Source organism: Pagrus major, chromosome 4, assembly GCF_040436345.1.
Source record: "Pagrus major chromosome 4, Pma_NU_1.0".
NCBI classification, from domain to species: domain Eukaryota; kingdom Metazoa; phylum Chordata; class Actinopteri; order Spariformes; family Sparidae; genus Pagrus; species Pagrus major.
The window spans coordinates 5,046,290-5,118,378 of NC_133218.1; the positions used below are offsets into that span (position 1 = coordinate 5,046,290).

Genomic DNA, 72,089 nt, shown 5'->3' on the forward strand with positions numbered 1-72,089 from the left:
CACAATAGAGTCTCTTTTCTCCTGAAGTTCATTTTTAACACTCCCCTTATTTATCTGCTGCACCCACCCTCCTCACCCCGCCACCACAGAGTCCTCAGAAGGTGTGTCCCTCCAGCTGGGTAACTCCAAAGACTTCATCCTCAGCTTGGACCTCAAGTTCGTCTCCAACGGCAGCGTGTCTGTTGTCCTTGAAACCACAGAGAAGGGCCCACCCTTCACCATCCACTACGTGACCAGCACGCAGCTCATCGCCTTCAAAGACCGTGACATCACCTACGGTATCGGTTCACGGACCGCCTGGAGCACCCTGACCCGAGATCTGCTCACCGACCTCAGGAAGGGCGTCGGGCTGTCCAACACCAAGGCTGTGAAGGCCACGAAGGTCAGTTTATGTCAGACATCTGGTGCTGAAAGTGGCTTTGATAAAATGTCTGTTTTTTTATAATTATGTTTTAAGTTCACCTTTTAGTATCAGATCAGTGTGATAGGTACAAAAGAAAAACAGGATGGGATGGAGCAGTTCTTTTGTTACCATCCACAACTTATTTTAATGGAAATGCAAAAACAACCGTTCTAATGTGTAACGAACTGAACTGAACCACACTGCTTGGTGGAAACGAGGCTTACTTAACGAGACCAATGCAGAAACAATTAGATGATTAATTGATCATTAGAAAACTAATCTGCAACTTTGATATTGATAGTTAAATAACCATCAATTGTTTCAATAATCTAAATAATTGTTCGTGGCAGCCCTAAACTGGACTGTACATAATTAATCGTAAGTGATTTCTGATCTCAAAGCTGCATTTCAGGTAATGGTATGCACCAAACTAATAACATGATGACTCGTGCAGCATTATTTTCATCAGATTTGTATGAATGTAAATTAAATACAGATGTAGAGTTTTGTTAAATTATGTTGGGATATATTTTATTATGGGAACTTAGACACTCAATACATGCAGAGATGATAATCCTAATTCCATCATTGATTAGTTTGTCTGCCTCTGCATCTGATGTCCTCCTCAGATCATGCCCAGACGGGTGGTGCGACTTGTCCTACATGGGCGTGGCTTTGTTGACAATGTCACCATCTCCACAACTGCCCACATGGCTGCCTTCTTCGCCGCCAGCGACTGGCTGCTCCGCAACCAGGACGAACGAGGCGGCTGGCCCATCATGGTCACCCGTAAACTGGGGGAAGGCTTCCGGCCTCTGGAGCCTGGCTGGTACTCGGCCATGGCTCAAGGCCAGGCCATGTCCACCCTGGTGAGAGCCTACCTCCTCACCAAGGACCAGGCTTACCTCAACGCTGCCCTCAAGGCAGTCGGACCCTACAAGGTGCCTTCAGCGCAGCACGGGGTCAAAGCTGTGTTCATGAACAAATACGACTGGTATGAGGAGTACCCCACCACACCCAGCTCCTTTGTCCTCAACGGCTTCATCTACTCCCTGCTGGGACTCTTTGACTTGACTGAGACAGCCGGAGAGAAGCTTGGCAGGGAGGCCGGGCAGCTGTTCAGCCGCGGCATGGAGTCGCTGAAGGCCATGCTGCCGCTCTTTGACACAGGGTCTGGGAGCATTTATGACCTGCGCCACTTCATGTTGGGCACGGCGCCCAACCTGGCCCGCTGGGACTATCACACCACGCACATTAACCAGTTACAGCTGGTGGCATCCATAGACAACTCTCCCATCTTCAAGGATGTGGTCAAACGCTGGAAAAACTACTTAAAAGGGATTCGTGCCAAGCACAACTAGACCGTAACCCACATATAGATACAGATGAGATGATGACTTAAGGGTTGAATATACTTTATGTGTGATGGATGAGTGAATGTGAGACGGATGCTTCCTCACATTGTGTGTGTGTGTGTTTGTGTGCATCACAGTTTTGGTTGAGGTTCATAATCTAAAGGTGAGTTTATTCAGCTGCAGCTGTCAACACTTAACGTTTCTGTTGCAGGTTTTATATTTTCTGCAACAATGACTGTAGCTCTCCTCCCCTGTTTTTTTCCTTGAGCGAGTGTTTGTAATTATGCACAGACCTAGTTTCACAGTGTGAGTGTGTGTGTTCAGGAGGAGCGTGCGTGCGTGCGTGCGTGCGTGCGTGCGTGTGTGTGTGTGTGTGTGTGTGTGTGTGTGTGTGTGTGTGTGTGTGTGTGTGTGTGTGTGTGTGTGTGTGTGTGTGTGTGTGTGTGTGTGTGTGTGTTGGTTAAAGTAAGAATATATGATGTTAGAGAATTGAATTGTTACGACTGAATCACATTTCCAACTTGCTTTGTTGCATCCACCACAAGTTTTCCTCCAGTTTTTCACCATTTTTTTCAGATTTGCAAAGTTTATTGAGACAAATAAACTAAATAAAAAAAAAAACAGAATATATTATAAATGATTTTAAGGAGAATGTTGCCAAAAATATATCTTATCTTTATAAAACACTTAAACATTCTGGGTTTTATTTCTCCACTGCAAAGTTTTTAATCTGTAACCCTCATAAAGTTTTAAATCAAGAAGTATTTTTGAAGTTTACCATATTTAAGCTGTTAGGTGAGGTAAATTAATTTGGCTGTCATCCTTTTACAAAAAATATTTAATGCTTCCAAACTGTCAGCTTCCAGTTCTCTCTGAAGCTGTTTCCCCTAAAACACAGTTAAATAGTCACAAATTATTTTGGGGGGGATTATGTTGTTATGTCTTTAGTGAGCTTAACTGCTTTAAATATTTATTCTTTAATTTAGGATTAGGTTTCTGGCAAGCTGCTCTGAGGGATAAACACTTCACACCACTATATTTGATTTCAGATGATTAAACCAGAGAGTCTCTTCAAAAGTCCTCTGTGTTTAGCTGAGCTCTTGTTTATGCACACCTGGTCAGAGTTATGTCATGTGACTCACACTGGAGACCGGAGACTGCAGGTAGCATGCTGCCACATTCCCTGAGATAAACCTATCAGGCCTGCAGCCATCTTTAAAAAAAAAACTCCTGATTAATAATTCATCCTAATAAGCTGCCAGTGCTGAAGCTCCTTTATGAGATGTTTAAGGATGACAAACTTTGTGCTACCACTCTTAGCTGTAACCAAAAGCCACTAAAGTCTGCCAGTTGGTCGCAAAGAAACTTAATAATTCATGCGCCATTACAGAACACAGCTACAAACGGTTAGTTCTGCATCACCAGGAGTTCAGCCCAGTTTGTAAAGCAAAAGTTTTCCCGTGTCAGAGATCCTACGGCCGAGAAATGAGCCAATGATTTCACTGATCAAGAGTCACTTTGTTCTTTTAATTTACAACAGTGGGGATGTGGATTACATCAGTCAGCAAGATATGTTAGAATTCTTCATGGCTGTGTGGTCCTGAAGTTAACACGGGCAACTTCAACTGTTCAGACGATACCACAGAGAGGAAGAGTTTTTACAGCCGCTTCTTTGACCACTACTCAACATAAGCGTGTCATTACTTAAAGACCTCCAAGCAGTTAGCCCTGTTGTCATGGAAATTAAAATCCGGCAATCGTCCAAATTGCACCAAATTGGGCACAGCACTTCCCTGGGTCCTCAGCAATAAACCTTCCCTGTTTGAAGTAGATCGGGTGAACGGTTCTCGAGATGTGCGAACCACAGAAAGAAAGACAGACAGAGATTCTTTGCTCTCAAGTAAGATGGGCACTAAACAAGATAAATACAAATGGAAAAGTCCTCTAAAGCTTCAGGTAGAGCAGTCTAAATAATCCCAGCAGTTTCATTCTAAGCTTCCTTGTCCTGCAACAACTAATCTATTAATCAATTCATTGCCAACAATTTTGAAAGTGGTTTGAGTTCTTTTCAAAAGAAAGTCTCAATTTTCTGATTCCAGCTTCTTAAATGTGAATATGTTCTTATAAACCAAATAACATTGATTAGTTGAGAAAATAATCGACATGAAAATAATTTCCATACTGTCATGTCGTAATTAATGTATGCAGGCAACACTGAAAGTGATTTTAAACTGATTCTCGGATTAATCCCTTGACTCGTCCTTTTAAAACATACTTTTTCACAATCTTTCACTTTATGTCCTTTGATTCAAACAGCAGCACCATTAGTTTTAGCTACGTTTTCATTAATTTTCATGCCCCTTTTGACCTTTTTTATATCTTGTTTTACTCAGAAACTCATCTGAAAAGCTCTCCTTCTATAACTCCTCTGCATGATAATTGCAGGATATCAGTGTGGGTGGTGTAGACGTACGTGTGTGTGTTCGCAGCTAGACGTGTGGGCAGCGGAGGCACAGCTGTGTCTCACTAACATGTCAATTTATAACATTCAAATAGACAATGGTAGGAGTGCTGAAGGTCGAGGTAAATTCTTGACAAACATAAAGAGGCTGTCAGTCCCAGCAGGCTCTCATTGCTTCTCTCTGCTGCTGTGGGTGCATGAACTCAGCGTTTTTAATCTCAGTGCTGCCCTGTTGACCGCTGTACGAGGAGAAACCAGCTCGCCAAGGCACTCACAATTCACCCGGCTAATAGGCTGGAGAGCCTGCACACAGTACAGTCGCAAGTCGGGGATGAGTCAGCACACACTGGCATCGCGCTCACAAAGAAAACAAAGTGGAGCCCTTCAGCATTAATGAGGCTTTTATTGATCTACTTTAAAGATTTTTAATGGGACGCAGGAGAATCAGGCGGGTTTGTTCTTCTCAAAGTGTTGATGGTGAATTTTTCCTTTGGTCATTTTCATAAAACTGGTGTCTGCTTTGAGATGAAAACGTTCTCCCAGACGGTCTGCTTTCAAAAGTGTGAGCTTTTAAAGAAACTAGATCAAAGGAGCAGGTGATTCATTTCGATGTAATAGAAAAGAAATAGACCTTAAAGTACAGCTTCATCTGTAACTCAACTTTTTGCATTGAGAACTATGTGAGAAATTAGGGCGACACAGTCAGCTGAGAATTTTGAGAATAAAGTTGAATATTTCAATAATAAAGTCGTGATATGAGGAAAAATAGTAGCTGTACAATACCGTATAAACACCAATATTAAAACACTGACACCATGTTCTTTGACATGCAACAGCCCACACCACAAAAACTGCTCAGGAACGACCCGAGGAAGGTGACGAACAGCTCAAGGCTCATATCTGGCTTCTTCTTCTGGATTCTTCAGATCTCAATCTGATCAAGCTTCCTTGGAAAATGCAGGAACAAGTCTGATCCATGGAGGCTCGATCATGGATCACACTTGGCTCTCACTGATCAAGGCGTGGACACAAGACCTCTAGGGTTTTCCTGTGATGTCTGGTGGTGCATTCTGGGTCCTGTGTGTTACGAGGTGGGTCCTCCATAATCAGAGCTGTTCCAGCAAAGCCTTGGGCTCTTTGTTAGGTTCTTCAGACCATTCCTGAGCAGCTCTTCCAGTGTAGCAGGGCGCATTAAGGCCCTCATAGCGTTATTTTTACCTAGTCTTCATTTCCCGAGTTGGGAAGCCGTTCTTCCGATTTCAGTGTGTTCCAGTTCCAGTCATGTCAGAATGTGGGGGCAACATGGACGCCATAAAGAAGTTTGTTTTGCATTTTACTGCTCAGAGCATTCATGTGAATTTTCCCAGTTGGAAAAACGTTTTTTCCGATAATTTCAACAGCACATAAATGCAAAGTTAATGTTGTGGCCAATCTGGTGTATAGTGCTTATATACGTTACTATACAGTTACAGGAAAAGATAAAACATGCATGTGTCCAGTCTAACCAGTTTAAAGGGACTCTGTTGATTGTCTGTGTTGTGCTGGAAGCCGGTCGTTCATTTATGTCAGCGGACTCAATTTCTAAACCAACATAAGCCACTGTTGCTCTCTGTTAGCAGAGCGGAGACGAGGCACTGGAGAACGTGCATGAAGTCACATTCCTTGAACTGTCTCGGAAAATCCAACCCGAGTCCTTTCGCAAAGAAATCCACAGTCCAGCAGCATTTAACAACTCAACTTAAACAAATCCTCCACAGGCTGTATAGACAACCGAGAGAGACAGGAAGCTCTCATTTTTCACGTCCCATTACAATCTGCTGACATTTGGGCAGTAAAAAGTGATTAATACATACAAATGACTCCATATTGTCACATAGAGCCCCTTTAATCATAACATACAGCATTTGTTCTTAAAGCAACCTTTTTCATGATGTTGTTCTAATAATATTACATTTTTCTCAGAACAGTAAAGGTCCTGTTGGTAAGGAAAGTTGATATTTGAGTCTCTTTCCCATCTCGGCAAATACTGACGCTTTGGGGTGGTAGGTCGAGACAGTCCCCACCCCAAACGTCAGTATTTGCCGAGATGGGAATGAGACTAAAAAAATTGACTTTTCTTACAAATAGGACCTTTAGGACTTTCTAAACAGTGGCCCTTATCCTCCATCTTAGAGGTTTATTCTGATTTTTTTTTTTTTGTTTAAAGATCAACTGTTATCCCAGAGATGAGGTATGAGTGCACTTTTCTTTTTGATAATCCCAGTTTTTTGGATCCTTGCTGATCCTCGCTTTGTTCATTTCCTGGTGGCATTTTCTCCCCATGTACCTTTGCATAATTGACACCGACAGGACACGTGGAAATCCGGTCTGTGGTCTAAAGGGAACATTCAGGAATGGAAGTTTTGTGTGTGACTAACTGTGTCCATTTTGTTTATACCAAAGTCATGAATTTTCGAATTTGTATATTTTTGTGTGCAAACCGATTTTCCATTCAGCATTTAAATGACGTTGAGTCTCCTCGGAGGCGTCACAGAGAGACACTGCCTTTTGAGAAATGCTTGTTTTTCAAATGTAGATTGACTAGATGATAGCAAAAATAAGATAATGTAAAACGTGCTTATCGTGAAGGGGAAGTGTGCAACTAGAGATTAGCATTTAGTCAGCTACTGTTTTAAAGGCAAATAGCTGCAAATTCTCCTCTGAAGTTTTCTTTCTTTTTTACCATTTTTTGTTTTGAGTGTGTGTTTGCATCATTTGTTGGAATAATTTGCGGAGGAGGAAGATGTTTTTGCTAGATAGATAAAAGCACAACTGCCGTGTATTGTCACATGATTTTTGTTGTATTTCTGTTGTGTTTCTGTTCAGGACAATGTGCAACGCCTTCATTCAGGAAGCTGCTATTATTGTTCACTGTGTTACAGGTTTGACAGCTTCTTTTCTCCTCATGTTAGTGGTATTTCTTTTTTCTATTTTTCCACTCTCTATTAAAGACTTCAGCATATGACCGCTGAGGTCAAATGTGATTTATGCAATAAAATGTTTACTGGGGTTGTGACACCACAGGAGACCCAGAGCGGTTGTACAGACTTTGCAATCAAAGCACAATGTGCAAATGCTACCATTTTTTTAGTCAAAGGAAGAAATGTGTTTATATACAGAGTAATGCTTTGTGCTTTAAAAATTTGCTTTTTAAAGGTGTAAAAAAAAATAAAAGCATTTTTCTTAAATGTCTGGTCTGATCTGTGTTTTCTGTTTAATGAAGATCCATGCAGATGTTTTGCTGATCAGTTATTGATTTAAGACATTTTTCAAGAAAATATGGCTTTTCTTTGTCTTCTGTGATCAAAAACTAAATATTTATAAAAAATGAAAATAAATTTCCTTAAAGTCAATATTGATCAATATCATCATCAATTTCCAGCTGTACTAAAATAGATACAGTCACTGGAATGACCAATTTATTGATTTTATCATACATGTAATCATTTAATTACCTCCACCAAGATTATGTTTTCCCCTGTCTGTCTGTCTGTCTGTCTCTCTGTCTGTCTGTCTGTTGGTTTGTCAGCAGGATTACACAAAAACTACTGAACAAATTTCCCCAAAAACTTGGATGGAGGATGGATCTCGGTCCAGAATAGATCCCATTAACTTTTTGTGCGGATCCAGGAATTATTTCTCACTTTCTTTCAATTCAGTCAATTTCTCAGGGAATATTGTCTGGATCTTGATGAAGAACATCAGGAGTATTTAGGAGGCTGGTGTCTATGAGTGAGTACAATTTGATGCAGATCCAAATATAAATCTGGCTGTAGTGGACTTAAATATGTTTTATTTGATATTGGATGAGGCTTGAAAGAATTAAAGGGGACTGTTGGGCCTTAGGGGAGGTATGCGCTCTACTGAGTGCCATTCTGCCTACTATTGTAATTGTGCTATCATCTGTTATTCTCAAGGCTATACCTCTGTTACTGTATGTCGTATCTATCTGCTCAAGTCTAATGACAAACCCATAAAACCATGTATCCATCATCTTTGAAGTTCTCTTTATATCCAGGATTTATTGTGACAATAACTTTACATTTTGAGACATTTGAGTTTAAACAGTTCCCTGCAAATTCTTATGATTCTATCCAGACGTTGGTCCATTTCCAGAGTGAGCTCTGGTGCTTTTAAACCTAAAATAATACATTCAGGTTAAACTGCTCGTGTCCTTTGTTCAGCCGCTCTGATGCTGCAGTGGAGAAACAGTTTGTTCATACTAAACGTCGTCTCTGTGAAACTGCTGAGAAGAAAAACAATCCTGATTAATAATTTATCCTAATTAGGCTATTCTGATCCAGTGAGGAGCACAGACACCTGAGAAGGACTGTATCTCCGGCCGCCCGCCTGCATTTTTCATTACCTTCTGGCATTTATACAATCCAGCCATAATTTCTCCCTTCTCACAGCCACACATCTCATTTCTCCCAGTTAATGATATTACCGTCCCTCCTGACGGTGCGTCTGTCTCCCAGTCCTGTAATTAGCCCGATATAAACCTGATAAGCTCAGTCTCTTCATGGCCTCTGTGCCGGCCTCCTCTGCTGCCATTCAGATGCCTTTGAGATGGCTGTGATAACATTACAGTGGATCCTTGGTACTCGGAGGCCACAGGCTTTATAGTGTCCATAAATTTACCCACTTGATAAAATTAACACCCCGTTGAACCCGCCGTTATTGGATCTGTTTGTGTGTTGTGTGGCGGTCCCAGAGGAGGTGGGAGGAGAGGAACTGGATGTGGAAGCATCCAATGAAATGAGAACAGAAACAATACACCTGCTGCACTTTTTATGAGTCCAATTTTACAGCTTTCATCCCAGAAGGTTTTTGAGGTTCTGAGATCAGATCTTTTCACCTTAAAGAATGACTTTCCTCTAAAGTTTAATCTTAAAGCAACAGCTCAGTATTTGTGGAGATAAACTTTTTTGCTTTCTGACAGTCAGTTAAAGCTCCTACAAGGAACTTCGATTTTGTGTTGAGTTTGGCGCCCCCTGTGGACAGAAGAGGGACGAGCACCGCCTCCGTGTGTAGTAAACTTGATCCGGCTCGAGCATGGATTTGTTTTGAAAGCTCAGAGTTTGAACACACTTAATAATTTATTTATTTTTCTCGCCTATTTTCATGCAAAAATGAGCCTGCAGATGACCTGTAACTGCCCCTATCAGCTGGGAAACACAGTGGGTCCACATCATACAGTCATGGTCCAAGTTCAAATTTTACAACAATATCACTAAAAATGAACACTTAACTCTTGTTTTTCTCATGAAATATCCAGATACCTGGCAAAAAATGTCATTTTGTGACCCACAATTCCCCTGCCTGAGAGTAACAGGGGCAAAAACTTATTATAGTTCTTTATTTCCCTTATTTACACTAAGTTTGTGCATATAGAATAGTCAAAAACTATTCAAAAACAGCCTATTCAAAGAGCAAAACATATAAAACTGCATACATTTGCATAATTTCCAAGTTTAGGGCTTTAAAAACTGATTTAAATTATATGACTGGATTTGAAATCCATGATGTGGGGAATTTGCAGAGCTCAGCTGTTTAATGTAGAGAGGTTGAAGGAAAAGTTAACTCAAAAATGAAAATTCAGTCATTCAAATGATATACTCACCCCCCATGCTGATGGCAAGTTGGGTGAAGTTTTTGTAGTCCACTAAACATTTCTGGAGCTTCACAGGAAAACAGCGTCACAGCATTCTCCAAAAACAACTGACCAAAACTTCACCTGACTTGCCATCAGCATGGGGTTCAGCAGATAATGACTGAAATGTCATTTTTGGGTGAACTTATCCTTTAAACTTAAAGCAACAGTTCATGCTCTTTCTTTGTTTTCTGACAGTAGGTTGAAGATGAGAAAATAAACAGCGACCACCACTCCCGTATCTCTGTGTTAAATATACAGTTAAGGCTACAGCAGCTGCTTCGTTTTGGCACAAACACTGGAAGCAGGAGGAAACAGCTTGTCTGAGCCGGAAAGAAAAGAGTCCTCCCAGCACCTTTGAAGCTGACTAATTAACATGTTATGTCTCACTGGTTTATTTCTTGGCTCCGAGCAGTAACTTACCGGAATCTGTGCTGGTTGCTGGTTGAAACCAGCTGGTTGTACAGCTTCAAAATATAAAATGGGGTGCTGCGAGATGGTCAGTATTTCAATTACATGTATTTAAGATACATATTTAATGATGTATTTTGTGTTTTTGTATTTTGCATTGCAAAAATTACATGTAATTTGTAGCGACATACCTAAAGAGCTTTTATTTGTGTATTTGAAATACTAAAAGTACATTTATTCTCAAATAAAACACATTTTTTTCCCTCAGGTTTAAAGGTGCTGTTTTTTTAAGTTTTAAAGGTGCTGTTTTTTTGAGTCTCACTCCCAACTCTTCAATAACTGATGCTTTAAGATGGCAGCCGGCCATTTTTTGACAAGTTGGGAATGAGAATCAAAAATCAACTTTTCTTACAAATAGCACCTTTAAACAGTCGGAAAACAACTAACAATTAGCCTTTTAATGACCTTTGGCTTTGAATCAGTCTGTCTCTTCTGCTATTTTCTACTTTGTCATACATCTTAGAAATAGACTGACTTCATTGCACTTACATTCATCGCTCTCGAAAGAAGCACCTGCTGCGATGTGACGGACTGGAGCTGAAACAAATCCATTGAAACTTCACACTTCAGATATCTGCAATGAAGGGACTTTTTTGACATGGAGATTAAACACAATGGAGTTCACATTCAAAGAATATAGAAAAACATCGAATACAGTAGCACCGCCTTGTCAGAGAGAGCCGGGTAAGAAAGCAGACTTTAATGTTTCGTCACAAGACAGTTCTATTAAACTATCCTGCTTACCAACAGAGAAATCCTCGAGCATTTCAAAGTTTGTGTCGGCCATATCTGGGAAATAGCCCCATAGCTATTGTTTGTTTGTAGTGTTTGGGACCTTTCTTTTACCTGCCCTTACTATCCTGCCATCACAGTTTGAGGTGAGCTGGTAACTAATCATGGATAACGCATGTGTGAGCCACATGCACCAATATGACTGATTAGCAGGTTGAAAGAGGAATATTAAAGGAAAGGCAACAGTAATTTCAATTATATTTCACTTTAAGTATTTTATTTTGAAATTTTGTAATATACGGAAGCCCTAAAGAGCCATGCATTCATACATTTTATTTCCTCCATTTTTTCTCGAATTATTATCTCGAAATAACAACTGCCGTTTTCCCGAGATAACGGGATAATTTTCTCGAGATCTTGAGAAAACAAAACGATAGTGTAGTTTTTTAAATCATTGCAGGAAACATCATTCGGTGTAGCAATGTCAGAGGAGCAGGAGCATATCGATCACCGCGTCACATATCTTTTCAATCAAGGCCTGACAGGCTAAAATAGCATTATGCCTTGCTATTACAGATAATATACACATTAGTGTGTGTAATCTAAAAAGACGGTTAGCAAGGCTTCAGCTATATCGGCGGCGCAATCTAAGTGAGCCTGATGTTGTCATTAAATGACGAGATCTCGAATTAATTATATCGTTATTCGGTAAAACAAAGTTTCGTTATCTCGAGATCTCGAGAAAATTAGCCCATTATCTCGGGAAAACGACAGTTGTTATTTCGAGATAATAACTCGAGATCTTGAGAAAACAAATGAAATTAACTCGATATCTCGGGAAAACAAAGTTTCGTTATCTCGATATCTCGAGAAAATTATCCCGTTATCTGGGGAAAACGGCAGTTGTTATTTCGAGATAATAACTCAAGATCTCGAGAAAACAAATGAAATTAACTCGTTATCACAGGAAAACGGAGGAAATAAAATGTATGAATGCATGGCCCTTTAGGGCTTCCGTAGTAATATTTTGAAAGTGTTATATGTTTTTAAATTAACATTTCATTTTCACAAAATAGTTTTGGGATTCCTCCACATACCACTAGAGGGAGCCATAGCTTGATGGACAGTATTCGTGCCATTCTCTGTTGGTTGGCAGATGTTTCTTATATTTGCACAGAGCTTGGCTAACTGTTTCCCTCTGTTTCCAATCTTTGTGCTAAGCTAAGCTAACTGGCAGCTTCTCCTTTAACAGAGGGTTTCATATCAGTATCAATCTACTCTTCTAACTCTGTCTTCTTTAAGCAGCAACCTCAGCAGTTTGTTGTAAAGCTTTACTAAACCTACAAGAATCCATTTCTCCACGTTCTCTGCCAAATCATTTCCAAACTTCACTTCTCGTCTTATTTCTTTTGTGCTCCTGAGAAAACAGTGTTGTCAAATTCAGCTCAGTCTCAACCTCTCTTCTAAATGATCACCAGAGATGGGAAAAGGCTGTTGCACTAGAACAAAATAAGCTCCTGTTTCAGTTTCCAAACATGGTAATTGCTGTTTTTTTGCTCATTCATGAGCAGCTGGCACACTTTGGTTTATGTGGTGGAGAGGAAAAAAAAGTCCTCATGGTGCAAACACTAGCCGAGTCAGAGATGATGATGCTGCTGAAGAGAACAATGAGTAGACAGAGCAGCAAAAAGAGAAATGATATAGACAGGAGTGTATGCACAGGAGAGAAAGCAGGACTGTGATGGGGGTCTGAAATCCAACGGAGAAAAAGGGGAGCCAGCGCCTGGAGTCTAACAACTATTAATAATGTATCAGGGGGTGTCTGCCACACACGCTCCTCATTTGGAGACACAAACTACACCTCATCAACCAAAACACCAGGGAGGCAGCAACACTTTGAGCATCTGCAGCACAGCAGCCCGGGTTAGTGAAGTCTACCACCCATCTGTCCCTCTGTGACCTCACACAGCGACGACACATCACAACACAAACTCTGCACATCATTAGCATCATTATTAGCATTTTTATTGTTAAAAATGGATAACATAAAGAAGGAAAATGATTTTTTAATCGACTCATTCAAGAGGGGAAAAAGCAGCAGATAATAGGATGACTGGTTGTTGCATCTGAAATGTTGCTGAGTACGTTTACTTTTGACTCATATTCTTATATATCCTCCTGAGACCCAGAAGAAAAAAGTTTTGATATTTAGATTTTTTTCAGATAATTAAAGTATTGAGGTTGAAAGAAAGATGTTACAGAAAAAAAAATGAAAAAATGTTATTTATTGATCTTTTATCATCTGTCCCTTGTAGTGGACATCGGGTCTTGTTTGATCACAGAATGTAATGATGCAATGTAATGTTATTACATTCATTTTCCTGTGGATTTCTGTTTTAACACAACATTAACATTATTGTTTGAACATTAAAACAGATTTAGGAAACATATCTGATCACAAACATCCTTTTAACAAACAACTCATAGTGGTGCTTTTTGATTAAACTGCATTCTGCACACTTAAATAGATAGTCACTTAAAGCTGGGATGTTAGGTCATGTCACACATAGCACTAACAACTGATCATGCATGGTGTAACAGGAAGCAGTTCTTGGTCTTTGAAACACACAAAAACATGTTACATTTAATACACTTGACAAATGTTTTCCCTTTGCGTCCTTCTCTCCTGCACCGTGCTGCATGAACTGCCTCCACCATCTTTGGCAAATGGAGCGCCCTGTATTTTTTGACATTGCCATTGGGCTGTGGTTCAACAGGCCTCCTCTTCTTTGTCTGAATGTACTCTTCGTCTTCAGTGCTCATCTCATCATCATTGGCGACCCTGTCAACCTGTTGACCTCGATGACCACCCTGTGCCTGAGCAATCATTTCTTCATCCAGCAGCAGCTTGAAGTCAAAGTACTGCAGCCTCTCCTTCTCTGGTCACCCAGAGACCTGGTGGTCTGAGCTGCAGCGACGCGTGCAGCGATGGAACGCAGTTACTCAAGTACTCCACTTCAGCACAAACTTGAAATACTTCTGTTTTACTTGAGTGTTTCTATTTGTGCTTTTATTCTACAACATTTCAGAGTGAACTTTTCACTTCACTACATCTATTTGATAGCTGTAGTTACCGATTACCTTGGAAATCAAGATTTGATATACAAACGTACTGTGTGATGATCTCATGAAATATGATGCACAAAATAAACTACTAGACAGTAAATGATGTATAAAGGGATGTAAATGATCAATGATTAATTGATTAATCTGCGTTAATTGAACCAATTAAAAATGCTCAAAGTACATCATTTTTAATCTAAAATATACAAAAAGCCAGTCTGTCCAAACAATATTTGTACATTTTAGCCATTTAGTAGCCTCAATTTGTTTTGGATTTTGTTGGACTAGACTACTAACGACTGATGGGAGCTCTGTAATTAAAATTACATCATTATTTTGTGTTATTTAGTTTAGTATTATTCAAGTAACCAGGTGCTTCTCTTAACTCATTACCTCCTGGTTAAAACGATTTTCTACTCAAAAATCGTCCAATATATTTAATCTGTTAGGCCTATTATTGATTAACCACCTATGGATTTCTAAGGGAGCTGACAATCGATTTAAGAAATTGCTTTAATTGCTTTCCTTTCCTAGTTGCATCTGTAATATATATATACACATATGATATATCATTTTTCTGAGTTTAAACACTTTTAGTTTTTACTTGTTACCAATAATACCACTCTTACTTTCACTGACAATTTCAATCCAGGACTTTTGCTTGTAACGGAACATATTTCTATTGCAATAATGCTACTTTTACTTGAGTAAAGGACCCAAAATAAGCTGAACCTATTTAAAGGATAAGTTCAACCAAAAATGAAACTTCAGTCACTATCTACTCAACCCCACACTGATGGAAAGTCAGGTGAAGTTATGCAGCGACAAAACATTTCTGGAGCTTCACAGCAAAACAGAGCTGCGGCATTCTCCCGAACGACTGAAGTAGATTGGGACTTGTTTTAAAACAGAAAGAAAAAAAATTGATTTGAATAGATGTTATTTACACTCTTTTTAAAGCTGAAATCTTCACTGTATACTGTAGCAGCTAAGCTAAAAGCGTTAGCGTGCACCACGTCTGAAGTGGGTGCATGAGCTCGACCACACGTCGAGGGTGTAAATAGCGTCTTTTCTAATCAGTGCTCAGGGCTTCTGAAGACTTGGATTACACTGGACGAGCTGTATGGAGCCATTTCATGGTGGTTTTTGTTGTTGTTGTTGTTGTTGTTGTTGTTGTTTTTGTAGTTCTTTAGCATGTTAAAACCTCATCTACTTCAGTCGTTTAGGAGAATGCTGCAACGCTTCATTGTTGTGAAGCTCCAGAAATACACAAACTACAAAATTTAACCTGACTTTCCAAAATAGCAGTGAGAAGATGATGACCACATTTTCATTTTTGGGCGAACGTATCCTTTAACTAATTTCTATATCTATAACAATGCATCAGATTTTGTAAACTCATCTTATATTTTGTTTGAAAAATCTGAATCTGTGAAGTGATACCTGTCAAATAAATGAATTCAGAACGATATTTCCCCCTGAAAAGCGGTGGACTAAGAACAAAAACACTATAAAGAAATATCCGCCAGTACTCATATGTAAATGAAATCTAAATATTTGATGTGTCTTTTAAAGAAATTAAGAGGTAAATGTTTAATATTTGCGCTGTAAGCCTTTGAACCTTCTTACACTCATCTAGAAACCAAAAACAAAGTGCCTTCAATATTTAAGAACGTTTGCATCCACAACAATGACTCACTGAATGCTTAATGTGAGAGGTTGTGCTGATGTTACAGAAACATTGGGGGCTTGCCACAGGAGGCTCAGCTTGGTTTGCATGAGAGAGATGAAGAGGAGGAGGAGGAGGAGGGCATTGGCCTGAAGCGAACTTGTTACTTTTCCTCATTAACAGTCAAAAAAAGAAGCACACAGTGCTCCAAGACCTTTGCGTCCCTGCTGTGATGCACTTTAATTCCCTGTGATGTCTCCAAAAGATGCAGCTCTGTAGCCTGAGGTCACCGAGTGATAAATGAATTAATAAGAAAGAAAAACAAAGAGAAAATATCAAATCCAAGGGCAAAGTTTGAGGACACGCCCTTCAAGTCAGGCTAAAAATAAACTGCATGGACAAAAGCCTTTTAATACATCTTCATTATCAGCTGCAGGACCTGTTCACACCCAAACCTGAGCAGCTACTGTTTGACAACACTGACACCTTGTGGTCAGATGAGATGGTGCAACTGGTATAATATCAGGTAAAGGATCAGAAACACCTCAGTGTAAGGCAACAATAAAATTATTTGTGTCTCATTGTTGTGTTTTATTTATACACAAATTAAAGGAAAACAGAAACAAAGTGTTGCTGCACTATGATCCACACTTCACACACTTCTGTGTGAAGGATTAACATCCTGTCAAATGATATTCCCTCATGCAGCGTTTGAGTCATTTTCATGGATAACATTGTTCCCTGTATGAAATAATCTGCTCCTCTCCACTCATTCATTCCTTTGATTTGTCATCATGTTTATGCGTCATGTAGACAATAGAAATCAAGATCAAACTGAGCTTTAACTAGATATTAAATAGTAATAGTAATAATAAAAGTTACTGTACTAAAACAGCACCAAAACCCATGCATTTTTCATGTAATTACAAATTATATATTTTTAAAAGAAATGTAGATTCATCTCTTGTTAGTATTAAAGAGACATACAGTTTGACTCAAGTACTTTGCAGTCCCAAAACAATTTTTCTTGGTCAAGTCAAGTCCTTAGTTAAGAAGTCCCATGTTCAGTGTTGTCTTACCTGCAGTATCTGGTCTTTACAAAGGGAAAGGACAAGGTATTAGTACCTGTCTAATAATTATGTATTTGGCGAATGAACCTAATCTGTTCAAAGAGTTGACCAATCATTTCATTTGTATTATAATTAGTGATATTCAGTCAAACAAATGTAATCACACATCGAAAACAAGAAAACAAATAACTTTATAAAAGCTGATTTATTTCTTCCCAATCAATAAATTATTCCTGACCCGTCACTTTTATACAGTGAAATACTGACAGACAGTCATTCGAGTCATTGTGTCTCAAGTCAAGTCACAAGTATTTAACGTCCAACTCATTTGTCAAGTTCTTTATTTTCTGTCAAGTCAAGTTACAACTCATCAAAACAGCGACTCGCCTTGACTCCAGTTCACATTCTACCACTGAGTAACAAATAAATCAGTCTGGATTTCTTGAGACACTTAGATTAAAACACACACACCAAGGGTGAAAAATAAGCACTTGAATAAATGTTTTCAGGTATTTGTACTTCACTTGAGTTTACTTCTTCGCACTTCTACTTCATTTCAGGGGGAAATATTGTACATTTTACTCAACTACATTTATTTCACAGCTTCAGATACCACTTACTTTGAGCGACTACTCTGATGATTTTACATACAAATGTCACCACGATTTCAACATAAATCACAGTACATTGCATTGTATTATATATTTAATGACGAGATGTGGACGTCACTGTTGATGTAGATGTCAATGTTTTGATGTCTTGCAACATCACTTGACAGAAAATGAATGACTCAAGACTGAATTTGGACTTGGAAGTCATCGTGACTCGACTTGAGACATGATGACTCAAATTACTTGCATGTTGTAAGTACATAGGAGCTACAGAGTATTATCATCATCACCTGCAGGTTATACCACAGAATAGTTTAGTGTTGCAGTTGATAATGTACTTGGTTTCTTCACACCTCTGCTCTGACATTATCATTCTGTTCCCAAGACAGTGGATTTTAATCTGTTTATAATGAATTTTGAGGTATTTTTAAAGAGTAAATTAAAACTATCTGGAAATCTCATTTTTGGCGACCTCCAGTGGTTAAACCTGGTTAGTAAACTTTGACATCACAGCTATGATGTTGACTCTCTATCAGCTGATGATCAAACTTTAATCTTTCTATAAAGTGTTGGTAAACATACTGCAGAACCTTTTCTGTTTGGATTCAGCAGCTTCAATGTGAAACATGTTTTTTTCTTCTGTATTGTTTGCAATGTGGTGAGAACACGTGGTGTTTTGTTTACCTCCTGTACTGAGCCGTTGATTCAGGTCATTACATTAGCAGCATGTCTTTACCTCCACCCAAACACAGCCATGTGCTGTGTTTGGGTGTGATCAGAGGTGCAACAGTCTTGACACCTTCACCCAGAGAAGGAGGAAGAAGGAAGAAGGAGTGTAAAGGGAGACACTACAGGTGAATGTGGTTAAAGGTTCTAACAAAGACATATCACCATGCTACTTCCCCAGTTGACGAACCCCTCTGTTAAAACCTTCAGAATATAGATATGGAATAAAAGTGGAAAGTTTAGTTAATGTAAGTGCTGCTGACGAAGATTTCTGGCTCAGGTTATAAGGAAAAAAAACTTATTAGGAGAAAACGACCTGTAAAGATATGTATGGTAAAATCTATTAGTCTCTATCTAGTAGTAATCTAAATTCTATTAGTAGGTTTTTTTTTTATTCTATGTTTAAATATGCACTGATTTTCATAAATATCCAGAACACATATCTGAACTTACATAAACACCTAAATGTGCATTTTGGACGTCTTCTTTCTAAAAATGTTTATCAACATAACCTTTAAGAAAAGTTTTTACCTGGAGAATCTCCTCATTCAGTTACTCGCTGAAGGAAGTGCGACAAAAATATCAAATCAAAAACAAGAAAAGTTTCATTTTAACATCACAATAATACTCAGAGTTATGACGATCTGCTGTGACCTCCCTCTTTGTGTTTTTTTTCACCATATTCCTTCTTTGTTATCATCATTTGACCTTGTTTATATCCTCTGGCTCTCTCGAGGCATAACTCCCAGCTCCTGGCTTTGTTTATACTGTTATACCAAAGCTTTAATGATTTACATATTATCTCACACATTAACTGTACTGACCGACTGTCTGACTGACTGCAGGCCAAACCAAACGGACCTCCAGTCAGACATAAATCTCCTGTCTGTTTATTTATTTTTGAGTGTTATGCCGTGGTGCTGCTCTGAGTCTGACTGCAGCTCCTCTGAGAGAAAACTCAATGAGATCCCAAGGTGCTCTGCTGCAGTGCATGAATTTCTTCCTCACACTGAGCTGTTGTGATCGCAGCTTGTAGTACAACATGGTGGAGTTCTGCAAGTGGAAAGCAAAGACAGATGTTTTGCCGATTGTGCTTAAATGTAGAGTTTAAAGTGACTTCATGATAAATGCTCTAAACGTATCTGATCTAATTTGAGCGAACTTGTAAATAGAAGTTTGTGGATTACGCATTTAAACCCAGAATACTTTGAGTTTTCCATCAGGCCTTTGAGATGAAGCATTAACTTATCTTTGGCGTTAAAACTCAAGCAGGCGTGACATTTTGTTCAAGGCTACTGAGCTCAAATCAAACATAAAACAAATCAAAGTATCATCGACGTTTTCTTTATTCGTGACACGAGCACGCTCTCAGCCGAACCACAAATAACGTCTCACATTTCCACTTCCTAATTCTGCGGTGGCGGTGAGGCGTGTTTGCTTTCATTACTTCAGAGTTTAAACAAGATAACAGGCCCGGGGAGCTCGGCCGTCTCTGCTGGGCGTGATGGCCGCCGAGTCACAAGTCGGTTTGACCGGGGGGCCCCCTCTGTTGACTTTTACAGCCAGACAGATTCACACCCTTCATTCATGGTGTCAGCCTTATCTGGAGTGCCTGAATGTCAGGTAGCTCTTGTTAAGTTCACTGAGATTTTGTGGCAGGAAAATGGCCTATATGGTCTCAGTTGCAGAACATTAATGTCAATCAGAGCTTGTGTTTTGTCACTGAAAGGATCTTTTTTTTTAAAGAAACCTGCTTGACCGGCTTAACTGTCATCTCTTTGTGAGAGGATAACAAAAAGAAGGGTTTGTTTTAAGATGTTTTGATTGAGGGTTGATGCATGATTCTGGTCTACTCTTGAAAAACTGGTCCTCCTCTTACCTCTGACTGACTGACTGTAAATGCCTCTGTGTGTGTGGGTATACACCTGTGTGCACACCTCCAGAGAGACAGAAGGAGGAGGAGGTGTGGCACAGGTGAATATTCTCACTGGGTTTGACGATGGGAGGAGATGAAGGGGACAAACCTGGAGGAAGGCATGGCAACACAAGCCTTTTAAAGACAAAGGCACACCCAGCCGCCAGCTTCAGTTCAGCTCTCCTCCCAGACAGCAGCAGCAGCAGCAGCAGCAGCAGCAGCAGCACCGTGCAGTGGTAGTCATGCTCAGCCTCATCAGATTACCACGAGTCTTCACCATCAATCAAGTGCCCAAAGTAAGTTCATCTTCTCTGTGTCTTCACTGGACATTTCTCTGGTTCCACACACTCAGACTGAGCTGGATTTTATCAGCAGGTGAGAGCCACTGGTTATTTTTTTAAAGAAGTTTAAAAAAGTTTAAGAAAAAGTTTAACGTATTTATACATTTCATACTTCACTACATGAAACAAACTACTCTGACACTCAGTTGTATGTGTAAAAGACTTTTTTTTTTTAAATGTTAATGTGTAGAGAGGTGGAGAGAGTCTGTAAACAGAACTGTAGAAAAGAGAACAAAAAGAGCAATTACTCTTAATTAATTTATCTGTTTTATGGCAGGTGGCAACCAGCATAAAGGTGCAGACTATCACCTCCTGTTACAAAGCAAGAAGTAGAAAGAAAGAAACGGAAACGCTCTCAGAGACAATGTATTATGAACACAATGTGAGTGTTTCATTTTAAAATATGACAGTTTACGTCAATATCAGTATATCGCGACACTCCTATAATGTAATGTAAAGAACTACTCTGAAATCAGTGTTTCCTAATCTGTTTGGCTTGGGACCCCTTAAAAATAGTCAGTGTCTATTCTCATCACAGTTTATGAGCTGTTAATAGTGAGTCGATTGTTTGAAGGATTGTTTTAGAAGCCGAAAAAGGTTAAAAAAAAAAAAGAAAAAAGAAAGAAAGAAAGAAAAAGTGTCCAGTATTTAAAAAGAAACAAGCAAAAACAATTTTGATCAACGGAAACATCTGTGTTTTTTTTTCTTATACCTTTTATCATCTCTCAGATATATCATAGGACACCTCAGGAGGATGCTGAACCCCGCTTTGTGATATTTCTATAGGTCTTTGTATTAAACATGCAACACTTGGTCCACTGAGAAATCAGTGTCAGGTGTATTTCGTTCAAAGTAGTTTTGAGAGACTTTATTTCAGTTGTCAAACGGACTGAGGACTAAACAAGAGTTTTCTTTCTCGAGGTTTTCCATGAGGACAGCATCATCTCCGGCTACAGACACCCCCGCAGCTCGGCCACCGACTGCATCCTGAGCCTCTTCCAGCTGACCAATGAGACGCTCAACATCTGGACCCACTTTCTGCCCACCTGGTACAGCTGACAAATGTCATTTCTGTTGCAGTGCATCACAGTTTAAAGGAACATGCCTTTTCTACATCACCTGGTACATGAGGGCGTTTACATGAAGTTGAGTTGTGCAAGTCATCACAGCTGAGCAACAGAGAACAGTCTGAAGTCACGCGTAACAGTTTTGATAAGGGCATTGTTTTAGTTGTTTGTTTGAGGATTCCACCTTCAAGTTTAAAGGAATCCTGCACAGCTTGTTGAGCTTGAAGGCCAGAGAGTAATCCATGATGTCCTCAAGTTGTTGTACAGACTCACATTCTCTCAGACAGAGGATTTATTAAATCAGTTCAGGCACATAATAACTGAAGACTACCATTCAGTTTTACTGCTCATATCCAGCGGTACAGTATCTGTCTGCTTAGTATTCATATTATAAGTCAGTGGATTCGTCCCGGTGTATATTTATTACCACAGATTCACTCTTCAAGGAGTTAAACAGAAGCCAGAAGAGCAGTGGACTTTATATTGTCATAAAGCTGTTGTGGATCCTGCAGACAGTTGGAACATAAGAATCACTCACAGCCATCAAGTAACGGGAGAAGGATTGTTCTCAAACACAGGTTTGTTTTGAAGTCAGACATCCCAGCAACCATGTGGGTCTCACAGACCTCCTGCAGCCTCACAGTGTCTCCCTGTCAACAAGCCTTGAGTTCAACAGGACTCTCACAGTACAGCTGCATATATACAGCTGATTTACCCTTTATTCAATTCATTTGCCCAATTTTGTCCCATGCAGTATGAAAATTGATATTGTTTGGCATACAATGCATGAATATCCAGCTCATTTGTGAGATAACTCATCAAATCAAGTGGTTTAGAAACATTGTCAAATATGCATTGTTTTTGCAGAGTTTAACACGAGAAGACAGTTTTCACATTCAATGCAGAAATTGTGAATTTTATCTGTGCTCATTGAAAATCTGATTTTAAGAGGCGGGCCGACGAGCGTGATTTGTGACATCGCAAATAATTTAGAAGCTGATCATCGTCAGTAGACACAAGTGTGATGAGGAAACTTGAAGAAGTTGAAGTTCATATATTCTGGATTTGTTAATGAGAGTAAAAGAGCAGGTGTCATTTTAAAGGTTAAATGTAGTAATTGTACTTTTTTCCCTGCAAAAGCCATGTTAGACAAACATTAGAGAATTTATGTGTGCCTTAAGCGGCCAATCACACCAAGACGCATCGCCTGCCTGCTAGCCTGTAGCAACAAGTCTGGAGAGGGAGAGGATCTTTACAGGTGCAAAATGTAAGAATTGGCTACCTGTCAAATTTATACCCAAACAAATAGAGGTTAGAATATCACTGAAGTAACCCCTAACTGCTGCTAACTAGCTGCTGTAAGCTAGTTAGCTCAGTTAGCTGTGCAGCTAGCAGCATGGAAGTCTATTTTCGGAACAGCGGGGTTTGGAAAGGCGGGGTGTAACCAAATTTGTCTCCCCTTAAACTTTATAGTTATCTCAACAAAAGAGTCGATGTAGACGTGTTGTAGTGATGTAATTAGTTTGATGAAACAGTCTAATTTACTAAAATGAGCTGACACAACTTGCTGATAGACTTATGATGCGGCACTTGCAGGTGGAGACAGAGGGGCTAAAAATCTGAGGAGTAAAAAGCACGGAGGTTAAAACATATCCAACACTTGTGTCAGCTGTGTAACCGCTGCAGTTTATTTGTTGCGTGTGTGTTCATGCGAGTACGTTTCTTGATTTAAAGATACTACAAAACGTTCCCCGGGGCCACACTGCACTTCCTCCCTGCTGAGATGGCAGTTGCTTTGACTGCGTGGTCCAGGGAGAAAGTGTGTGTGTGTGTGTGTGTGTGTGTGTGTGTGTGTGTGTGTGTGTGTGTTGAAGATATGCTAAGGGCACATGGGTATTTGTGTCATGGGGCTTGGCTTAGACCTCCAGGCCAGCCGCTAATGAGCAGATCTGTGCTTAAGGCGTACATACGAGTTGCCACAATTAGTTAAGTGCTCAGTGACGGGGAAAAGCACAAATAATGTTGATTTGTCAATGAGGTGCACTGAGACGAGAAAACAGAAGCTGCAATGCAAAAATACACAAAGCAAACTGTCGCCCACTGATAAGATTCAGCTTGTTGACTGTTGGCTGTTACGTAACTGACAGTTGGTGACAAACGCATGATTTAACTGAGTGAAAACGAACATGAGACTCAATCATGGACATCTCGGGTTTGTCTACACTGACAGGTCCTGTCAGTACCTGTACAGTGATGACAAGCCCAACCCAGTTTATCTCTATTAAATGCATCAACATGCAGCTTAAATATCATCACGTTTAACACTTTAATACTTTGTAGTTTTGCTCATTAATAAGTCTCTTTCTGACTGACTCACAGCAAGAAGCAGTTCAAATATCCCAGTTTGTTCTGGTTATGTTTCACATTTTTTGAAATTCGCTTATTTGCTTTCCTGCTGTGAGTTAGATGAAAAGACTAATACCACTCTGATGTCTGTGCATTAAATATGGAGCTAGCTGGGAGGCAGTTAGCTTAGCCTAGCATAAAGACTGTAAACAGCTGGTACAGCTTTCTCTGTAGGTAACAAATGCACCTATCTGTCAGGGTTGGAGTGAAGTTATTTCCTGTTTTATGTTGCTTTAAGTTGTTTTGTCTTACACTTCCTGTCTTTGTCTTTTACCTGCCTGTTTTCTGTGCCCACCTGTGTTTTATTAGTTAATTTGTCCCTGTTTATTTGTTACTGTTTCCCTCTTTCAGTTGTTAGATTGTCTGCATTTGCTCCTTGTGTTTCTTCAGTTTTGCAGGGTTAAGTTTACGTATTTCTCCTTTGTAGCCTGGCTTTTGTTCTTTGGAGTTCAGCGTTGTCTTACTCACATTTGGGCATTTTTGTGAAACTATTGCAAAAGGGCCCAAGCCCAAGAGCCTTAATATCATAAAGGGGATTAAAGGGGAAAAAAGGGGAAACACAAACATGCAGGAAACTATGGAGAAACTGGTAAAAATGCAGACAAACTTACAAATCAAAGAGAAACCATTCATTGACTAAAAACACAGGTGGATAATAAGGCAGGTTGAACAACTCAGGGCAACCACAAAGGCGGAAGAGAGACAGAAAGTACAACAGACATGATGCAAACAAAATCCAACAGAAATAACCAAACTAAAACCTAAAACCACGACACTATCAGCACCTCTAAAGCTCAGCATTTAACAACTCATTTAGTCTTTAAACAAACATAAATGTAAAAGCTGTGGTTTTACAGGATGTTAGCTGCTTCAACTTCCCGTAAAACGTTTTATCTGGAAGGAAAAAATCTGTTAACACTGTTCTTACGCCCACATTCAGTGTATGATGCACAGATATCATACCACAAATTTTCAGCCTCTTATTTACCATCTCGTACATGTGCAAACATTCCAGCAATACTATCAGTAAAACTACTACAGTGTGTGGGATGGTGTCGAGCAATGACTCAGCTGTAATTGTTCATGTAGAAAACAGCCTGAGGAACTGATCAGGAGACTGTTCAGTTGTCTGCCTGGCTGCAAGAAAATGAAACCACTCAAACACTGAAGCTGTGTTTTCACTAATTAGTTCGCCTCCTATGTTATTTTAACTGCTGTTACTTTTTAATGCAGTTGTGTTACTAGACTTATAACGTGTCAGTTACACACTGTTTTGCTCCTCTTTCCAGCACTCACAAACTGAAAATATTATCAAATATCCTACTGCATCCACTCCAGTCTAATTAACCTCATGCATCTGTTTCAGGTACTTCCTATGGAAACTAGTGTCCGTGGTCCTGATTCAGACAGCATGGCAGGACTCCTTCACCTGGCCTCTGCTGATGTTCCTGCTCTCCTGCTGCATTTATCCACTGGCGTCAAGCTGCGCTCACACGTTCAGCAGCATGTCGGCGCGGGCACGCCACATCTGCTTCTTCTTCGACTACGGCGCCCTCAGTTTCTACAGCCTGGGTAAGTACATGTGGTCTCCTCTCACTCAGTTCACAGAGTGAGTAATGTTATTGAGTGGTTCTTGAGCCCTCCACATGCTAAAGCTAAGGGTCAAGGGTTAAGGCTAAAGGTTCTTCATGTTCAATTTTTTATTCTACAGTATGTCGTGACATCTCTGTGCTTATGGTCTGGTCAGGTTTAGACCTGGCCAGAACACTCACAGTACACATTGGTATTGAAACATGGAAAATAATTTAATTTTACGTTGATATTTTTTGTGTTTTGATGTGTTTTTCAGTGACAGTCGTCTGAGTTTTGACCCTGAAAACATGTTGAAAAATCTTTTGTTTTCAGTGCCAAATTACTATTCTTGTCCCATGAAAAAACCCTTGGTTAGGGTTTGGAAAATATCATGTTTTTCACCAGTTTTTTGGCTGCAAATTGTTCCAACATCTTATCTAAAATATTCGGCTTTGCTGCCACTAACACAGCCAGAAAAATGTCCCAATGTCTCGTTAAAGACATCCAGTGACATGATTGATGATGATAATGATTGGTGGACAAAATGTCATCAATAATAAATCTCTCAGACTACAGTATGTCATTTTATTCTATTATAAATCCTACAGTGTTAAAGTTGACAGAGTGTGCACTGTTGATGTGTCCTGCTGCAGGTTCAGCTATCAGCTACTCAGCTTATGTTTTCCCGGACAAGTGGGTGAATGGCGTCTTCCATCAGTGCTACGTCTCCATCGCTGTGGTCAACACTGTCATCTGCACCGCCATCGCCTGCTATTCCAGGTATGGTGAGAGAATGTCATAATTTAATTTCATACAGCTGATACTAAATCTTAATGGTTTTCTTTCACAAAAGAGAGGAGTAGCATGTATAACCATGACAACATGCTAACGCTAGGCCGTCCCAGTTTTAAGTCACAAAGCTAATTTAACATTTGGTCTTCTAAAAAGATAAATCCCTGTCAGTCTTTAAAAACCCAAACAGTTGTTTTAACCACCACAGCTAAGGTCATTCTATAATTATCAATTAGTTAAATGTGTGATAAATACACGAGAGGCTCAAACTGGGGGACAATGTTAGCATGTTAGCATATTAAAAAACTAATACGCTAAATGCACCAAGCAAAATATTAGCATGTTTTACTGCTAATCATATAAAAGAAGTACTACCGGGGTGGCTGTAGCTCAGGAGGTACAGCGGGTCGTCTAGTAATTGGTATGTCGCTGATTCGAATCCCCAGCTCCCCTAGCTGCTTGTCGAAGTGACCTTGAGCAAGATACTGAACCCCAAATTGCTCCTGATGAGCAGTAAGCACCTTGCATGGCAGCCTCTGCCATCAGTGTATGAATGTGTGTGTGAAGGGGTGAATGTGACAAGTGTTGTCAAGTGCTTTGAGCGGTCAGAAGACTGGAAAAGCGCTATAGAAATGCAAGTTCATTTACCATTCCACTTTGCACTACTTTATACTTCCACTTCACTCCATTTTGAGGCAAATATTGTACTTTTTATCGGTTGACCCATAGTATACAGTATATACATACATGTAAATATATGTAGGCCTATAATTTGATTTTACTAATACTTTTTATACATAAGTACATTAAGTATAAAATATTTTAAGACTTTTACTTATGGGTGACTTTCACCTTTAACAGTGAGATTTAACAGGATATTTTTACTTTTACACAAGTATAATGTTGGCTACTTTTTACAACACTGTATAAAAGTGGATAAAATAGAGTTGTATTGTTAGTGTTTAGGTCACTTTGCATTTGTAACACAGCCATACGGAGCAGCAAAAACTGGATGTTCCAGCCATTTATCCATTACTTTAGTAATCTACTTCAACAGTTTATACATTACTTTTAGCTAACAATTGAATCTCCTCTGCTCACTTAGTTTCCATGCTTTTCAACCATAAACTCTGAGTTGAGCTACTCTACAATCTTCCCACGTACCCCACAGCAACTGCAGAAGTACCCCTGGCTGGAAATCACTGCCGATGTTATACCTGATAAGTCTAGTCCCTGTCCATGACAACACTTTAATGTGACTGGTCTCTATGATTGGCCAGTAGAGCTCAGTGGGTTTGTGTCTGTATTATTCAATAAAGTAAAATGAGACATCTTAAAGGTTTGAATGACCTGAGAAACAGCTTTCTGTATCAATACACTACTGTCTCACCTCTTACATTTACAACTGTTATCACATTGTTCCCACTGTTATCTCTTCATGTACTGATTTAATGTCAGCTCGGTGGAGCTAATTATTGTTCTTTGCTCATCTCTCCCCTCTGCTAAGGCTTGGCTTACCATACTGGCAATATAATTATGACACCATAAAGAGGTAAAGACACCTAGAAATCTGCTTCCCTCACTGTTCTGTCTAAAAACAAGTCTATGGTGATGATGGTAGCAGTAGATGAATGCACTTTAATCCTTTAGAAATATGCAATTATCCTTCAAAAGCCTTGAGACACACTTTATCCCACATACAATGTTGACTTGGATTTCAAAAGTAGAATGGAGCAACTGACTTTTTTATACAAAAGGCGTTACCTGACTGTGACTACAGGGACCAACCCTAAACAGTGATTTACTTTGATTGTAGTTTCAGCTGAGCAGGTTAGAGGAGCTGACAGACGAGGCGGCACAACGTGTTCTGTAACAATTTAATGGGTTTCTTTACTTATCTGGAAATGTGTAGCTACTGTACACACAGTCCTCAGCAGATTGAGTATACACATGCTGGTTAAGGATTATATGACATTTAAACTTTACCCACATGGACGACTAAACATCTGCAGGACACAAATATAGCACCAGCCACCACTCAAGTGCTGGTAAATTAGAAAGTGGATCATTCAATCGCCATTTGGCCGGTGAACAAAAACATTGATTTTGCACCCTGTACATGGCTTTGTAATTCACTTTCAATTCCCTCAGTATAATGGTTTTAAAGTCATCACACATGCTTAAGTATGACATTACCAGTGGTGATGCCCTGCAAGAAGTTTGCACATAAATTCCAACACAGCTATAACACAGTATAACAATAAGTAATGTTCAGTGAATGTAGGTGTGAAAGTATTGTTTGTCATTATTAAAAAATAATGTAATGCTTCTTTTATTTCAGATTCCCTGAGTGCCAGAGTCCAAAGTTCAGCAAATACCTGCGTGTTTTTGCCTTTGCCTACCCGTACCTGTTTGACAACATTCCTCTGTTCTACAGGGTAGGTCCACCTCTGTGCACATCGCACAAGACACATCTGAAAGGTCAAAGAAGAGTGTGTGCGTATGTGTGTGCGTGTGTGTGTGTGTGAGTGAAAAAAAATACTGTTTCAAAAGTGTCACAGATAACATTTTTTCAGAGTAGATCACTGTCTCTGGTGCTCCATGCTCTCACATTCATATATTTTTCTTGGTGTTAATGTCAATAACAAAGGCTATCTCAGTTGTGATATGATTTAAAGTCATAATACAACAGTAGTTAAAGGGACAGTTTTCCTCTTACCTTTAGTCCTATTTATCCATCTGGATTGTGTTGGTGTGAGTAGAGATGTCTGAATTTTCTTCAATATAATGGACTTAGATAACACTCTACTTATGGTGTTTAAAGCACCAAAAAAAAAAAAAAATACATTGAAGCTAGCTAAGCTAACTACATTAGAGCTCAGTTGAGGCTGACACCCTCTTAATGTTTACAGCCCACGCTGTCACAATCAAAAGCCTCTCATCCTTGAGTAGACGCACATTTCCCTCTGTGCGATGATACAGTGCAGTTCAATGAAAAGTTTATATTGTGGTGCGCAGTTAGTGAAGACAAAATCACAAAACAATTGATGCAAGGACTTTTCACCTGAACTAGTTCCCAAAAATTCATGGTAGCTGCATGAATTAAAATAAAATGAGTTACATTTCTGAACATACATGCAACATTAAACATAATGAATTGATAAGAGGTTTGTTTTTACTTCTTGGATTGGACTGGAAAACATCTCCTGCATTGGGGACATTTGGTTTTAGCCTTTGACAACAACTTACCAGATATTGTATCCCCCTATGACACAACAAACCTTTGTAGAATGGAAAAAGAAATGAAATATATCAAACATAACACATGGGTCACATCAACCGTGCCTGAAGGTTGAGAATTGCAGAGAGTTGAAAAGCATTTTATGACATCATAAAAGAAATGAATCATTTTATTGAAGTTTAAGAACTGATTTATGATGCAGCGTTGGGAGTTAAACAGGAGGCATTAAAGATTCTCTTTCAATTATTGTATCTGAATACCTGTCTGTTCCATTTTTAAATGTATGGTTTTGGCCATTTCCCTTTATAATAAATGTTCTTTTCTGCTCTGTGTTGTATTCACAGGTGTTTCTGTGTGTTGGGGAAGGCTGCACAGACAATGACACCAACCTCCTCCACTTCTACCACATCGCCTTGGCTTTCCTCACAGGCTTTCTGTTTGCCACACATCTACCTGAGCGCCTGGCACCTGGCAGCTTCGATTACATAGGTAAGTCTGATCTGAGGAGTAGTTATTCTTGTCATCAACATGCTAAGCATTGGTTTACTTCGTAGGGTGTGCCAGCCAGAACCTACATAGATTAGTCATTGGACTATTTCCCAATTTTTGCATTGCATTTTTTCTCCAGGCTGTTTACATATTTTGGTGTGTAAAGACTGATAGGTACAAAACGTTTTGACATCGGTCCAGTAGATCATCTCAGTTCACAGCTGTGAGACGCGCTGCAATGTAATCCTTGTTGGCAACATTGACTGTCAAAGTACATCCGCTAAAAGTGCTTGTTTGTGTATTGGTGTGCATCTACAGTATTGGAAGAATAGGTTTTTTACAGCTAACTCTCCAATGTCTCATATCAGACTTTTCATCACTACAAATAAACACTGGGTTCACATTAACAGATTAACACAGTTTTCTCATGTGTGGTTAACATTGTGAAATAATGCTAATGCGTAACTGTCTCCCAAGTTTTCCATTCTCGTTAATTCAGTTGGCAATGTGACTGATTTATCAGAGCTTGAATTTACACCTCATGTCACTGTGACATGTGACTGTGCTGCCTGAGCTCAAACATGACTCGACTGCTCCCTCTGCAGGTCACAGCCATCAACTCTTCCATGTGTGCGGCATCCTGGGCACCCACTTCCAGATGAAGGCCATCGAACAGGACATGGTGACACGGCGCCCCTGGCTCCTTGAACACTCTATCCCCATCACCTCTACTCACTCAGCGGGTGCAGCGCTGTTTTGTGTTGTGGTGAATTTGATCATCATCCTCCTGTACAGTCTACCTCTCCTCTCTGCCACAGCCTGCCAAGAGAAGAAACATGATAAACAGCCAAAGAAAACCTCAGTCAAGGCCGGCCGCTGCTGCTAAATCTCTGGCTTCATAAGTCACGGCTGAGGGGACGCAGCTGGTCACGAGACATACTGACAAGTGAAAAGAGTGCATTATGGGTGATATAGAAACATTGTAAAGAACACTCCTGAGCTACGAGGAGCTGACGTAATGTTTAAGTGAATCATATCTATCAGTCTGTACTAAACTGAGACATCACTGTGATGACAGCTGCTGGTCGTGTGGGTAAAGTTGCACTAACATACAATGGAAATCTAACAAAATGTTTGTTACCATAATATGGAAAGAATGTAAATGTTTCTGAGGAAACTTGTTCCTGCAAAAAAAGCTACAAATGTAGCAGGTTAGCTACATTGTAAGGGCAGTGCTATATTTGTTCATAATATATATTTTTTTGCTTCGTTCTCTGATTTTCACACATGTGGGGCATGAAGAGACTGTCAGCTGCAGGGAAAATAATGCTGATTTCACTATCAATTTTAAATTGTAGTGCTACATTTATACACTTTACCTCTTTATATTTATAGTGCTTGTACACAGCCGACTGGATTGTTTGTTTATTTGTCAAGACAAAGGAGAAACAGTTATGACAAGGGAAGAAAAATGAGTTAGAACTTCCTGCAAAGTAGCAAGTTCAGTTACTGTTGATATAAAGTATCTAATACAGAGTGAATGTTTCCCTCATATGACTGCTGTTTCTGTCCTTGTAGACCCATGTGACATTTCACATTGTTCTGTTGATGCAAAACTTAGAGTATTTATACACAATGTTATTTATAATGATTGATTTTTTCAAATAAACGATTTACTAAACCTGTCTACGTGTTGCTGTAATTCTAAATAAGAGTGACTTGTGTAACTTATTCAGTATGTCTGGTTCATTGAAACAGTTTTTAAAGACAATAATGGTCAGGTAAAGTCATTTTAGTTAAGAACAATTTAATTAAGTTTCAATTTTCAGGACTTTGCTGCCTTTTATTTTGCACTTTAGCTATAAATGTGGTAAAAGGTGAATTTAATAGAATTTAAGAAAAAGGTAGTGTTTATTTCAGACATTTTTTTCACAATTGAATTAGTAAAATAACGTTCTTGTCTATTGTCATGTTTTCAAAATAAAATATCACTGACATAATTTTTCATACATAAAATAATAAAAGTATAATTGTATTTGTAAAAGTAATTATAATTGTAAAAGTATTTGAGTGCATTTTTAGTGACCCTGGGTCATTTTTTGCAAAGGTGAGGAATTAACTTCAAATTAAATATTGTTCCTTTGTTTTGTTTTAGACCACAACAAGAGGAGTACTACTGAGCTTGTGAATCAATGAGATAGTTGATGAATAAAATAAAGAAGTAGAATAAAATTACATAAAATAAAATACATTTTTATATTCAGATGAAACATTTCCCAAACATGATGTACAGGTTAAAATTTATCTTTTCACACGATTCAGCTGGCTCAGTCCTTGAGCCAGGAGCTGGGGGCGGGACTTCTTCCCTGGACGCTGTGTCTGCATTGTGATTGGGTGAAATCTCAGAGGGGGCGGGAGTTCCGCTCCTGAACGCGGTGTCTGTGCTGTGATTGGTTAAAATGCCAGACACTCGGAAAAACGTTTAACAACAGAATTTTCAAATCGAGAAGAGGCGCTCTCGTAGTGGAGGAGAGGAGTTTAACACCAACAATGCAGAGACCGGGGTGAGTTTTACCACCTTTTACATAGATAAACTGCTAAAAATCTACATCTGCGCTCTGTGTTAAAACCTAGCAAAATTATCCAAGTGTCTCACGTAACCTGCGAGCGGTCTTTTCTAGATAAAGAGACCGTAACCGTAGTCGGCATAATGAGGAGGGCTAAGCTAGTTCAGTCGCAGCTAACGCTGTTTGACTGTCGACCAACTGGTCAGTATTGATGTTTGAGCTCAGTATTTACTTTTCAACTAACGCCATGAGAGATTCGTGTTATAACATCAACTCTGTGAAACGGCCAGCCTTCAGCTGAACGTTTACGTGGCAAATGTAATGTCAAGTTCTTATATTTGTTGGCCATTACCTGTGAATTAACGTTAGCAATTGACACCTGAGCTAATATGAGTTTAGCTAGTTAGCTTAACAGTAGATTAGATGGGAAAAAAAGTAGATTAATAGGTTTCTTTTTAATTTTCACCCTCTTGTTTTAACTTCTTGTTTGGCTTGACCTTTAAACATTTATCCTGTTATAACAGTGTCCTGCTGTTACTCTGTCAAAGCACTCAGTAAACTCTGTTTTTAAAGGTGGTCTATAAATAAAGTTATTATTATTAGTTGGGCACATATCGAAGAATTTTACACTGTATGAACAAAATTATGGGACACTTTTGCCCACCACATATCTGTGTATAACAGTTACACATATGCAATGTCACTTTTGGTCTGGTGTGGTTTCTTACATGGTTTGGTTTTGGCTCCTCACTGCCAAATGGAGATATTTTAATCTGATATACAAACTATTAAAGGCAGTTTAAGACGAGACAAGCATTTCCAATTTTGTGGAAAACCCTGTCCGGTCCCTATATGGTAAATTACATAAAGTAATAGTTGTCTGAGTTTGGTGTGGAGATTTACTGGCAAGCACATCCAACACCTTGATGGTGAGTTTGACCCGAGAGTGTGAGCCAGGCAATGTACAAGTGTAATTTAATTGAATTATGTGGAGTATAAACTAACATGTAACAGTTAATCATAATATAATCGAAATGCGATATGGCCAAGTGCAATATTCAGATCAAATGAGGTGCATTCTCTTGATAAAGTTAAAATGTGTCATACCATTTAAATGAAGTGTTTTGGTCTCACAGAGACACCTCCAGCCTATAAATTATATTCTTCAGACATAAGGGAACATGCTTGTTTATGTTTCAGAGACTCAACCCAAAATGATTATAATTTCTGTTTTTTCAGTGAAAATGAAATGCAAAAATTACTATTCGCACTAAAATTGAGTATTGCAATATCTGTCAAAATAATCGCGAAATTATTTTTGGTGTTTGACATTGATTCTGTTTTGTTTTCTCTCTTGCAGCAAAGGGAAGACTCCTCGAAGGCATGGCCCAAAAAAGGCATCCAACACAGAGAAAGATCCTGTTGGAGTAAGTGAAGAATTGACTTTGTTATTCCTCAAACTGAAACAGCATCACACCACAGCCACAGTTAAAAGAGTAGCTTGTTTCTGTAGTTAAGCCCTCAATAGAAATGGAAGAAAAGTCTGTCCTAAAACTGGATTTACAACGTGCTTATCTAGGGATTCTTATGAACACAACATATCAAGACTTAAACTCATGAAGTCAGAAGGAAACATTTGATAGTGGCTGACACCATAGACTCATAGATCCTTTGAAAAATTTTGTTTAAATGAGGCTTATCTGAATGTAGTTCTTCCAGTTGTAATGACCATATCGCACACTGCTATCGACTCATTCATCTCTGCAGGTATACTGCCGTATACGTCCACTTGGAGGTGAAGATGAGGAATGCTGTGTTGAGATGATCAGCAGCTCCACTATTCAGCTACATGCTCCAGACGGTCTTAAAGCCAACCGCAATGGGGAGTACAAGGAGGTAAGTGTGTTGCAGCCCTATGTGCTTTGGAAGTAATCTGAGCATTTAAAGCAAAATTACCATTTATACTTGTTTTTGTTTCCACCTGACATCTCACTCCAGAACTATTATCTAAACAAGATGTTAAAAGTAAAAAATAACCGACACTGGCAGCCACCAGGCATATATTTATTTTATTTTATTACTCAGCTAAGAAAAAAAGTGGCACAACAAAACCGAACAAAAGAAATCCTTTGTTTGGTCATAGTTGTATTCAGTAGAGACCTCAGACTTTCTTGGACACCAACAGGTTTAATGCATGATGATGATGATGAGGATGATGATAATAACTCTTCTTTTCCATTTTCTGTTAAATGCCATTCATATTTATTTTTTTCTTTCTTTATCCTTAGACACAGTACACCTTTAAAAAAGTATTTGGTATTAATACCACTCAAATGGAGCTGTTTGAGGATGTTGCCAGGCCGCTGGTAGAGGACCTCATTCACTGTAAAAATGGTAAGTGAGTTAAATGTTTTTTTAGCTATGAAATGTGTGATGTGCCCTATGCCGAATCCCATACATTGATGATTTTCTTCTGTAGTGCTCAAAGGATTATATGATCAGCTGAAAATAAATTTAAAATAGTTCTGATAATTGGTGAATAATTGGAGTTTATCAGTTTTTGTGGTCGTCTGAATAAACCATAATCACACATTCATTATATAAACCAACATGATATATATAACTGACATTAGCACTAATCCTCTCTGTGAAATGTGGTTAGCTAACTGTGATGTTCCCTGTTCATAGGTCTGCTGTTCACATATGGTGTTACAGGAAGCGGTAAGACCTTTACCATGACGGGCTCACCTGGTGAGGGTGGACTCCTCCCCCGTTCACTAGACATGCTCTTCAACAGCATCGGCCCCTTTCAGGCCAAAAGATTTGTAAGACTTTAATTTATTAATCTTTTTGGTAGTTGGTCTCTAAAGAAAGGATTACATTTTTAGAGAGCGGTGGGACATTGACTTGAAATGTTTTATCATCAGGTGTTTAAACCAGATGACAAAAATGGGATGGAGATCCAAGGTCAAGTCGATGCTCTCCTGGAGAGACAGAAACGAGACAGTCAGCCATTAGTGCCCAAAACGCCCTCCTCCAGGTAGCTATGAGTCATTTTATTTCACTTCTTACTTTATGTACTATATATGGTGTTCACAGTTATTGTTGGAATAGAAGGGAACTGAATTAAAAGTTTTTTAAAAGTTTCATTTTGGTCATCATGTTGCTTTTCTTTCTGTTCATTTTTGTTTTAGGCAGAAGACCGACCCAGAGTTTGCTGATATGATCAGTTCAGAGGAAGCATGTAAATCTGAGACTGTGGATGAAGACTGTTGTTACAGCGTCTTTGTGTCCTACATCGAGGTCTACAACAACTATATCTATGATCTCCTCGAAGATGCTCCATTTGACCCAATCAGACCAAAGTAAGAGATTACAAATCAGTGTAGAGGTTGTCTTTACAAAGCTTAGTTGAATCCAGGTTATTTGTGGTGCTATTCATACAGTACATGATAGATGGCTCTGTTCAACTGCACCCACACTGCTACCCCCAACTAATGTACACTACACATGTTTTTCTTGTAGTTGTGCACACGTCACTGCATAACAACCACTTTGACTGTGTTCCATGTATGTTCTGAATGAGTTCGTTGAGACAGAAATGTTTATCTATGTTCACAAGATGCCCTTTTTAAAAATCCTGTTTTTGTTAGGTGGCTCGGTGGAGGCACGCCTGTACGGAACAATGAGTTCATGTATGTGGCCAGTAAAAGTACACTACACAGTACTCTGTTTATTCATAGTCATAACTTGGCTGTAGCTCATATGTTGCGTAGGTTATCATCAGTGCATTTCCATCCCATTAATCCAAAGCCCTGTAAATGGCATACATAGGTGTAGTTTATTAGCTTTGTGTCATTTTGGTGGCTGTTGTGTTCAAGGATTTGCTCCCTGTTGTTGCTGTTAGTATGGAGACTCATGTCATCCCTGAATGGCTCAAGCTTGTGTGCAAACCCAGTGTGCATGTGTCTGAACCCCTGAATGTGTTTCTGTCTCCCTACAGACGTTGACACTAACATCAAATAAAGCCATTTTAGCTTTCGCTGCTCGTCTTACTAAAGCAACACATTGTGTTACATTATTGTTGTATATTAATTCTTTGCATTGACTTGTTTTAGACCACCTCAGTCAAAGATTCTCCGTGAAGATCAGAATCATAACATGTATGTTGCTGGTTGCACAGAAGTGGAGGTAAAATCTACAGAAGAGGCCTTTGAAGTCTTTTGGAAAGGTGAGTGTAAAAAAATAATCTTCCTCATAGATGCCATGTAATTATTTGCAAATTTTTAAACATTCTAAGCTGTTTTATTTATTTTTAGCCTTTATATGTTTTGATTGAAACCATTGAAATATTTTAACAGAATAATGATTACAATGTTTAAATAAATTTGTCTATTACATATAAGGAAGCAGCCATAACTTTGCCTTGTTACCATGTCCATGCAGCAAGGATATGGTGATCTGCAGCTGGGCAGTTTTGAGATATAGCTTCCAGTGGCCATTATCAGCATTTGAAATTAGTTGACCAATCAAATCAGCAGGAATAACTGGACAAAGCGATAAATGTGTTGACCTTGTAAAGAAATGATTTGACCTATACTGTTGCTTCTGTTGTTAGTGTTACATATTGTATTAATGACGCTGTGCCATGTCTCCAGGACAAAAGAAAAGGAGGATAGCGAACACTCAGCTCAACCGTGAATCCAGTCGCTCTCACAGTGTGTTCACAGTGAAGCTGGCCCAGGCACCACTTGATGCTGACGGGGATCACATTCTACAGGTCATATATAGCTCCAAATTACATATTGATAAATGTTTTTTTTTCTGTATGTAAAACCTTGAAATCTGTTTGTTTTTATGATAACGGCCTATTCAGAGGAAAGCAGTGAGTCCATTCTGATTTTCAATTTAAGCTAATCAGTTTGTGACAAAACAGAGCCAATATATACAAATCATGTAGTCAAAAGGACTCCAGGCAGTGTTTAGCGACACTAACGGTGTGATCTTAAATTACAGGACAAAAACCAGGTGAATGTGAGCCAGCTGTGTCTGGTTGACTTGGCAGGCAGCGAGCGCACCAGCAGAACCAGAGCCGAGGGAAGCCGCTTGCGTGAAGCAGGTCAGTTCCTTCATTATTCTGTCCTCCATCAAAGTTACCATTTCTGTGTATCTGCAGTTTCTCACTGTTTCATTTCTTTGTGTTATAAGTTGCTATATAAGTTAAATGTATTATTGTTAATAATACTGTTTGTTCAGACACCAAACATCTCGAGTAATGTCTCGTTTACAGGGAATATTAACCAGTCCCTGATGACACTGCGCACATGCATGGAAGTCCTGCGTGAAAACCAGATGTGTGGAACTAATAGGGTTGGTATTTCACAATCTTGTCATAATATTGAACTGTTGCTCTGATTTATCATTTATAATTTTACAGTAGGTACAGTTTCACAGAGCCTTTATTTCCTTCCAGATGGTGCCATACAGGGACTCTAAAGTTACACATCTGTTTAAAAACTACTTTGATGGAGAAGGAAAAGTCAGGATGATTGTGTGTGTCAACCCAAAGGCTGATGACTACGACGAAACTATGGTCAGTCACAAAGTTCACAGCTGAATTCAAGCATCAGCATCTAATTTGGAGCTTTGCTGGGTGTTTTAAAGGTATTAGGATGGTCATTCTAATGGTACTCCACTGTGCTGCAGCTGGTGATGCGGTTCGCTGAGATGACCCAGGAGGTGGAGGTGGCACGGCCGGTTGACCGGCCAATCTGTGGCCTTGCTGCAGGACGCAGACACAGAAACCAGGCCTTCAAAGATGAGCTTTCACGTCGCTTGGAAGAGCGAGGAGGTCCCAGTAATGCAGGTAAATCACCCTCAAGTCTGTCAACCTGATCACTGTGCTCATGTCAAGCTGTATTTTACATTTCAGAAATGTTCCTGTCGTTTACTGTATGTTACCTGTTGCTAACAAAGTTTTCCTTACTCACACAGTGGATGACCCAGCTCTGCTGAGTCAAGTCATAGAAAGCCTTCCAGCCCTGCCTCCTTGTGAGCTGGTGGACCCAGCTGATGATCAGACGTTGCAGCGCCTGATTGAGGTGTTGGAAAGGAGGCATCGAATGCGTCGGATGATGACAGAACAGTTCAACAAAACTGGTACAGCTCAATGTCTACACCACAAATAGTTCTCTGGTTTATAGAGAGCCTACTTCATTACTGATTTTAAGCTGAAATAAAATATTGAATTTATTAAGTCCAGCAATGATGTATGAATAATTTTGAAAGGCATCATTTACTGAAACCCTGGCTCACCATCTTCTGGTGATACCTTTAGGCAGTTATATGGAGTTTCAGAGAGGCAGATGACCCCTTTTCCTGGGTTAGTCACTTAATTATGATAAGTGTCTGATAAGAGTGTTTTTTTATGTTGGCAGGAAAGAGCAACCTTTCAAGCCAAATGGTTAACATCTTATGTTCATATTTTTTTCTCCTTCAGCCAATACACTGTCGTCCATGCTTCAGCAGCTTGACGGTCAGCTCAATGCAAAGGAGACCATCCTGCATGATCACAGAAGCAAAATGAGCGAGAAAGAAAAATTCATCATCAACCAGAGGACAGAGATTGAACGACTAGAAAAAAAATCTAAAACACTGGAATACAAGGTGCTTTATCACTTCAATTATTGTTATTCTAACCAAGCTTATAAAAGTAAGAATATATGAATTTACTTTTTTTCCCTTACTACTGGTCCCCCTCTTCAGATCGATATCCTGCAGAAGACGACAGAAATGTATGAGCAGGACAAACGCTCACTTCAGCAGGAGCTGGAGACTCGGGAGCAGCGGCTACACCGAGAGCTGTCAGAGAGGAGGCGCATGGAGCAGCGCATGCAGGGCATGGTGACGGACACCAAACTCAAGTGGGAGAAGGAGTGTGTAAGTCACTGCTCAAACAAGTAAAAAATAGAAATGGCACCGAAACTCATAAGATAAATAATTTATTCTCCTTATGCTTAGAAAACAGAATGTAGAAGGGTGTAGAATACACATGGAGCAAAACTACAGCAGAGGCGGATACTGTGAGCGACTGTTAAAAAATAATATATGACTTGAGCTTAAAGCAAAGGACAGGACTCATGTTATCACATCCCAATACACAAAAACTGGTTTACAGGGTACTTCAAAAAATAGTTGGTTTGTCAGATAAGGCATACTAACATAAATATAACTGTATATTATGAATATTTTATTATTGTAAATATTATTGTAAGGTTAATTTAAGAGGATGGAGCCTTTACCAAATGGAAAAGAAAAGAATGAGATGCACTGATATGGAATTTCAGGGCAACCAATAATTATGCTGAGTCTGAAACAATACAAAAGATATATTTTAAGATATTTTTCTACTAATATAATACCAATATTCAAAGAGCCTTCACTGTCCCCAGATTAAAGAATACATTTATTTATTGTAAACTTGTTTGTAATATGTGTTCTAGTATGTAGACTTTATAATGCCAGACAATCTATCCATATCAAGCAACATAACATACTGCGGTTTCTAGTTCATTCACAACAATTTAATATTAACATAACAAGCTCTATGTTTGTGCAAATCGTATCAGCTGTGGTTTGAGGAGGCCAGTAGGCAGAGCTGTCACAGACCTCACATTTCTACAGATTTTTGTACTGCTTGTTCATCCTGTTTTTGATAAATTACTCGTGGTGTCTCCCTTACTGGTGTACTGCTATGGACAATTATAATTATAATGACTTGAGTAACATATAACCCATAGGCTCTCATGTGTAAAATATAACCTAAAGCCCTTGTGCACCAACGTAGAGTATAGGTGATGAGGGGGGAAAAAGGCAGAGAAGCAAAAATCACCACTCTAAGTGGTGTCTCTAGTCGGCAGCCAATGCTCTGCATTATCAGATGTAATAATTGGCTTTCATTTCATTAACGGAACAATGATGGTAATCATTAACCAGTAAGTCATTTTCTTACTGATATAATGCATCCAAAAGAAGAAAAAAATCCAAGGCGCATGTTTTCCTTTTTTCAATACAATAAAACTCAAAGGGAATTAACTGGTGCGGTGAGAGATTTTAGTAGAAGTCCACCCATATACTATTAATCTCTTGTACTTTTTTTATTCAGTAACCTGGCGTTCCCCTAGACAGTATGTGGTAAAGGACAGGCACTTAAAAAAATACTTGCCAGTTGATTGGGAAAACTATCTGTCCATCACCGTCTAATACAGGCTTACTTCAACCAGTTTGATCAACAGTAGGAGAGCTCTGCCACCAGGGGAGCCAGTTGGTTTTTGCTGAAGTCAATTGAGAGATTAGCAAATTTATCTTTAACACTGAAAAGAGCCTTCAGTGTCGTTCTTTACCTTCCTTTTAAGTAACTCTCCAGTTCTGATATAACTGTTGCTACAGCAGCATCTCATTAATCTCTTGAGCACCACCCGACATTGTTGTTTTCTAACGGACAGTTGCTTTTCTCACAAGTTGTCACTTAATCACGCCTGTGCTCATAGGATGTTGTTTGATTGATTGATCCACTATGTGTTCAGCGCATTGCATGAAGCTTGGCTAGATGGATTTGCGCGGTCACTTGATCTCGCAAAGTCAGCTGCCTCTTGTAGTAATTTATTTGATATGTTTTGCTCTTCAAACCTTCATCAGGTAAAATTCATATCATGAATGCAAGTACTTTGTGGTTAGTAGTATTAAACGTACAGTTCTTTTAGAAATGAGAAACATGAGCCCCAATACCTCAGGGAATCTTGTCGTACAGGATTAAATAAATGAGTCTGTTCTTAATTTTGTTTCCTGCTGGTGTTTTCTAATTAGGAGAGGCGAGTGAACGCCAAGCAGCTGGAGATGCAGAACAAGTTGTGGGTGAAGGATGAGAAGTTGAAGCAGCTCAAGGCCATTGTGACAGAGAGCAGTGGCAGTGGCAGCGGTCCCACTGAGCATCCAGACAAGCCTGACAGGCCGTCACGGGAGAGAGATCGCAACCTCGCTCAGAAGAGGTCTGCGTCCCCATCACCACTTCCTGTGAGTTATTTACTCTGTAATACTGTGTGTTTTATCACTGTGCATTCAATCACTCTCTTATAAAACTTTATTTAACATGGAAAATTTGCATGCTTCTAATTATTATTGTGATGATCTTTGACACAAATCCTATGATTTCTGTACTTTCTTCTTCTCTGTATCACCCTGTTGTGTTTTTGTGTTCACCTGGAGCTCCTAATATCCACAATGCTTTGCCCCATTCCCTCATCATTTTCCAGGACTTCAGCCAAACACCTTCCCACCAAAATCGAGCCAATGTTAGGGCAGTTCAGGACCCTTCCCCCACCTCCTCCTGCTCCTCCTCCTTTGCCTCCACCTCCTCCTCCTCCTCTTCAGCCTTTCCCTCAGTAGCCTCCTGCATCTCTGACTGGGAGCACAAGTTCCCTGTAGACTCAAGCAGCCAGTTTAGGCAACCTAGGACTCCCCGGTACAGGAGCCGGAATCCTGCCCCTTACCAAGGCAGCAGCAGCGTGGGTCGCAGGAGAGGGAAGCACTGGGCCCCAGAAACTGAGGCCCCTGCAACAACTCTTGTCTATGGTCTAGACCTAGAGGCAGGCTCAAGGGTTAGTGTGTGTGTTAGAACGTAGATGCCTTAAAGATTATGTTTAGTTTTTCTCCGTAAGCCTGTAGATGAAGTGTTGCCTTTGTGCAGAACTGCACCCGTAATGTTATCAGTAGATTTCTGCTTGTTTAGAAATGCATCAAGTAGAAGTGCTGGATCAGTGAAGTCTGGTGTTTCTTTATCCAGCAGTAGGAGAGACTGCTCTGTTATGCTTGTAAATCCTCTTGACTTGCATCTTAGGCCTTATGAGTAGTCATGCAATGTTTGTAGTTCTTTATGTTGCTACCAAGTACTTTCTAGAACTGCTTTTTCCTTGTAGTGCATCATCACACATTTCAGTACCACCACTTTAAATGACCAAAACTGACAATGAGCACTAAAATAAACACAAAAATAGACTTTTATCCAAAAAAACCTCTTGTCACGTAGTAGTAGAAGCAGGACTGCACATTTGCTGCAGACTGCAGAATGTTGCTTGTCCATGTAGATATAAAAATACCAAATGCATCAAAGAAGCAAAGCTTCCACCCACAGTGGGTCTTCCAAAAGTTTAAATTGGGAGCACCAAGTAATAGCTGTGTTTATTATTTACCTGCTCAATATGTTGGGACCAAAACAGAAGTATCTAACAGTCTGATGTCCACAACTTCAGTTGTCATTTAAAAATGAAAACATTTTAAAATCAGTCACCTGTGCTTTGGATCTTAAACCTCATCTACAAACCACTTCTGTATTCCATTTGCATGTAGTCTTAGTTGCTACCCATTTCCACACCACCTTAACACTGCCTTGCATGTAGATTCTTATTCACTCTATTAGTCTGTTTTCACTGCAATTTGTTTAGTTACTTTATGAAAATATGGATTACTGGAAGGCCAGGATATTAGATGTGATTACCTCAGAAATAAAAACAAAAAAATCTCTCCAGTGGGACACACCTCATCCCTCTTTGACTTCCAGTAGTACATTTATTTTCAGCACAAGCTAACACCCTGTAATGATTGACCTTCACTACCCCGACACTTTAAATGGTCCCTGCTGGTGTCACATGTGAATAACGTCCTGGTTTGTCTTCCTCACAATGGGTTCACTAGACGGCTCCTCCAGTTCATCCAAGGCACAGGCGCTCACAGTCTGCGGGTGGGGAGAAATGGGTAGACCACAAACCAACCTCTAATTTGGACCTAGACACTGTCATGCAGCCAATCATACCCAATGCAATCAAGGTGTCCGCCCCGAACGAGAAGGCTCTGTCTAAATGCCACAAGTATGTGCTTAGACATCAAGAGCTTGCCTCCGATGGGGAGATCGAGACCAAATTGATCAAGGTAAAATTACTTGATTGTTTAATTTGAGACTCCTGATTATTTAATATTGTGCATGTGACTTTGACTTAATCACATTTTGATTTCACAATGGTGTCCTGTTTCAGATTTTAATGGGGGAGTGATATCTTTTTCACTGTTCTTTGTGAGTGTGAGTTTCTTCCTGTATTCTCCTTTGGACATTTGTGTGAAGCTTCTCTTTACTCTCTCAGGGCAATGTTTTTAAGACCAGAGGTGGAGGACAAGCTGTGCAGTTTACTGACATTGAGACACTAAAACAACAGTGCCCAACAGCACTAAGGTAAAGTATTTGTAATATTTGTATGTGTACCGAGCAATATGATATTATCTGTAAAATGGTATCCTAAAATATTTAATACTGTTCTTAAATGATTCCCATAGGAATAGATTTAATATATTTGACAGCATTATGTCATGATTACAAAGCAACCATAAATGAACCTCCTTTTACATTCAGACCATTGCCAAACAAGTTCCCACATTAACCTCTCATAATTGCAGTATACTAGTTTTTCAATATTGTCAGTATTTTACAACTGAAGAGGGGAGTTGCTACAGCAACGATGTTGAGCTTATGGCAGAGAACCAACTACTGCAAGGGGGAGACAAAAGTACCGCACTGCAGATTTAAAACACAAATTAACTTGTATTAAAGTGCCACATATTTTTAGCCTGATAGCAAGACCCTTCAAAATGTTTACGATTAACATTCATACAGCAAAGTCATTTTGAAGGAGAAAGTCGGGGAAGGATCAAAATTAAGATGGAAAAAAAAAATCATCCACAACCCCACCACACCCAGTGGAGTGGCTTTTAGTCGGGCTTCTAGCAAAGAGTTATGTCCATAAAACAAGCAGATGGAAACACATGGAATAGCATGGAGACATACGATTCTGTTCAAACTGTCTTTGAACAGAATCAGCACTGTTTAAAAGAAACTGGAAAAAGAAATGTGTGTGTCTCTCTGAAAAACTGGTGGATTGACACCAGAACCTGTGACCGAAAAATATAGGCCTACTGTATTTTGGGTATTTTGTTAATGAAACCAACCTTGGAAATTAAAGGTTTGTGATACTGAAACAGTAAAAAGTCATAATTTCATGTAACACTTTCAGAGATTTTAGAGTTACAATTTTTTCTAGTTTGTATCTGTTATATTATACAGTCAACACATTCTATTTAAATCAGTTGAATGTAAGATGAAGTTCAAGTTCCTCTTTAGCATGTTCCTTCTGTCCAGAGAACTGACGAAAGCTCTTTTTTATTTCAGTCGCAAGAGGCGATCAGGGTCTGGAGAAGGACCAGTTCAGATCGAAGACATAGAGAACAGGGTAAGCTCTTAATTAAACTAATAATGCAAAATCTATATATTAAATTACGGTGCGATTTACACTATGCTTATGCTTTCTGGTCACTTCAGTGTCCAGTCAACGTAAAGTTTATGCATTTAGTCTAATGTGTGTGTTAACCCTTTTCCACCCTTTTCCTTCCATAAGGCTCCAGTGGCAAGCACGCCTGGTTTTCAAAAGTAAGCAAATAAACCATGTGTGCTCACTTTTGTGTTTGTTTGTATGCACTGTCTGTTAAATGTTAAATAGTGGACAACATTCCAGCTGTTACCTTAAAAGTCAGGTCATTAAGCTTTGTGTTTTTTCTTTTCTTCCAGACGCAGAAAACCTTAAGTTGCTGTACATATGAAGATTTTGCCTGACTATCGGAACAGTGAAGGGACCGTCATGTCAAACTATGCATCATTTTGAGAGTTGGAGCATTTTTTCTATTACGTTTGATCTCCGTTATAAATTAATAGGGTGAAATTATAATTTAATCATCACTAAAGTAGCATTGGTTAAACAGTGTAGAATATTTCACATGCATTTGCTGGATAAGTTTGCTTTTTGAATGCTGGATTATTACTTCTTAAAGACATGGATATGATTCTTCTGTGATAAATGTAATGTTTTGTTACTAATGTTATTGCTCTCTTTAACTGCAACCCAAAGACTAGAATGTTTGAGCTTTCGAACAATAGATTTTTTATTCTAATTTTTTAACTTCATAGTGTCATCTTACTTTTTTTCAAGGGTTATTCATGTAGTGGATGTCACACTGAGCATACGGCTGATTTAAATAATCATCAGCAGTATGTTCACAGTTGCTCTGTGTACAGAACACAGTTGTTTTGTAAATATCGAGCTGTCTAGTAGGTTTTGCTTCAATCCATCTTTGACCAACTGTAAATAAGTTTTGAGGCTTTTAACCTTTGTGTATTCCAACAACTCCGAAGATGTTTAGCACGCTGCTCTTTTTGGTGGCATTAAAATATACTCTAACGCAAAGTTTTGTCGTGATGATTTCTTAATCCATGAAGACAGAAGGGTTTAAAATCTACATCTCGTAAGGCCGTGACATATCCAAAACACACCCTTTTTCTTTTACTGAGCTTTGGAGGCTCCTTTACACATTGATCAGAGAGAACAAGGTAATTGACATTTTGCTAAATATCTTTTAATTCGACTAAATCAAAAAAGAATACATTTTTAGAGGCAGAAGGATTTTTGGCAGCATGATAAAATGGGTTGCACACGTTATGCTGCAAATTATAGCTTTTTTAATTAATCTTAATGTCAAGGAGACTTCCTGTCAATAAGCTGTATAAAGACACTCCACAAGCTAGAGGTCAAGCACACACATTTCCTCTGACATTTTGTCAAAGCCACAATGACCCACTCAGCCTGAAGTCAAAGGCTCACTTTAGGGCTAAGCACACAGTTTGCCTTGCTGACAAGTCGACACTTTATCCTTGTTTGTGCAACATTTTTGGCCTGTCAACAGGTGAGAAATTTCAAACCAAACTACACAACCAGGTAGAAGCATACACTAGCAAGTCTGTATATGTTTCTTCTCACCACTGCTAAAATCCTGTGGACTGGATCTCTGCTTGCGTTCTGGTTGTGTGAAATTCCACCAACATCTTTCAAATGCTTTGAGGATAAAGGTGTTGGATGACAGATTGCTGTTGTGGCATCAGCTTCTTGGACAAGCATCTGAGAGCTGTGCGTTCCCAAAACAAAGCATAATTACTTAACATTAAAAGTCTTTGTAGAACAGAGACAACTCTCATCTTTTTCTCCTGAGTGATTATTATTATTTAGTGCCTTGTTTGTGCCAGTGCTGTCAAAAGTGCCCAAAAGTCACAATATTGACTAATTCACTGATTAATTCATTTATTCATTAAGCCCATAAATGTGTTTGTGGTATATATGGAAAATGCTGCTATTGTTTTGTCATCAATTATATTGCCAATATCTGTCAAACACTGAAGATGACTCTCCTCTTTATTAGGAATGTAGAGAAAAAAAAGCAGCTTTTTGCTTAAGTATTGCTTACAGTGCACTATGTAGTTTTGGGGAAGAAATTTAAATGAGAAGAAAAAGATCTTCATTGACTGATTTTTTAAAATTCCATAACAAACTAAACAAACTGACCTTAAAACGACTACACAATTTCATACTGTTTTACTTTGTTTATGTGTGGCGGACCCTGCCACCTTTCTAGCTTCAAACAGTGTTCTGGGGACCTTATTTTCCTCTGAGAAAACTACATATTGCCCCTTTAAAATAAATGTTCTGGCGATAAATGTACTTGAGTATAAGTAGATTGATTTTACACTATATTAAGTAAGTATAAATGCTTCCTATGCATAGGCTATATTTACATGTATGTAAACTGTACACTGTACACATCTAATATGGCCTGGGCAATTATCTGAGCTGAGCTGTTTTTCTGATTGTATTTTTTTTTTTTTATCTGATTGATGATAAACTTATCTAAAAATGCACCACTTTAGCTTTGATGTACAGTAACAGTAGCAAGTAACTAAAGTTATCAAATGAATTTAGTAAAAGTACAATATTTCCCTCCAAAATATAGTGGAGTTGAATTGAAAAGTAAATTAGTGAAATTCCATCACTGGTTTTTGCTTTAGTTTCATGAAGTCTTGTATTTGCCAGTGGAATGTGCTGTAGGCTACTCTGAATACTCATGAGAGCACAACAAAGTTTGTCTATAATGAAGTTAATTTGTTTGGGTGTCTATTAATATCATTGTGTTGAAAGGAGCAGTTCAGTATGTATGCTGTGAGTTAGTCCACTGTCTTGGGTCGGCAGAACTGATTACCATGCACACATCCAGCAGAGGGTGAGAGAGTTTCCACTGTGAACAGTAGGTGGAGCTAAATACCTTCAGAAAGCACATGTGTCTAAATGGATCGTGGATGAATATGTGCTTCAGGTCTTAGATTTGGGCTTACATCTTCTTGAACAGTATGGCTTTATAAGCCACTTTTTTTCTACAAACTCCTCGCCAGACCTGAAATGACCTCATGATGAAACAATTTTGACAGCCATCCATTTGTGGAGGTGTAACGCCACCTACTCTGTCACTGCCACTGACTTTAGACAGTTTGTTTTTACCCAGGATGCCCTGCAGCCTCACTGGTATCATTTCACAGTGAATGCCTGGACAGACAGAATGATGGGGTCACTGATTTGCTGAACTGTTTTTCTGCCTGGATGATGAGCTGTCATTAATGTCCCCTGAAGATTGAAATTGCAGCATTTTCACTTCACAGCAAATGAAGCTGAAAAGTATGTGTGGTAATGGCCAATGTGCACTTGGCTAATTGACTATGGAAGGCAATTGGATTGCCGGAACTGGTTGATCAAATATGAGTTGGATTTTGTTTTCTTTTTAGAGGCCACTGAACACACAGTCATACATACTGCTAGTGTTTCCCTATATGCACCTGCTGTGAGACTTTTATAGGGCTTATTCAGGCATTAAAGGGGCAGCTTTCTGTATTGGAAATTTTGCAATATGGGATTTTCTGTTTGGTTACATATTGGTGAGGATTTTGTATTTTTCTAGGTTACTAGGTGGCAAATTGTGTTCAAAATCTGAATCAGCTCTACTGATCGAGAATGTTTATGGATACAGTTTGAGTCTGGTTTCTAGTAGCACTCCATGTGTACAAACAAGTAGCTGAAAGACATAAATGCGTATATAAAAACAACAATGCATATACTGTACTAATTTTGAGTAGCTTTTTTAGGCTTTTTGTCATTTGTAATAGACCATATTCACATGGTGGCCATTTTCCACTGATGTCACACCGAGGGTGGGAACCTCAAATGTTGTACTGCTGTGTTAAAAGTTTAAAGTCTTACAAATGTAGAGAATCTGACAAATCATTATAAGTTCATCACTTCCTTATTATTGAATGTTAGCCAGGCAGGAATTGCATGCTAACGTTAGCATGTAACAAATACTGTATGTTGTTCTACGTTTGAATAAGACCTGACGTCCCTCCAGATTTTCACTATCCATTGTCTTTACAGCTGCTGATCAATCAGGAGGCGGTGAAATGATAACGATTTCTCTATGTTTATACAACTTTGAACCTGGAACACAGCTGTACGACCTTCGAGTTCGATATCAGAGGAAAATGGCCTATACAATGATACTGATGTGTTCATTATTGGCCCAAATTTTTAAAAAAAATAAAATAAAATACTGTCTTCTAATATCTACTTCACATCACTGTATGATTTCACAAACAAAGCTACAGACAAGTTTTTAATTGATAAACCTATCAATCCTTGTCTCACAGCATGTTAGCAGAGCTTTAGACATGCCACCATAAAAACTAAACTGCAGGGAAATTAGTAACAAGACTAATGCATTACCTCTCACCGAAAATTGCCAAATATTAGTTGGTCATTTCTCCTTGTGGTGATTTATGTAGTCCACAGGATGTCCGTTCTGTCTTGAGGCCCAACCGGTTTAAGCGCCGGTTGGAAGTTGTCAGAATGTGGGAAACGGCTGTCAGCCAATCTCAACCCTTGTGTCTCCAGGCTTGCCTGTTAAAATATTGACCCTTCCTTCCCTGCCTGTTTAACTAGCCAGCCTTTAAGCAGTGTCGGAGCAAATACCACATGACAGCACTGCCTCACTAAATGGCTTCTTTAACTCAAACACTTGCTAATGGCTGCTTAAACACGGCTCCTCTTATCCGCTGTGGACTTTTGTGTTTGCTTTGGTACATTGTATTAGATCGGTCACCTTTTTGTGTACTGCTTAGTGTGAAAGTGAGAGATTACAAAACACTGTGTTTAATGTTTAAGGCTTTTACTTTCAGGGTAATTTTCTTTCCGGTGTGGCACAAATATGATGTGGATACACAGCGCTCAGTGGGGTTTATTGGCCTGTGTACACACACAAGATGTGTTGATGTACAAGTCAACAAAAAGGTGGAAAAACAAGCATGCTGTTCAGTAAAGGTTGTGACGTGAGAGGTTAAATTTGCATTATGTGGTGAAAAACAAAAGCAAACATGGTTTATGTAAGTGATACCTGGTATGCCCTTTTGATACATGTAGACAGAAAGCCATTAGTTGTGATTCAATAGGACACATCTTCACATTATTGTGCATGGTGCACCAAGACTATTCTGTTCTGCTTTGCTTTAAGGTCATTAGATTTTATACAGTTCTTTAGAAAAATACGTATTTTAAGACAAAAGACCTATAGCAAGGTTTAAAGGTGCAATTGGCCACCTGTCAAATTCATACTCCAAACAAACAGAGCGTACCACATCACTAGAGTAAATGCTAACTACTGTTAACTATAACTGCTGTTAGCTAGTTAGCTCAGTTAGTCGTGCACTAAACAGTCTCAAGAGCTCGGAAAACTGGGGGAAGTGTTGGTGTTGTTTACTACGTTAGCATAGGAGCTTTGCACAGGAGGAGGACCCAGTGGGGAATGCTGGCAGGAAGAAGTGCCAGAATGGAAACCAAAACTGGAATTGAGTGAGCGAGCGAGCAACAGAACTATTAACTGTCACCTCATGAGGTAAAGAGTGGTATCAGGAGATGGGCTAGGGCTACCTGGCTAGCATGCTAATTTCAGTAGGTATCTCTACAACAGAGGACATAGACATCTTTGACATAACTTCAGAAATGTAAACTGAAAACATGGTTTGCCCCCATCTTATGACTAGTTCTGTATAATGTAAAGCTAGAAAAACTGAGGTTCTCTCTGTATTTTTCGCGAATGTACAACTTATAAATATAAATATATTGAAAAAAAACAAAGAAATGTTATTTCTTCACATTCTGTTAATATTTTAGTCATTTTTTAATGTTTTAAACTAAAATTCTTATACATACAAATTCCACCTCAGCTGTTTCGCTCTGGAAGTATGTTTCCCTACTGTACAGCACAGACTGAACATTGAAATCTCTTGGATAATTTAAGGGATTATATTGTGGCCATCAGTTTGTATTTGGCCTATTTTAACTTTTACTTGACAGAGAACGACTTTGGCAACTATGGCGAGTTGTTTGTTTCCAGTTGCAACAGCTAAGCGTTCTGGATCTGCCTCTGAGATTGTTTGGATGTAACACAGCCTTTGTTTGGCCAAAAGTAACACAACAGCTAATTCTGTGTTGACAGGGGACCAAAATGTGGAGGGACCGTTACTATGGTGAGGCAGACCCCGCCCCCTCTAATCGTGACGCAGTTCAGTCCGCACTCGTACCAGTTTGACATTAATCAATATCATGGCTAATGCCAATATTTTCTTCAAAAACGTCAAGCTAGCAAAGCCAAGGCCAGTCAGGGTATGAAAAAAACAATAGCACGTTAGGAAGAGTGAAAGGAAAATGATAGGAGAGCAACAGGTGACATTTCTGTCGGAGGAAAGGTGAGCTTTAAACTTCACGTCAACGGTCGACTGCTTCATGTCCAGCTAACGTCAGTCCACTGCTTATCTTGTAAGCTAGCTAGCTTCGTTTCACCTCGAGTATAGTGTCTTTAGTAGATTTAGTGCACATTTTTAGGAATAACATGCAAATAAGCACTTAAACTAGATGTAGTTAATATAGGTGGAGGAAATTTGACCTTTTTTTAAAAAAACAAAAAAAACTTTATTCAAACAGACATACAGCAGGTAAACAACATCTGTATATCAATCTACAATCACAAACATGCCACGGGGCCTAAGGTTGTAGAAATCCAAATAAAAAACAAAAAGCAGTCAAATAAATTTTGATTGTTTATTCTGTGAAATGTCTGTATTTATATGCATACATGCATCCATATCCCAATATCCCTAACCAATTTTGAGGAGTGTATCTTGTAAAGCTTACAAAGATCATATGTTTTAACAGATTTAGAAAGAATGTATTGTTTGATATTAGCAGCCAGCTCCAAAAAGCTGGGCTTTTTGTTGATGAATTTAGTGTGAATATAAAATTTGGTCAAAACAATAAGCAAATGGATCCCATCAGACTGTGAACACAGATTTCTGTGATATTCAGCGAATCCAAACAATAAATCTTTCCAAAGCATTGCAAAGTGAGGGTGAATACAATCAGCAATAAATCGAGACAGTTTACTCCAAAATTGTTTAGTATGCGGGCAAGACCAAAATAAATGCACCAGGGTTTCTTTTCAACTCTCCAGAAAAGGTAGAAATCATCACTGTCTGTCTTCAGTTTCTGTAACTAATGGTTAGTTGGATAAAACCTGCAAAACATTGTAAAGGATATCTCTTTGATTTTGTTGGTTTGGAGGAAATTTAACCTCAGCAAGTCGTATGTATCTATGAAGTATGAGCAAAAATATGGCTGAGGATGAATGTAACATTAGGGGACTTAATATCTGTTACTTTCAGGGCATTTGAACCATGTTTTGAAACACAGATGAAGCACCTGCCTCCGTCCACCAACTGATGATGTTAGTGGAGACAGCAGACAAGGTGAGTCCAAAAAAAGATATGGTATGCTCTGGAAAACTGGACTATTTGTAACACAGCTTGGTTTTTTCTATATACTCATCTACAGGCAGCAGTTAAGTATGTCCTGTTTAGATATATGAGTTCAGAACTAGCTAACATCATGTTATAGGGGCATAGTGGACACTGACAAGCATAAACCCCATATTTTCTGTGGCCATAGTGTAAGTGTATGGAAAGGTTTCTCACAGGTGGCTTTTACATAGGAGCCAGAAATCAGCCCCCCCACACCTAAAATAATACTGTTGGATTCAGAAATAGGTGTCACACTGTATCATTAGCAAACTGGCCATGAAGTTTAGAGTTTGAAGATGAACAAAACAAAAGACTGAAACTTTTTTTAATACAACCATAATGACATATTGTGGCATGATATTGTAGCATTTTATTTTGGCAAATTTGACTTAATTTTTAGCCACTGGCTGTTAACCAGGTTGGTAGGATCTTTTTACTATAATACCTGGCTTTCTTTATTCATTGTGTGTGACTGGTTTTCTGATGGAGCCATGGGTCACATTCTGATTTGCTTAGTTGTTGGTCATGTCTGGTGTATTTGGTGTAGATAACAGAACAATAGTGCTTAAAAATAGCTAACTTCTTCATCGATTTCAATAAGAACAAGTCTTTAGCACTGTACAGGTGCTGTGCCGACATGAGAGAGTTTCGCTCAACTTTTTCCACATCAAAATTTGGCGATATCTGATAATGACAGCCAATCAAGTACATAAAATAGCACTGGGGAGATTAATTTGTAACATGTACTGTGTAATTTGGCTGTTTAATTTGCAATCATAGCAACACAAGATAAAACGGTTGTTGCTTTGATAACTTTCCCTTTGAGAAACCCTGCTGCCATAGTATCATATTTTATCTTCCCACTGGTAGCAACATGCCCACACCAGTGCAGCCCCATGTGTTGTTTAATGCAGGGCTTTTCTTGATCTGAAAGCTCGCTCATCCTTTGAATTCTGGTGCATCGGTCATTCTGTATTGTGCCTTAGTTTGGTCTCATGTGAACACAATAGTGAAGGTAAATGAGGTAGCTCTGGCTGATAGGTTCTCTGTTGTTTTGTACTGATAAGGGACATTCAGGCCAGGGCATTTTTCTTTTATCTTTGGCTGTATACAGTATTCTCTTTAGATATGACCAGCTATAGATGTGGCCAGTGTGTTAGATATCGCTATCAGTTGCCATTGCTTGTGTATTTAATGAAACCCCCCCCCCCCCCTAACATAAAAAAATAAAAAATTAAATTGGTGTCATGGCTAAATGTGTAGATTTAACCCCATACCCATCCTAAGTTACACTCTCTGCCACAATTGTCTTAGAAAACATGACAGCCCTCTTCCACATCAACCCCCCCTTCCTTTCCACCTACCTGCTGTGTCCCCTCCCGAGTCAACAAACCGTGTTTGTACAGCCGTTTGTGTGTGTGTGAACGTTCAGAGTAAACAATGGTGGTTTAAAGCTGTACTGGGTTCCCTTGTTTCCCCTTTAATTTTAAGGTCGCACCTCAGTCGTCCATTCCTATTGCCTTAGACCTTAACCTGTTCAGAGAAAGTCAACACAGTTTATCACATTTGTGACAGTAAAACAAATGTGTACTGACTGTAAATAAAGTTGCACTTAGCAGAGATGGGGTTAGGTTATGCATTTAGGGCTGCACAATATATTGACATATATAAAAAATTGCAGTTTGGCCAAGTGCAAAATCCAAATCACAACAAGCTGCAATTTTTTTACAATGGTTAAATAATGTCAGAATGTCATTATAATGAAGTACTGTAGTGCTGCAGAGATGTCCTGTTCTACAAATCTTGTTCTCCAGATGTCAGGAAACATGTTACTCCAACAAATGTGATGTGATCATTGTGATTTGAATAGTTTTTATCAGTGAAAATGAAAATTGCGATGGTGATCATCCTTTCTAGTTGTGAATCATATCGTTAGTGTGATACCTGTTAAAATAATCACAATGTTATTTTTTCACCATATCATCCATCCCTTGTCGCACCAACAGAGAAAAGATGAATGACCGCAAAATGCAACCCTGTCTCTTTTTATGTTTATCATTATTATTATTATGTTTGTAAACTACTAAATGGTTTTTACTGATACATTTTGGGGGAAAACGTAATTGCTTCCTGGATTTGAGTCCCTGGCAGGAAGTGCTACAGTCTTGTACCGAAGAGTTTGCTCTGTTTATGGTTTGGTATGGAAAATTTGAACTGTCTTGTTTTACCATCTACTCTATAAATATTTAACCAAGGGGATGATCTAAGTTTGACCTACGTAAACGAGTTGTACACGTAATGTATGTGGACCGCTCACAGAGTGGCTGCTACAACACAACACTTCCACTGTAATCAATGAGCAGCTCGTAAGTAGTGCATATGTGCCATGGAGCTCTGCTCTACAAGCGTAAAAATAGGCCAGTCTTCTAATAATTTTTTTAATGCTGGTTGTGCGCTGACCATTCTTACAGAAATTGATTGATAGAGTGTCAATATTTCATTAAATTAAACTACTGTTATGCTGGAAATGACACTAGATGGCAGCGTGGAATTGGCCTGTTATTTATTGTTTCCTGTCACCTGCGTCCTTTGATAATAGCTGACAAGAGAAATAACATGAGAATGACGGGGAAATGAAAGTTCGCCATTTTGTTTTGACCTCTGACTCATACAGCCTTACGCAGTACATGCACTGCAGGTGCAGCCACTTAAAAAATACACTCTGCTCCACTTTCGTTCCGCGATCAGTCACCATATGTTCAATGTAGCCAAAGCATTAAAATGTTATTTGTGCTATGGTTGCAGTCAGTGGAAACTGTGAATTAAACAAATGAAATACATAATATGTAAACAGTTTTTGCTGCTGCACATATAAGCGTATTTTTAGGACACATGGTTGTGGAATGACAAGTCACAGTCAGTAATAGTCGTTAGTGTAGTTTATTACTGACCTAAATAGTCATGAATTGATTTTGCTGAAAAGTATTTGCTGATGTAGGTAAATGAAGCATCAAATACATCTTAGTGTCGGGTAGTTCCCAGCTTTCATAAATTGTCTGACAGTGCTTATAAATGAGAAGCAGCAGTTCACAAGAATCAGTGTCTATAAATACATATACTGTATGTATGCAACAGTTGTCAGTGTTGTCACTACAAATCTCCTTTTAGACAGCTTGATGCACAACAACACAGTCTAACTACCCAGTTCATGTTGGAACAATAAGAAAAAGTTTTCTGTGTGAGGAGAGGTTTTGTATTGTGCTGTCATATCTGACCCACATGCAGGTTTTATATATGTGTGTGTGTGTGTGATTGTGACAGTAGTCGAGATAAAGCTTTATGAGGAAATCCCCTAATATCTTCCCCGCGCAGTTGGAAAGTTCAAGGCAGGGCTTATGTGCTTGGCAAAGCTATAACATCCTCCACAGGTGATAGCCACTGTTGAGCCTGTTTACCTGCTCTGCCTGTTGATCTTGCTAAAAGCCTCTCACGCCCCCTTAATACACACACACTCTCTCACACACACACTAAACATGAGTGCGTGTGTACCCAGTTTAAACACACACATTAATAACAACTCTAATGCCATTCTTTGTCAAGTGCTTTTACAGGTTCAACATTGACCTTAGTGTTTAATCTTCCTGCACAAACGACCGTCACTTGTTTTGCAAACAAATCTTTTGTCATTGTCAGCCAACTCCCATGTTCTTTTGAGAAGGCTAACACAAGGACAAAGCTGAGACTGTTCTGTGTTGTGAGATAATTAAAATATTAGACTCTCTAAAACCAATTATGTTATTATTCCCTGATGGCGTTATATGTCAACTAAAAACAGGGCAGGGCTGACTTTTCATGAGAGTCAAGTTTATTGGAAAATAATCCACATGTTGTCTTAATCAGACATTACAAACATTTTTTTTATTTGCTTGCCCTTTTTTATTTTAAGTTAGATTAAAGGTTGAGGTCAGTTTGAAGGTAATGTTGGAAGCTTTGCTGTGAGAAAGCTGTCTTCAACATTCTGCCTGAAGACAAGGAGTGACCATGTACATGAGAGATATGAATAAAGAAGAGACACAAAGGAGAGATTTCGAGGCAGACAAAAGCAAACTTGCCCTGTTTGTTTGATTATCCTGTCGGCACCTTTTAATCTATGTATGGTGTGTTTTTTCCAAGAATACAAGGGACGTTGACATCTCTCTTTCTCACACAAAGACCTATCACGTCCTCTTAGAAATACCTGCAGATTCTTCCCATGAACTCATACACATTCCACTCAGAGGCCCTTTAATTGCCCTTTTCATGTAATGCACACAAAGCTGAAACTAAATGCGAATTAAGGAATTAATGCATTCCTTAATCACTAATGAATGGCTTTCTTAATTAATTCCTTGTAATGTGAAGTGAAGTCCATGCATGCATAGATCCTTCCACACCCTGCCCTGTGTTATCAGCTGCTGCCGTAAGATGTCGCTGTGGTCCGTTCATTCTTGCATTTCCCTTTTCATCCTTCCCCCTTCAAATTGTTGACTCCCTTTCCAATAAGAAACAGATGGGAGACCTTTGCTGCGGGCTACTGCCAAATGGAGCAAATTCTCATTACAACGTCTGCAAGCTCTGTTTATTCTCTCCGAGATTCACCTCCACCCCTTGCACTATTTTGCCATTTGATGTGTTCAACACTTATTTCCGATTGCAGACGTGTCATTTTGATGTGTCTTGTTTTGCTGATTACAGGATGTTTGTCATCTTTAGCACAAATTAGGAAACAGACATCAGAAATTATTTTTCTGTGGGGCTGCTTACAGTGACTTGTTACCTTGTTATGTAAACTATCTATAAGATGTGGGTGGGGAAATCTCTTGAATGGTTGTGTCTTAATGCAGAAAAGTCAATAATTGGAAATCTAAAACTCAATTCTCACCATTATGGTCACCTGTAACAATTTTGTAGGACCAGGCTGTACGTTCCTTACAGCCGAACCAGTTGGATGGTTAAACATAACAGACATAAACGTGCATAATATTTACACTCTAAGCAAGGCTATTTCTGAATCTGAATTGAATTGTTAGGTGCCTAGAGATTCCAACCCCTATTCTTGCTACTGTCTTGCAAAAACCAATGGTCTCCAAAAAAAGTGCTTTGTATGAACCAAGAAAACAACCCAGTTTTCAACTTCATGGCAAAGCATTTCTTCTATAATCCGTTATTGTATTAACTGGTCTGTTTAGCTCAAACTGGTTCCTAACCAAAGGGTTGGGACCACTACAAGGGAAGATGAATGTAGCGATTCTCAACATGATTGCCCAGGGAGGAAATATGGATTAAATTTGGTTGCACAAAGTTATGTTTACTTTTTTTCCTTGCGAAAGAGTTTCACCCTTTCAGAATATAAATATAATTTAAATTAAACAATCCGAGAGGGGGAAATCTTCATTTGATTTGGCTCAGGAGGTAGAGCTGTCATCCAACCATCAGAGGTTGGTGGTTCGATTCCCAACACCTGTTGTCTGCGTGTCAAAGTTTCCTTGGGCACAATACTGAACCCCAAATTGCATGAAGTGTGTGCATGAATGGTTATCGCTCCTGATGAGCAGGTGGTGACTTGCTTGGTAGCCTCTGCCACCAGTGTATGAATGTGTGTGTGACTGGGTGCATGCTGACTTGTCTCACTAAGATTTGAAAAGTGCTACATAAGTACAGTCCACTTACCATAAACATGCATCATGGGGGTCGCTTCATATTTTAACAAAACATTTTTGAATCAGAAAATTTGAACATCCATGTTTTTTTAGCTTGACACTTGACAGCAATAATACAGTTGCTGCAGTGGTGTTTAACTAGGTGATATGTGTCAAAGTAACATCCACATGAATGCCAGGACCCAAGATCTCCCAACGGAACATTGCATCGAAAAGACATTATCAATGTCATTCACTTCACCTGTCACCCCTTTTTATGTTGTGGCTGATCGGCCACAGTTTACTTGTATACTTTGTACATGTTTGGTGGGCTTTTACATTTCGAGTCAGGCACATTCAGATGTAGCGAGACAGAAAATCTTTGCACTGTAACACTCTGCTCACCTTCATCCTTACTCATGCCATCTATACCCACAAACTTTTTCTCCTCCTATTACTCTCTATCACAGACAAATCCCCAGCTCTGTTTGAGTCCCCAGTCTGGGAAGCTAGCACTTCGAATGGAATATAAATGACATCATTATGTAATATTCAATCTGTTGCTGCAGCAATATCCTATTCCACAGATAGCCCCCTTCACCACCCACCCCATATGCTCCGGACTCGCTGGTCTCCTGTTCTTTTTCATGGAGAATATTAAAGAGTTATTAAATTAATCTGTGCTCGCTGGCGCATGTTATTGCAGTGCAGAGATTTGTGGGGCGAATGAAGCCGTTAGGCCGCACCCTAAGCTGATTTATTAAGGGTGCCAGGGAATCACCAAATAGACCTGATAACCTGTTTTATTTGCATAAGTGAACACTTTCCCTCAAATCCGCTTATGTTGCCCCCCCTTTCCTTTTTTTATACAAGTTCAGCTATTTCTTGTATTTTTCTGTGACCTGAGGCCATGCAGTGTTGTCGTCACAGTCTCTTTGTTAATACTATTATGAGAGCTAATAATTTACGAAGGACTGAATGGCACAAGTCATGCTTGTAGAAAGTGTTTCATATGATGTAATATTGCTCAGATAACAGACTTCATCTAGTCTGTACTTTGGCTTTGTGCTCCTGATGAAAATTTTTCCATTTCTCTAGTTTGTTGGAGCGCTGAGTGGCAGGCAGAACTTACACCAGTCTTTCTTTTTTGACAGCCCGTATGGCTGTTAATATTACAGTGTCCAGCAATATAAAACAGCTATTGGACAGACATTTTAAATATCCATATGTAGTCTACATTTAAATAACAATAAAATGCTATGATCCGCTATGAATTGCCCTACCTGCCCTCTCAAAATTGGTGCTGAATATTTCGTCTATTTCTGTCGACCTTTGCGTATTTGGATGGTGTCTATGGCGTGTCTTTGGAGCGAGGCTGTGTGTGCAAGTTGATTGGGCCAAGTGCGACATTGCCGTATGGTGGGTCTCTGCAACTTGTGCTGAAAAAAAGTTGAGGATATTTTAACTTTTGTGCTCCTCTCTAGTGCCACGCATACCAGGCCCGTTGTAGAAGTCGTTGCACCATCGCTTGTTAATTAATTTTTCATCAAGTTTGCCTAGGGATGTCTGGTTTGCCTTTCACGTTTCAGAGTCATGTCAATTGCTGTTGCTAGAGGATGCAACTTTTAAATCTTGATTGCAAACTTTTTTTTTCAGGCAGTGATCTCTTGCAGCACGCTAGGATGAAGTGCTAGTGTGGTGAGAGAAAAAAACGCAGCACATGACTTGTCCATAAGTCCATAAGCCATACTTTTAATGCTTTAACAACAAAGGCAAAACCAAACTTTTGCATAATAGTTTATGTTTAAGTTGTCTTGGCAACATATCTCATAGATCACACAATATTAGGCCATGTAATATACTATTAATTAAATTATTTATTCATTTGACATATTTCTCAATGGACATTTTGGCCAATTTTCATCCGGAGACAACTAGACATGATACCGGCAAAAAAAAAAAAAAAAAAAAAACCTAAAACACAAACCCCAGTGGCAGGCAATGATTGACTTTATTTATTGTGCTCTTTATTGAATGAGTCTGTTTAGGCGGTATCTTCAGCTCTCCTACTTCTGTCACAGTATAGTCCCTTGATGTTTTAGCGCTCACGTCAGGAGTACTGCTGGATGTTTTCAGCAGCAAGAGATGAAGTTTAGACTAACTGTAACAAAACACAAAATAATAGCACTAAGACATAATGTGTTTTAATGAGCCGTAAACAATAAACTTAATTTGAATTTTATGCAGGTGGTTTTTCAATCCCAATCATTTTCCCTTTCTAACTCGCGGCTCACTGAATGAAGGAGTATACAAACAGTGTAAAATAGTCAAAGTGTTAGAAAGACAGCTGGGGGATTTGAGATGGAGCTGCCCAACAAGTGCATGTGTTAGTGCACAGCCAGGCATCTGTGTGTTCTCTCGCCCTGACAGAATCAGCAGATTTAACACCCGTTGATTCCACCCCAGATTCCTAACTTCATTTATCAGAGTGTATGCCAGCAGTGTAAACATTTAATCCAGCGTGAGATTTTTGGGCTCCTTTGGGTCAACAGTTTAGCTGTTGCTTTTTTTTCTAAGCCTCGAGACAAAGTCTGCTTTCAATTATTTCTGCAAAATTGCTTTACAGGGTCCATGCATGATTAAATATTCATTATGTTAAACTAAGCACTTTCTTTGTATATAAATCCATATTAGATTTGGCTGGCAGGCTGCCTGAAGCCACATGAGAAGGATTTCTGGTGCAAAAAAGCCTTGGACCTCCTTAGCAGCTCTTTTCTCCTTGGTTTGTTTGTTTTTGTTCTGATGTAAATGATGACTTGTTGATATTTTCCTACCTTTTTTGTCCTCCTGGCCAGGCACACATAGGCCTTTTCAGTCGGAGGGGAAATGTTGGAATTTAAAGTGGGCATGGGAAAAATAAACAAGCGTGTCAGTCGGTCTGGCGGCAGGGGAGCAGCACTGATCAGTCCAAAAAAACTGGACTGTGTCTGAAGAAAAGCCATTTGTGTGTGTATCTGTGTCTCTAGCACAGCTTTGTGAGTGTGTTCAGAGCGAAAGTGTGTGTTTGCATGTGTACACTGTATGTACTTGAAAAACGAGGCACAGGGGGTGATTTCATTTCAAATATGACTGGTTTCCCTGAAAATATTTACCTAATATTTTTCTCTTTCCAAGCAAAATTGACCTCTTTGATTGCAGAGATTGCTCCAAAGACCTCATGGAAAATAAATTCAAGAGTATTTGAAATTCCTGAGTGGATTCGCTAGGGCTGCCTAGCGTGAGCCCATGTTTATTTGTTTTCCAACTGCAGGAGGGATCAGGGTTGTGTTGACTCAGAAGGTATTTGGTTTGTCTTCTGTTACAGACATCATGAAGGGGCTCTTACTGCAGATGGTCAGAAATAGGACAAACCTGAAGCAGCTGTGTAATCTTGTTTCCTCAGAAAGTAAAAAAAATATTCTTGTCTTCCTGCCAAGTAATATGTTTTATAATTTGCTACTGTGGTATTGCGTCTTTTATGGCTTTTTAAAAAAATCATTATTTTCACTAAACCAGAGTCCAATAAGTGCTTTGCTAGCCGCTGTGCTTTTGGCAGTGCAACCTGTCCCTCTTGGCCCTGAGCTGTTGGAGTGCGGCTGGTTGTAAGCGGCTGAGGAATGCATATCATTCCTGAATGAATTGGACAGGCACTGACCGCAGAAAAGAGAGCCTGGTGTTCTGTAGAATAACATCTGAAGAAAAGGGAAAATTTAATAGCAGAAAGCTTCAGTCCTACCTTCCACGCTCCAACAACATAAGAGAGATGTGTGCCAGGCCTTGAGAGGCAGTGGTATTGAAAGGCGTAGGACTGTAGGGCTACCATGCAAATATTCTGGGTGGCCTAATACACAGAGACCCATAGAAGGTGTGTGTGTGTGTGTTTGTAGTGCTTGTAACGCAATGCTTTTCCTCAGTCTTACACTGAAGTAAAACAAATGCATAGGAACTTGCGTGACAGAATCAGTTCCTCTGCCATTAAATTACACACAAACACACACAGCTCATGTTACTAAGATGTTGCCCTCCCACCCACACCGACCATAATTGACTCTTTGTAACATGAGTATGTCACTGGAAACACAGGATGACATTACAAGACATGAAGTGAGTCAAATGGACTACTTCCTCTATATATGTAATTAATGACAGGGTTGGTCGTTTGCCTATTTTAGGTGGTTGCTTACTTTGAAAGATTTAATTGTTGTTGATGGTAGAACACCTTCTTTTTCTAAAATTTTGTAAACTCTAAAATCAAATTTGAAATATCAACTAAAAAACTCCAACCCAGCATCACACAGTCGTTGCTTTGTTTTAATGATAAAAACCTAATTTGTTTTTTCAAGACACGTATCACAATTTGGCAATGAGACACCTTCTATCCCCCAACCCATCACCTTTACATAGACTTTGCTGTCCTTCACTCTTGTTGTCCGATAAAACATCATTATCCCAGTTCAACATGAAACCCTACTCACAGGATATGACTGGCACCTGGACTGAAGAGGGCAAATGGAGAACAATGGACAGACGAGGGCTTCTCCATTATGAGAATTAATCTAATCGCAGCTCCGAGCTGAAAGCAGGCTTTGTTAATGGGGCCTGTACAGTCAATTATCTTAATTGTTCCATTTACAGAACCTGCTGCATGTTTCAGGAGCGGCCGCTGGAACTTGAGGGATGAGCTCAGTCACTCTCCATAATTGTAATTGTCAATAGATTTGCATATGAACGTCAGGGCGGCCATACGGAGAATAAGTGTAATTGCAGGTCGTTCAGGGTGAGGGGGTAACTGTGATGATGAGAAGAGGATGGAGGTCCAATTTTAATGGTTAACATGAGTTGACATGTTTTATATTCTGTGAGGTTAAACAGCATTCTGTTTAGATTTAATTTATCTAATTATTATGATTATAAATGCATATATCACATCATGTTATTAGACTGTATATCGCCATTGATTTTTTATATCGTCATACAGCGTTGTGTTGTTTTTTCCTGGTTTTACAGGCTGAATTACAGTAAAGTGGTGTAATTTTCTGAAATTACCAGACTGTGCTACTTGTTCTAATACTTGCCTTTAGCCACTTAGTCATTATATCCACATTCTGATGATTACTTATCAAAAATGTCGCTGGGTTAATGTTTTGTACTATATAATAGTCATCCCTACAATTTTGTCTCGATATTGAGATATTTGTTAAAAAATATTGTGATATTTGATGAAACATTTATGAAGTGCTTTTGAGGAGACATCAAAATATCGAGCTATATATTATGTATGTCGATATAGTCTAAAAATACTGCAATTCTATTTTAAGGTCATTTCGCCCAGCCTCACTTTAAAAGTTCATGCCAAATTGTCAGAAAACCCATGAGGTAAACACTTCCAATTTTTATATTCAAAGTGTATTGTCCCTCAGAAATTTCTTCAAGGTAGCAGATGCAACTGGTGTCAAATCCGAGGAATCACATCCATAAATCACAGAGTGGAAGATTATTTTCACCTGCTGCTTTGCTCTGATGCACTGTCTCTGTCAACATCAAAGCCCAATCTTCAGCAACTCCCATGCCCCTGATAGGGAGAAGCCCCAGCACCGAGGCTCGCTACGGTTCAGAGAGCCTTCAGACAGTCCCTGAGTGGGGTGGTCTGCAGTCCCTCCTTGTACCCACAAACACTGCAGTGTGAGATACTCACAGAGAGAGACTGTCACACCATAAATCTGCTGGGACACCCAGTCCCAAGTCAGTCAACTCTCTAAGGGAGTGTAAAGTATGTTGTCAAAGTGTTTCCTCTCTCTCATACATGCTTTCTTTTTCTCCTCTCTCTGCACATATCCGGTTGTTGCTATGGTTCTGTTTCAATTTGGAATTGCTGGAGAGTGACTAACATGGAGGCCCTGTGGAGAAGGTCAAGCACTGGCAGCCATTAAACTCACTTGTCTGAGATATCAAGTACTCTGCTTTTTGACCATGTAGTGTTTGATGAGCTGCACCATAATATAATCACTTGTTCTCTGCACCACGGTAGCCTTTCAGAGCAGTGCTTCATGATGTTAGAGGTTGTTATAAAACTCCAAGATTTAAAAAAAAAAATCTCGTTACGGAGAGAGTTAGAGCTGAAATAGAAGATCATGATAAAATTGCTGGAGAGGATGAGTGGGGAGTAATTTTAGACTGTCATACAAAATAGTGAAAGCTTTGGAGCTTTTGCATCCTCTATAGATGTTGTACTTTGCTAATTTAACCTTTGTAGCATCCAGGACCAGCTTCCCCACAGTGGGAAAATACAACGCAGTGGCAGTGCTAATATTGAACAGGGCTTGAATGGCGTCATCCCACAAAGTAGCAACAACAAACGTAGCCTTGGGAGATAATGATGTCTGCCTTGGCCTTGGAGGGTGATGCTTGGTTACTATTGTAGTCATTAAGATAGTAGTTAGACATGCTAACAATTGCAGCATACTGTCTAAGCCATTCCTAACACTTACCTTACACTATCTTTTGATTTTGGCTTTGGAACGAGGATTGAGTATTGATCTCACTAGATCCCCAAGACATTTAAAGAAAACCAAAGCAATCCTACTTGGCACAGAAGGAAATACCGTGCCAAGTTAAGCAAATCATAGCTGACTGATATGACGTTTACTGGCCAATCCCATTGACAGAATATACACAATTTAACTAGCGACTTTTTGAAATGAATATTAATTAGGATATTTCCATGAAACCTTTTTCTTGTGTAAAGAGTAACATTACAAGTTCACAATGTAGTGGTAAGAAGAAAAGTTTTGTCTGATCTGTGTGAATTGTTTGTTGAAGCCAAGCAGGATGTTCATTTTCAGTGACCCCTTGAAGTCATCAGCAGGCTTAAGCACACAACATGAATTGGTGGGTACTCAGTCCAATCCAATAATCACATTACTTCCGAGCAGAACTGAAGACATTTTTATAAATAAGCAATCGCACAGTGGCAAATTTAATTCAGTGCTTCATAATTAACCTTGGGAGGAAAACTCATTTAAGTCTATTAAATCATCAAATGAGCTCAGGTAAAGCTAAACTTGATTACGCTACGAAAAAAAAAATCCTGTTACAGTCTTTGAGGTGAGGAAATACCGTCATTTATGGGAGCCAAAGCAGCTCTCTATTTGAGCCGTTAAATTGCGGCTCACACATCAATGCAATTAAACTCGTCAGAGGAATACTGACTTTCTGGTTGAATTCACAATGTTAATTAGCCGGTTGGGATTTTTTGAAATAAGTTATTGCTCTGCTTTATCTTGTGCTCTGGGTGAGTGATTCTCATAAAGACTAGAGCCTTTCTCTCTGCCTTCCTATCATAGGCAACGTGTGGGGTGAACTTGCAAAATAATTGCAAGGAAGTGTGTAACTAATGATTTCCACAAAGCTGCAGCTCATAATGTGCTGGTGTTTAAAATGCAAATTTCTCCTTGTTTATTCAGGGAGCATATTCAAATTCCAACTTACAAACCTTGTGCTATTTCTCAACGTAGATTCAGTTTTAACTTGCAGTATTTACCAGCTTCCTCTTAGCCCTGCAGAGGTGTTTCTGCTATTTTCATTGTTTTTGTTAATTACATGATATCATAATATCTCTAAATGAGCTTTTGTATTTTCCTTGAATGATTGCAATAGCACTTTGATATTTTGGTTGGATGGTTTGTAAATATGTGTATTATCTTATTTGCAGCCTTCATATCTACTTGATCCCCTCATCATCAACCAGCCAACCAAGCTATATCTTTTTAGTAGAGCTTCTCAAAAAATGTGTGCATTTAAAACACAAGTGAAATGTTCATAGGTTTGAATAATGCAGGCAGGTTTCCTTTAAAAACAGCTGAGGTTGTGGTGGTTGCCCCAGCATTGCCAATGACCTTTGGAGCTGCCACCAGTGGCCAGCTGTAATTTATCAACATCTAAACTTTCCCCTGTGCTCGGTCAAACACATGTGGGAGAGCGGCCACTGACATTAAAACTCAATTAGCAAGGCCACTTTCTAAATAATACATTAGCAAAGTGCATTAGCTGCACATTGTCTGGTGCCCAGAGCACAGTTCTTGCTCTACATCTCAATATGTCAGGGATACCACTGTCTGGGAGCTAATGTGTTGGAATGGGGGGCATTAGAATGCAGATGAGCTCCAGTAATTAGACTGTTATTATTTAACATGGAGGAGGAAGTTCTTGTTGGAATGGGTATTCAGTATCTTGCTTGTCTATTAGTGGACTTCATTTCTGATCTCACCTCCTAAAAGTCTCATATTAATCTGAGATAGGACACATTACAGCCAAGGAAAAGTGGTTAATTGTGGATAAATACTGTTTCATGGTGCAAAAGGCCTAACTTCAGTTTAACTCTTTATGACCTGTGTCCACCAAGCGGTTTTTCCAGACAGAAAAAGTGCTGGCTGTGCGCTGACATGAAGTGACAATATCTTGACAACCACCGCTATATTCGTTTTGAGTTGAACATTTGTCAGACTCCCTGTTTGTCTTTATTCCTGTCATTATGATTTAAAGTGGTGCATTGTGAGCAGTTGATTCATGAAGTTGAAATAAGGAGTCAATCACACAATGCTTCCTCATTTAACTACATAAACCTGAGTAAGGTGGCAGCTAGAAAATAACTTTGAAAATAATAACCTGCTTGTTGTTGGCTTTATTGTATGTCATAGTAAGGAAACGTCTAAATATCACAATATAAAAGTGTGTATTCTGTGTTTTCTGCTTAATAAGTACAAACGTAGGAAAATACTCACCCATCTTTTACTCGAGGTTTACATCTCCAGTTAGATCTCGAGTGCACAGCTAATGGGTACATGCAGAAAGTGATTTGAGAGAGGATGTCTTTTTTGGCAAAATGACCTAATGCATCCCCCTTGGTAACCCGGCATCATTCTCCATCCCCCCCTGAGATCACTGACAGGCAGACTGCTCTCCGGGTTCAGAACCAGATGCCACTCACCCGGACCTGGACCTTTAACTGATCAATTATTGTGATTTATGACATTTTGACAACGCAATTCTATTGTAATCGGCACTTTTCTAGCCTTTACAGCACTAGTGGCCTAGACAACTCACCATTATGTTGTAAATCATTCACGTGACGCTGCTCAGCCAATCAAATCTGTGTGTTGCTTTAGGCATTGTAATTTGTGTCAGACAGAAACACACGCAGACAAGAGACGCGACTAGAGACAGCAGTCAGAGAGAATAGACAGTGAAAACGGAGCTTTTAAACAATAATGGACTCTTACATGTTCACTCTTCCCACAGGCAGTTCAAAATCAGTATGACTCATATCTGAGACTGTGGCAATTATTAAAAGCGGCAATGTGAAGCGCCACAACTTGACAGCACAGAGCATACCCACTCAAATCCAAACTGAAGGCACAGGAAATAATATTTGATATGGCACTGAATCATACTACTAAGTACGGAATTATGATGTTCTGGACCTATGCTTGAGCATATTTTCTCATACTGAACCTCCACTGAATTCCTCCACTTTGTTGCTTTCTGTAGTTTGTCATCTATCAAAAATTGTAATGTAAAAATTGTAAAATTGTAATGTATTTTAATGTAACACGATGCACAGTATTACAGGATAGTCAAATTCTTGCCTGCTGTTAGAACACAGTGTTTTCAGACATCCATACTCCCCTCAGGATGAATGGCAATAATGGGTGATCCTCTGACTTTAATTTGGCTCCACCATGTCAAAAAATAGTTAGACTGAGAGCTGAAGCTAAGGGCAAAACATGTGGAAGGTAAAGTAAGACTGTGTTTTCCATCCTTGGATTTATGCATAACCCTGCTGTAGCCATAATCCCAACATTACTGAATGTGCTGTGGTTTAGACACTACCATACTGGTAATATTATGAAGTAGAAGCTGCTCTAAAATGCATCCGCTTGTGGCACAGTTATAATACCATATCCATAACTTTGAATTTGACTGTACAAAATCCCATTCAGGAATGCTACCGCCAAGCAGGGCTACACCATCTGCCACAGCACAAACATAATGCAAGCAAATACTATAAATAGATTACAGGAGGCCTTATCCTTTATCCACACAAAGAGATGCTCTCTGTATTTATTCAGAGGAGAGAAATGTGCTAATCTGGCTTTGTTTCACTTAGAGGCCTCATTTGTCATCCCATTGCTCTGTCTTTGGGTAATGACTCCTTGGCTCAAAAGCACACCAACTGTTAAAATAGCTCATTGTAATGCACTGGGTCACCTGGGTCGTTACCCTTTTCCAACCGTATTAAAGAATAAACAGATAAGAGGGAAGTGAAATTAATTGTCCTTTAGGAATCCCAAATAAAGGCCTTAACTCACACTCTCTGGCTTCAGCCCTGGCAGAAAACAGTTGCAATCATGAGCTTTAAAAGATAAATACATTTGCAAGTGATTACCGTTAAGCTGGTTCCTCGTCAACACCAACCAGGACATGAAGGTCCCTGCCAAGAACAATGAAAGCTTTGGGTTTTCGCATCCACAAAAAATATTGGAAGGCATTGTTGAGGGATAAACACCCTCAGCCAAAGTGGGTTGGATGTTTTCCTTGTGTTCCTGGCACAGCCTCCATTTTCTGCAGCTGTCAGTGGTGTGGTTTTGCTAAGGCGCTGTGAATCCCAGGCTGACTTTTTACTGGCTGTGGTCGTCTTTGTGATGACAATGTTGAGACTGATCTCCATCCACCCACACTCATTAAGGTCTAGTATGCATGGTTCTATTGCTCCCTCACTCATCCTTGTTTTAAACTTCCTGGCTGCTATTATAAAGATTTTAACCATGCTGTTGTGGAGTCCCTGAACTGCCACAAAATAATTTAGAAGTCATGTCCTGTTTTTTACATCTACTGACATTATTAATGCAAATAAGCCATCTGCATCACTGAACACAGCACTAGCTTCTATCGTTTCTACTTTTATGTCACTCTGCACTCGCAACTAGGGATGGGACTATAGAAGATTTCATCGTGGATCGGGATAAACACTCACAATAATCATTAATATCCTTACAATAATGGCTTGAATAAGCTGTGTAGCTCAATGATGTACAGTGCTATGGTGGTTTCCTGATTTATTTTTAATTGCCCAAGCCTATTAACATGGCTGAAGACATGGCTTGCACATTGGCCCCAAAAAAATAGTTAGATTGGATGTGTGTAAATACTATGATTCCAAACTAAAGCACGACAGGGGGATGAGGTTACCACCATTTATTTATCCTCTATCGGTCTAGGAAGACCCTGAGATTACTTAATTAAGATCCTTTGATTGTTTTTCATAAAAAAAACAAAACAAAAATGTGTCTTATCTGTGATGCAATGAAACTACTTGTTTCCGAACAAAATGTAAGGTTAAAGTGATTCTGGTATGTTTTAATGCAAATTTAGTTTTTGTTTGAAAGTTTTAAGGATATTTTCATGAGTATCGGGATAATATCGTGATTCTCATTTATGTTGGACAGAATATTCTTTGCATCAAATTTTCATATCTTCCCATGCCTATACTCGCAACCATGACATGAAATATTACCACTCTTCTTGCCTGGCATCTCAGTTCATTTTCAATTTCCAAGGGGTGTTATTGACCAAAATGTCTCTGAATGCAATTGGACAGACCTGCAACCAATCAGAGCTACGAAACATGTGATATAGCACGGAGTGATGCATTCCAGTTGGGGCGGTGCTTGGTCCGTTTTCAAGCAGGAAAAAAATGAGTTTCTGACAAACATTTGAGGTGGGAAATGGGCAATAACAGAATCTTTCCTGGTCTGACAGTTTGATCTGTGTTTTGTGAGCCTGATGTGTTGTGTTGGACGGACCTGCAGTCTGGACATAATTGAAAGGACCTACAATCAGCAGCAAAATTAGTGACATGTGGCTTTTCTATTCTGGACCGGTGGCGCTACTCTGTCAGCCATCGTATTAAACCTGCCCCATACTGGATAGACGATTGTGATTGGCCAAAACAAAGCAAGTTGCAGTGAAATCTGACTGAATGGGAGAGGGACAAGATGTATCTGCCAGAGCACAAATATAACATGAGCTTGGAGATTTGTCTGGTTATCAGGCTACCACTCAGTCTTGCCTTTTGTAATTTTAAAACAGGATTGAGACACTCATTCAGGAATTGGTACTCCGTGGAAAGAAAAGATATAGTGAGATTACTTACTGTGCTCCTGGTTTTCCTGATATTGAGAAAATGGCTTTGGCTAAAGGCTTGGTGCTGAATGTTCCAGGGCCCACAAATAGCTTTAAAAATGGATGCCAGCCTGGCAGCAACTACCGGTTTTGGTAGAAAGATGAAAGAGTGGATGTTGAATTTGAATATTTTTTGATTGCAGTGATAATGTTGCTGTGTAATTATACCAGATATTTGATTTATTAGGAAATTAAGAGGCACATGCAGATACACACACACATTCTTTGGCATTTACACTCTAGATTATATCAAAAAGAAGTTGATGAAGCTAACAAGCAACATGCCAATGAGTAATATACATTAACTTATATATTATATATTTACTGAACTTTTTAAGTTTAGTGTGTTTTTATGTTCACAAAGTTGTCTGTGCAGAAAAATACAGGCTAATGATGCCTTTATAGTGAAATAAACGTACATTGAAGAGTCAGAACTGACATAAAGGTCCCCTTTACTGTAAGTGAACTGCTACACATGCCTATGATGACTTATTCTTGCCACACAAGTATGAGTCATCGTTTCACAAAGGCTATGTTCTCCCTGTCATTCGTGACCAACATTTTCACATTCAGCCTCTCAGGAGAGTTACTGTAAGAAACTCAGTTTTTAGACCAGGAAAACAATATTTGTGGTGAATTGGTGGGCTAAAAGTGAAGGCAAAACGATATATCAGTCGGGCTCTAGAGATTTTAATTATCATCTTTACAGTGAAGGCTAAAGTATTGCCCGAACTTTATTTAACCAGGTTCAGTTTTGCTAAAGGTTAAAAAGTTAAATGAAATTGGACACCATGCTGACATTTCAACCATTTTCTTATCCTCAAGAAATTTAGCTGTAGCCACTTGAAAAAAGCTCAGCCTAATGTACCCTGTGTTTATCTTTTGGAGTGTTTGATTAGTATAGGTCTGTGAAAAGGCTAATAAAATGTGCCAGCATCTGTGTAATCATAGAATAAGTCACTTATTTATCATTTCAAAAGAAAAAATGTGGCTCCCTGTTGTTGTTCAACTAATAAAAGCCAAGGTTTATACAAGGTCAGAATACTGGTCAGAAGACTATATGACATTCAGAAGAAATGAGTCAAGTGTTGGTGTGGCATTAACATAACTCTAGCAGGGATAGTACAATAGGTTTTGTTTGCTCTGCCTATGTTCGTTTACTTGTACTTGGGCAGGATTAGCCACCAAATACGTTTTTTTTTGCTAATGCAGAAAATATGACCAGTTTCCCAACTGAATTTTGATGTCATCTGTTGAGTTGATAATTTCCCTATTTTTTCAGTTGGAGCGACAGGAGACTCTTTGGCATTGCATGTCCCACTGTTTGCTTTCCTCTCCATTATATTGTTTAACATCCCCATTAAATACTTTCATGTTCTTTACACCCAGCTTATCCGTCTTTGAGGCTGGCCTATCTGCAGCATGAGGCAGGATCATAAGTCATTTGGCCAAGATAAAACTGCCATAGCTGATATTAATGTTTAACTCACCTCTTGGAAACGGCTGCAAATGAAGGTCCTCTGTACCTTTGCCCTCATTAACTGTCAGTGTCATTT

The 72,089-nt window shown here is 39.2% G+C and overlaps 3 protein-coding genes across 6 annotated transcripts in view; all 3 read left to right on the plus strand.

Annotated features, from left to right (window-relative positions):
• Positions 1 to 7,414, plus strand: part of glceb (glucuronic acid epimerase b) — a 32,858-nt gene extending 25,444 nt beyond the window's left edge. Inside the window, exons 4-5 of the mRNA XM_073464845.1 lie at positions 90 to 382; positions 1,033 to 7,414. Coding sequence (XP_073320946.1) covers positions 90 to 382; positions 1,033 to 1,764 — 1,025 coding nt within the window. The 3' untranslated portion in view covers positions 1,765 to 7,414. The remainder of the gene's footprint in view (positions 1 to 89; positions 383 to 1,032) is intronic.
• Positions 7,415 to 20,454: 13,040 nt separating this feature from the next.
• LOC140994875 (membrane progestin receptor gamma-B-like) lies at positions 20,455 to 31,740 on the plus strand. 2 transcript variants are annotated; one of them, XM_073464701.1, is made up of 8 exons: positions 20,455 to 20,524; positions 21,491 to 21,618; positions 25,409 to 25,614; positions 26,268 to 26,394; positions 27,914 to 27,958; positions 28,748 to 28,844; positions 29,992 to 30,136; positions 30,742 to 31,740. In XM_073464701.1, the coding sequence occupies exons 1-8, from the start codon at positions 20,471 to 20,473 to the stop codon at positions 31,020 to 31,022; spliced, it is 1,083 nt and encodes a 360-aa protein (XP_073320802.1). In that variant the 5' UTR covers positions 20,455 to 20,470; the 3' UTR covers positions 31,023 to 31,740. The 2 variants fall into 2 exon arrangements, with proteins under 2 accessions (XP_073320802.1, XP_073320803.1); XM_073464702.1 differs by lacking the exon at positions 27,914 to 27,958.
• A 913-nt stretch (positions 31,741 to 32,653) lies between these two features.
• Positions 32,654 to 46,043, plus strand: LOC140994711 (kinesin-like protein KIF23). 3 transcript variants are annotated; one of them, XM_073464470.1, is made up of 23 exons: positions 32,654 to 32,700; positions 34,064 to 34,130; positions 34,471 to 34,599; positions 34,992 to 35,097; positions 35,392 to 35,528; positions 35,631 to 35,743; positions 35,898 to 36,068; positions 36,822 to 36,934; positions 37,362 to 37,483; positions 37,720 to 37,822; positions 37,994 to 38,073; positions 38,177 to 38,296; positions 38,410 to 38,569; positions 38,698 to 38,862; positions 39,203 to 39,369; positions 39,469 to 39,642; positions 41,569 to 41,775; positions 42,015 to 42,359; positions 43,453 to 43,686; positions 43,896 to 43,984; positions 44,975 to 45,035; positions 45,201 to 45,232; positions 45,371 to 46,043. In XM_073464470.1, exons 1-23 carry the CDS (start codon positions 32,687 to 32,689, stop codon positions 45,384 to 45,386), a joined length of 2,925 nt encoding a protein of 974 aa, XP_073320571.1. In that variant the 5' UTR covers positions 32,654 to 32,686; the 3' UTR covers positions 45,387 to 46,043. The 3 variants fall into 3 exon arrangements, with proteins under 3 accessions (XP_073320571.1, XP_073320572.1, XP_073320573.1); XM_073464471.1 differs by lacking the exon at positions 42,015 to 42,359; XM_073464472.1 differs by lacking the exons at positions 42,015 to 42,359; positions 43,453 to 43,686.
• The last annotated feature ends 26,046 nt before the right edge of the window (positions 46,044 to 72,089 follow it).

Bases quoted from the DNA above. Each gene is read 5' to 3' on its own strand.
- LOC140994875 (XM_073464701.1), top strand. From the start codon at position 20,471: ATGCTCAGCCTCATCAGATTACCACGAGTCTTCACCATCAATCAAGTG. The intron at 27,959-28,747 runs GTAAAGACACCT...CTTTTATTTCAG, and splicing joins AATTATGACACCATAAAGAG to ATTCCCTGAGTGCCAGAGTC. The intron at 30,137-30,741 runs GTAAGTCTGATC...CTCCCTCTGCAG, and splicing joins TGGCAGCTTCGATTACATAG to GTCACAGCCATCAACTCTTC.
- LOC140994711 (XM_073464470.1), top strand. The intron at 34,131-34,470 runs GTAAGTGAAGAA...TCATCTCTGCAG, and splicing joins CAGAGAAAGATCCTGTTGGA to GTATACTGCCGTATACGTCC. The intron at 41,776-42,014 runs GTGAGTTATTTA...ATCATTTTCCAG, and splicing joins CGTCCCCATCACCACTTCCT to GACTTCAGCCAAACACCTTC.